The sequence below is a fragment of the Zalophus californianus genome, chromosome 14 (assembly GCF_009762305.2).
Source record: "Zalophus californianus isolate mZalCal1 chromosome 14, mZalCal1.pri.v2, whole genome shotgun sequence".
NCBI lineage: Eukaryota > Metazoa > Chordata > Mammalia > Carnivora > Otariidae > Zalophus > Zalophus californianus.
Genome location: NC_045608.1, coordinates 89563062 through 89615068, shown reverse-complemented (window position 1 = coordinate 89615068; position 52007 = coordinate 89563062). Strand labels below are relative to the sequence as shown.

The 52007-nt window shown below is 42.7% G+C and overlaps 1 protein-coding gene and 1 long non-coding RNA gene across 4 annotated transcripts in view; one reads left to right on the top strand and one right to left on the bottom strand.

Moving 5' to 3' along the window:
* Nucleotides 1–5365: 5365 nt before the first annotated feature.
* Nucleotides 5366–41757, top strand: LOC113912710 (cytochrome b5). 2 transcript variants are annotated; one of them, XM_027576335.1, is made up of 5 exons: nt 5366–5614; nt 33329–33457; nt 35517–35546; nt 39629–39663; nt 41376–41757. In XM_027576335.1, the coding sequence occupies exons 1-5, from the start codon at nt 5486–5488 to the stop codon at nt 41455–41457; spliced, it is 405 nt and encodes a 134-aa protein (XP_027432136.1). In that variant the 5' UTR covers nt 5366–5485; the 3' UTR covers nt 41458–41757. The 2 variants fall into 2 exon arrangements, with proteins under 2 accessions (XP_027432136.1, XP_027432138.1); XM_027576337.1 differs by lacking the exon at nt 33329–33457.
* A 10247-nt stretch (nt 41758–52004) lies between these two features.
* The window catches only part of LOC113912798, a 9088-nt gene continuing 9085 nt past the window's right edge, over nt 52005–52007 (bottom strand). For both annotated transcript variants that reach the window (XR_003516976.2, XR_004819598.1), the window contains exon 4: nt 52005–52007. This exon is cut by the window's right edge and continues 1740 nt beyond it. This is a non-coding gene — a long non-coding RNA (uncharacterized LOC113912798).

The following is a 52007-nucleotide window of genomic DNA, read 5'->3' as shown; positions in this document are numbered from 1 at the left end:
CTCAGGTCATGATCCTGGAGTCCCGGGATCGAGTCCCGCATCGGGCTCCCTGCTCAGCGGGGTGGGGGGGGGGGTCTGCTTCTCCATCTGACCCTCCCCCCCTCATGATCTCTCTGTCTCTATCTCATTGTCTCTCTCAAATATAAACAAAAAATCTTTAAAAAAATAAATAAACTGTGTGGGCATACAAAGATTGGGTCATATTTTGTGGTAAGGCAGGTACCACATGAAAATGAAGGTCATTTCTGAGAAAGATCACCTGGGGAAGAGTCAAATCTTTAGTCCGGAAGCTGGAACTAGGATGATAAGCCCCAGGTGGGAGCTGAGGCTGTGTTCAGCATGCACCTTGACCTGGGATTTGAAGAGTTTGGATGTCTAAGATTATATTTGTGGGTAGAGCATAAGCAGCTGTCCTCAAACATACAGAGGGAGACTGGGACTTAGCATGATGTGTCCCTAGAAAGGGCTCCCACTGGGTGTGTGCTCATAGTCACTTAAGGAGAATTAAGAATCTAATGAACTGAATCAGTTGACATCACTGCTTCATTTATTGAAGTTGAATAGAGTCTATCAGGCTGTAGGATCACTGTATCGTGGAAAATTATTTTTTGCTTCCTTTAGCAAAGTTCATTTGAATATTCTGGTCCTGCTGTAAGAAAGCTAAGAGAGAGCTGTTTCTTCATACTTATGCCAGAGTGCCAAGGAGGAGAGTAGGGTGGTAGTGGGTGGCAGGGAGTGATATCAGTAATCAGTGAGAGAATCAGGCAAATAAGGATATCCAGAGACTAATATTTACTTCCTTCTAGCATCAACCTTAGAGGTCCAAAGTGATATTTTTATTCAGGTAGGTAACTGTTCCTGACATGGCGATTCCAGCTTGCAAGAACTCCACTGCCCTCTTCATCATTCACATCACTTGTACACTTACGTGGATGCATCAAGCACTTTGCATAGCTCCTAGGTGTGTACATTGTTCATTTTAAGCTATTTTCATGCTGCTGTTGCTGCATTTAGCCTCTCTTTTTTTGTTTCCTAGACTGGGAAAGAAAGAAAACAGTTTTATCTTTAGTAGATGTCTTGGGAAAAGTTAGAAACTTGGGAAAAGTAAAGAAAACTTATCTTTAGTAGATGTCTTGTGAAAAGTTAGAAAACAAGTGCCTCTTGCTAGTGACAGATAAATAAATCCACATTTTTCAGTATGGTTAAAGTAAAATTATGACATTTCCAAGTACTTACATGCCAAATTCTGTATCAGTTTATACCCTTATTCATCCCAAAACATTCATTGAGCACAGACTGAGTGCTAGGCACTGTGCTGAAGACACAGCTGTGACCCTCAGAGTACCTGCCCTTGAGGAACTCTTGGCCCAGTGAGAAGGGCAGATGTGTAGACTGATGACTTAGTGAGTGTGTGATAATCAGAGAATCAAGGAATACTGAGTAGGCATTAGTGGGAGGGGAAGAGTGATCATGATCAGCACATGCCTCCTCCAGTGTTGACTCCCTAAGCTGAGTCAAAAAGGGCCCTGAGTTCTAGGCCCAGAAAAAGGAAGCGGGAGAAAGGAGTGAGGAGAGTACTCTGGCAGAGAAGGGGACTTGAGCAAGGGTGTGGAAGTGAGGATAGGATGCTGTGTCTCCAGAGAGCTAAAAATAGCTCACTGTTGCTAGGCTGTAGGTTGGAGGTGGAAATGACAAAGGATGGAGCTAGAGAGAGGCAGATTTTGAATGATCTTGGACGCTCTGGTAAGGAATGGGAACTTTAGTTATTGGGAGACACTGGAAAATCTTAGGCAAGTAGTGTTGTGATCTGATTTTAATTTAGATTCATTCTTCTATGGAAGATGGAGCTGAGGAATTGAAGACTAGAAGGGTAACCTGTTAAGTTATTGTAAGCAGGTAGGCGGGTAATCACGAAAGGCAGATCTGGCAGAATGGTACCAGGGATCAAAGAGGAGAACACTCATTAGATGTTTAAGAGGGAAAATCTCTTGGACTTGGTGATGGAATCAGTTTTGTGGATGACTTGGATAATTTGTAAGCTGCTAACTTGGGAAATACACCATCAACTGGATTTCATAGAACTGTCTGGAAACCTAAACCCTTTACAGAGTTAAATAGGATATCTGGAATTTTCCTTATGTATACCATTTTGCTCTTATTCTATTTACTTGTGCTGGAGACAAAAAGATTTTAAAAAATAAAGGTAATATTACAGCCATGTCTTACTATCAGACATTCTCCTTATGTGCCTGCTTCTAAAAATGGACATACAAGGAAAATGTGCCTGAGAATGTTTTTACAATAAGATATATAATTAATTTGTCATCGTTTGAAGTTAGTGAGAAAAATTGCCCTACCTCAGCAATGAATTTCAGACATTTGGTGAGCTTTGTGGTCAGATAATACCCATTGTTCTCTACTCCTCATTTCTGCTTCTGCAGTCCAATTGAACAGATTCTCAACTGACATTTGGTGTCATACATGAATAGAAACAACCTCAAGCCATACGTGCTTTATTTGGAAATGAATAAAAATGTAAAATACTTAGAAAATTTTGGAAATTATTGCTAATAGGACATTATTTAGAAATCAACCAAATAGGCTATATAGATGAGAGATTTAGATATTTTTTGAAGGAAAAAGTTAACTTATGCTAATATAGTATTTAAAAGACCTGGATACAATGTAAATTATCTGTGTAGATATTTGAATTGGGAGTCCCATCTTTGTAGAAGTGCCCATTCGTTTGAAGGAACCAGTTCTCTATGGTTATATCTCTATAATGGAAAATTTAACTATCAAGGGGCAGGAAAAGGCTGTTCAAGCACATCTTGTGCATGAGTGACAGAAATAGAAAATGAGCAAAAATGTAATCATGTTTGCTTATTTTTGCCTTATAGTGGAAAAGGAACAGTGCTTTTTACAGCATATTTTTACCTGAGGAACTTTAGGGATGGAGTTGGTTTTCTAAGTGTTTATAAAAGTGTCTTTGCTGGAGGGGAAGTCAGGAGTTTGTAAATATTTGTGTTTTGTAATTTCTCAGGTTCGTTTGTTTCCAAATTTGCCTAGATTTACTTCACCTTGGAGCACCGGCCAGATAGGATGTTTCCTCATACCTGTGTTTTAGAATAAGGAAGCCTTGTAGAATAATAATAGCAGTACTAGCTAAAAAATCTATTGAATGCTGCCTATGTGCCAGAACTTGTACTAAGCATATTATAAGCAGTGGCCTAGAACAGGTAACTGACTAGCTCATAGTTATGTATCTCTGATAATTCACTAAACCAGGGGCAGGATCCAGATAACTAGGGCCAAAGTTTTGTTTTTAACCACTTCTGGAGTTGGAACTGAGACTGAAATCTGGAACAGTATTGATGTTGGATTATAGATATAGCCATGATCTCAGGAGACTCACTGCTCTGCTAGAAGTCATGGGAAGATTCAGCAGTTCTGAGAACTGTTTAGGGAAGTAGTATAATCTTGTTTACTATTTTTAAAATATATAGGAACTTTATAACACTACATGTAAACATTTGAAAAGAGAAAAAGTCTCAAGTGAATAAGTTAAACTCCTGCCTGGAACAGCTAGAAAAAAGAAAAGAAAAATAAACATAAAGCAAACAGAAGGAACTAACACAGAAATTAATGAAATTGAAAAAAAGAAAAATAGAGAAAATCAAAAAGAAAGCTTGCTCTTTGAAAAGATCAGTAAAACTGACAAACCTCTAGCAATGCTGACAACCAAAAAAAATGAGAGAAGTCACAAATTACTAATATCAGGAATTAAAGAGGGGATATCAATATAAACCCTACAGACATCAAAAGGATAATAAAGGAGTAATATGAACAACACCACATATAGATTGACAATTTAGATGAAATTGTCATTGTTGATCAATTCCTCAAAAAGTATAAAATACCACAACTCACCCAGTGTGAAACATAATTTGAATAGTTCTGGAACTGTTACGGAGATTAAATTCATGGTTTAAAACCTCCTGAAAAAGAAATCTGCCCGTATGGTTTCAGTGGAGAACTCTACCTATTCTACTTTTAAAGAGCAGTAAAACTAATTCTACAAATATCTTCCAGAAAAATAGAAAAAAAAGAATACTTTCCAATTCATTCTATGATACCCAAACCAGACAAATACTATGTGTGCAAGAAAACTGCACACCAATTTCTCTTGTATAAACACAGATTAAAAAAACAATTCTTTAACAAAATATAATTTAGCAATAAACAAGTGGAGTGTCTTCAGAGGTGCAACGCTGGTTCAGTATTTGAAAACCAATGTATTCCATCATATGTGAAGGCTATTTGGAAAGCTTGGAAAAATGTTTTCTTCTCCATGGCCATGCATTCCAATGGAGGAGGTAAGCAGGGGGCAAGGGAACTAACATTCATGAGGCTCCTAATGCGGAAGAGCTGTGTTGAGTCTCTAGGAAGATGGCATACATGTGTAACCTGCTGTGTAGGTCCTTTTGGAATTCACTGCTGAAAAGGGCCTTAATAGATGACTTGATAATATGCTGAGATTTCTCCGTTTTTTCCCCTCAGACATTTGTAAATCTTCCTATGAGTGCTCGCTCAGCTGGGGAATTGCTTCTGGAGTCCAAGTGCTGTTGATCCTTTAGAATTTATGTGAACACTATACCGTTGAGACAAAAGAGGACAGACAAGCAAGCCCTCGTCTAGTGAGGGTCGACAGCCTAGACGTGCTTCAGAGCTTGAGGAGTCAGGACTTTTTCTTTGTACAGCACAAATTATTTCCCTGGGTTTTCTTCCTGTGAGATTGGGCACCCCTGGGGAGGGGAGTGTCGAGCAGAATTACTGAGTAACGATTCTGGGCAGCACACTGTTTCACTGAAGCGGAGAGATGGCACTGCGTGTTTTAAGTCCCCGAGGCTCGGGACTGTGCCATTAGGTTAACAGTTTAATAGTTAACAGACTCGCAGCGGAGCGACTTGGTTACACAGTGACATTCAGGGCTGCCTGATCTGCCCTGATTGCGAAATCGCGGCGAAGGTGGCGTGCGGCCCCTGGGCCCCCGCGGACCCCTCCTGGGACCGCCGCCCCGCGGCCCCACGCGGGTGCACCACGCCGGGTGCCATCCGCCCCCTGCCCCGCGACCTTCTGCGCAGATGCAAGAGAAACCCCGCCCCGGCTCGCCGCGCCCTCCGCGCGCTCCAACCACCGTGCTCCTGAAGGGCCCCTTCTGCAGCCAGTCGACGCCCGCGCGCTGGGCTGGGGCGCGCTGGGGTTGGCGGACGCTGTCGGCCGGGGGCGGGCCCCTTGAGTGACACGCGTTCTGTCCAGTCACCGGAGGCTGTGCGCCACCGCCCCCTCCGCGGCGGGGGCCGCCCTGCTGCGGGCGCTGGGTCGGGGCCCCGGGAATGTCCCGGGCGCAGCCAGCTGAGACGCGCCCTCCAGTTCTCCCGGCTCGGCTGGTGTTTGCACGGCCTGAGGCTCGCCGCGTTCCGAAATGGCCGAGCAGCCGGACCAGACTGTCAAGTACTACACCCTGGAAGAGATCCAGAAGCACAACCACAGCAGGAGCACCTGGTTGATTCTGCACCACAAGGTGTACGATTTGACCAAGTTCTTGGAGGAGGTGAGTTGGAGGGACGTGACGCCGGCTGGAGTTTGGGGTTTCTGTGAGGCGAGTGGTCTGTCCGCAGCGCGGCGGGGTTGACGTGTGCGACTGTGAGGCATGCACTCACCCGTGCGTGCACACCCGAGAGCGTGCCTCTCGCGTGCACCAGTGTTTGCATACCTGTGCTTACACACCTGGGGGCGCCCCCGCAGTCTGCACGCCTGTGCGCGCACGCTTGGGAGCGCCCCGAGGCGCGTCAGCCGGCCTCGCTGCCGGGCGAGCCCTTTCAGAAGAAGCCCGCGGCGCGCCGGCATCCGGCAGAAGCTGCCTCCCTCCGCGGGCGCGGGGAAGAGCGCCGCTCAGCACTCAGTGGGAAGCAGGCGCGTCTGGACCTGTCTTCCTGGGAGAGGGCGCTGCTGCAGAAGGGTTTTGAAAGATCCCTTTGTGAGTTTTCGTAAAGCGGGGGCTCTGTCGTTCCGGGAGTGGATTCCCGTGCAAGCCGACTGGAAACCACGCATCCTGAGAACGGTAGCATCGCACAAGCCAAGACCCTGAGCTCCGGGTCGGGGGGCCGCACGCGCTGTCCCCGGCACGCACACGCCCGCCCCCACCATCCACGCGCACCCTGCTCCCCGGGAAGGAGCGCCGTGATTGTTAGCCGTTTCCAGTAAGGACTTCACGGCGAGGTACGGTGCCGGACGCGGGGGCCTAGCAGGTCGGCCCCGCCTCTGTGTGAGGCTTGGAGGGGGGAGAGGTGCTGAGAGCCGCCAGCAGGACTTGCTGGTTAGCTTTGGAAGTTGTAAACTAACTTTGCCGTACTTAAAGGAAGACATCCCTATGATAAGGTTCTTTGCATTAGGTTATAATTATTGCAGCAAATTCTAAGGTGCCTTTCTTTGCTCCCTCTGGATTTGTTTTACCACTGGGTGACTTTGAACCATAAATCTGAACGCAACACTTAACCCTCCTCCGCTGCCCCCTCTCCCTACTCCGGCCAAACAAATGAGAATACTTAGTGATGGGAGTTTTTTTACATAGTTGGAGAGGAAATGAAAATGAAAGCCTGGTCTTAGCTGAATCACAATTTACATCAAGGGACTTTTGGGGAGCACTTTTTTTAAAAACTGTGTTTAAAAAAAGCTGAAGACATTTATTAATAAGATATTTTACTCCTAAATTGTCATTTGGTGGTGTGCCAGAAGATAAAATAGTGTTCCGACTTAGAAGCGGTTTATAGTGGGGAGGCACACCTGATCTGTCCTTTCTCCAGAGCCACAGGCGATAGAGCATCTGGAGTTCACAGCCCTGCATCATAACATCAAGGCTAATTGACACCAAAGGTCTACTTTCAACTGTTCCTTCTTCCCCTCCCATGGCATGTGTAATTCTAGAATTTTAAGAGTCAGTGTGTGCTTTCTTCGTTTCTATCTGTAAAAAAGAACAGCATTTATGAAAGAATAATAGGATATTTTTTGAAAATTTTTTTCCCCTTTTTTGTGAGTTCTGTTCTGTACATTGTGTTGTACAGGTGGCTGCCTGGCCTCTCCCCCACCAGATGTCAGCACCCCCCTCCTCAGTTGTGACAGTCAGAATGTCTCCAGAGGCCACCAAGTGTCCAAAAATCACTCCTAGTAGAGAATCACTGTCCTAAAAATGCATTTTGCATAACTTTTAAGGAAGAGAAGATTACTAAATTTTAAAGCACTTACATTTCATTCTTATGAGGCAGGAAAGAGAATTGCACAAAATTTTCTGAGTAAAATTGTAAGAGATGCGAATAAGCTGTTGGGTGGGTAAATTAGCTGAGGACCAATTCCTTTATTTTATTGTTTTCTATACCCTGAAAGTAGCTTGAGGAGAATGTGTTAGGTAATAGGTAAAATGTAGTGAAATGAGCTTGGCACTAACAGTTGATAACTAACACAGTGAGATAACTAAAAACTATTTATAGTGAGATAAATAAAAACAAGTTTATACTTGTTTCCTTTTCTCAGTTGGTCCTTGGTAAAATGCTCCCTGTAGTAGCCTGCCTGGGACTTGAGTTTGGGGCACCATTGCTCTCTGGTACGTTCAGTATCTTCTGAGCTTTTTTGGGTATGTGTCCCTCGGTAGATTACAACCCGAGAGGAAGACACATCATTTCTGTTCCCAGGAGCTTCCGTTGGGGGAAGCAGGACTAGCACAGGAAACAGTGCTGTGCTGGGGTCCACCAGGTCTAGTTCAGTTGGGAGCAGACCCCGGAGGGCGGTGTGGGGTGGGAGCTCCGTAAAGAGGGCCTGAAGTCCACAGTGGGAGGGTGGAAAGGACAACACAGGTGCACAGAGCGGGGTCTGGATTAAGGTAGCAGAGCAAAGTGGCTGACGTTTTACAGTTGGACCCACTGGCAGGAGGGCAGGCCTCTCTGGGGTGATACCCCATCCTAGGATCCCTGCCCATAGCTTCCTGCATCTTAAACACAAATCCTCTCCGCTTCTGTTGCCCATTCTGCCAGGTGTAATTCTTCCTAGATCCCTCCTGTATCCATTACTTTATTCTGCCAGTGCTGTTTATCTCATAGTTTCTTTTGAAACAGAGAAAGGGGCCCAGGATATCTGTCTCTTCCTTCCTGCCCTGACACTTTCATCATTTTAAAAGCTCCAGGATTTCATGAAACTTTGTATGTTAACTAAACAATGTTCTGCTTTCCCTAATTTACTGAAGTATGAAAGGTTTTTCTTTTTTCTTTTGGAGCAGTGGGGGGGTGGGTGGGCTTCCTACCTCTAAAGTGAACTTTCGATCATTGTGGGCTCTAGATCTCCCTCTACTATGAATTCACCCATCCGTATGGACAACAAGACTTTTCTTGGTGCTCCTTTCAGAATATTATATGTTCATATGCACATCTGCATTCATGTTGAGAAAACGCAAGTGTGATGGGCGGAAGAGGGTATTGGTTACCTACACTCTCTGTGCCTCAGATCCCTTACTTTAAGGTAAAATGGGAGGGTGATAGTAGTGTCTACTTCACAGGGTTATTATAAGAATTAAAATAATGCTGGGGTGCCTGGGTGGCTCAGTCGTTAAGCGTCTGCCTTCGGCTCAGGTCATGGTCCCGGGGTCTGGGGATCGAGCCCCATATCAGGCTCCCAGCTCGGTGGGAGGCCTGCTTCTCCCTCTCCCACTCCCCCTGCTTGTGTTCCTGCTCTCGTTGTCTCTCTCTGTCAAATAAAATCTTTTAAAATAATAATAATAATGCTGGTTAAACACATAACGCAATACCAGACACGTGGGTAAATGCAAACTCCTGTTCTAGTTCAGGGAAGGGTGGGCTGGTGACTTGTTTCCTGTAGTATCCTATGTAGCTGAGTGTTAATAGGAGATTTCAGGTAAAGGTGTAAATCTGGCAGGTGATGTTGAAATGAGAAAGGATTATAAAAATTATCTCCTTCCAGTCAAGAGCACAGGTGGAGTTTTTAAGTTGTGCAATGAACTCTATTTCTTGAAATAATGGCCTTAAAAAACTGGTTTGTTGTTCAAGGGGAGGGTAGACACCTGAGAGGGCAGGCCAGCTCTTTATTAATGGCAAGCTAAGTACCAGCAGGTGTTCAGTTACTATCTGATGTTGACCTACAGGATTATGACCTTTGTTGCCTGCATATTTTGGAGTAGGTTTTTTTTTTTTTCCAGTCCTGAGTTCTAGTTTTTAAATTTATTTTAGTGCAGTTTGGGTTTGTCTTACCTGATTATATTATTAGCAGGGCTAATGACTATAGAACTTTGAGAAACAGTTACATGAAATGAAAACGTAGGCTTTTGGGGCTGGGAGGAAAAAAAAATGGTTTGCATTTCCCTTTCTTTTATTTGGGCAGCAGTGTGTATTCAGTTTTTTCAGAGCTGTGGGAGGGGAGAAGAAAGCATCTTATAATTGATGAAGTTATATTAACTTGCTTTCAGTTCCAGTCAATAGATGTTTGATTTATGAAATTGGCATCTTCCTAATAGAGGAGAATGCCTTTGTGTCAAGTTGTCCCCTCCTTGTTTCTGTAGAACATTTTCTGGTCGTCCTGGGATTCTAATGCTCTGTAGCGGTGTCTTGGATATCCTTTAACAGCATTCTGCTTCACAAAGCTGTCAGCTCCTGGCTCCTCGTTTTTGCTTTCCGAGACTTTGCGTTCATAATAGCAAGTTTTGATGTGGGGACTTACTTTTTGCTATTTTCCTTGAACATGGCTGCCTACTTTGCAGAAACCAGTGGTTCCGATCCTGGGGGGCCTCAGTTCCCTTGGACCCAGGAAGAGAGTGGGTACTTGAAACTCATGTCCTTAATTCTGAAAAACACAGAAGACCAGACATATATCTTTACCCTTGATATGGGGTGACATATTTAGGGCTAAGATCCTAAGTGCCTTTGCTTTTTTCAAGGAGGTTTGATAATACTCTGAATCTGATACTACTGAAGAGCTGTGGTTGCAAATATGTCTTTGATGAATATAAAGTAGGAATGTTATTATTTCACATATGTAGTTTGGTAATATAAAGGGATCCTTAGGGGTAAAGGTGGCTCAGGCATCTTGGGTAAACAGGTGGCAGAGCCACAAGGCTACTTGGGGAATGTGAGCCTATAGGCAGGCCCTCTTTTATATTTCTGCAATTTTTTTTTAAAGATTTTATTTATTCATTTGAGACACACAGAGAGAGAGTGCATGAGCAGGGAGAGAGGCAGAGGGAGAGGGAGAGGCAGGCTCCCCACTGAGCAGGGAGCCTGTTGCGGGGCTCAGTCCCAGGACTCTGGGATCATGACCTGAGCCAAAGGCAGACGCTTAACCATCTGAGCCACCCAGGCGCCCCTATTTCTGCAGTTGTTTTATTGGTAACTTTTTGCCGCTTTTGAGAAGAGGTTTCAAGAGTACTTGTGAACTACTCTGTTTTGAAACTAAACAACAGAAAGCAACACTTGAGATTATTAACATTTGATTTTTTTTATCTTTAAGGTGGATGGAAATTCCAAAGGAAGGGAGAATAGATTATGCAGGCCAGCTTGGCTAAATCAAGGAGCAAATAGTGTTCATTTCTACTGAAGGCAGGTATCTGTTATTCCAAAAGTCCTCCAGAACAATAGAAGGCAAGCAGTGCGTAACCTTTTTTTTTTTTTTTTTAAGATTTTATTTGAGAGAGAGAGCGAGCATGTGCATATGCACAAACTGGGGGAGGAACAGAGAGGTACAAGCAGACTGCCCCCTGAGTGCAGAGCCCCACGCGACGCGGGGGGAGGGCTCGATCCTATGACCCCAGGTCGATCTTGACCTGAGCGGAAATCAGGAATTGGAGGCTTAATCCACTGAGCCACCCAGGCCCCCTCCAACGGGTACCTTTTAATATAATGGAGTTTGAACAACCCAGGTCCTGCTAGGTACTCTAAGTGTTGGATGGGGGTTAAGAAAACTAGGTCTCATCTTAGACCTGTTTTGAGGGGAGTCAGGTAAAATCTCTGGATCATGTTCTTCATTCTTAAATGGGGACGGACTATTCTGTCCCCTGTAGCAAGTTTGTGAACATTAGAAGAATATATGTGTAAGCACTAGGAAAGGTATATAAATATTTTGATTAAGATAAAGTTTTCTTATAAATTGTTAAAATTTTGTTATATGGAGGGTTCAATATTTAGTAGGAACACACCAAATTATAATGTTAAAAGCAAAAATGGTTCAAAATACAAATACTCGCTTGAAATATCATTTTTGAGGACTGTGCTGTACGTGATGGGTATCATCTCTTTTCTGGCTCTTAAAAATACAACTTTATTGCTTTTGGGGAAAAGGACACATGAATACTCTAAGGAATTGAACAGTGTGGAAAAGAGCAAGGGAAAAGTCAAAACTCGCAGAGTTTCCACTGTCTGTGGTGACCGCTGTGAATTTCTGGATGAACAGCCTCCTGATGGCTTTACACACCTCCACCCTTGCACAGGGGATTTGTTGTACATAAATGATAAAATATTCTGCGTGCTGTTTGGTAATCCATCCCATCCTCCTATATGGGGAGGGCACCATTCTGTGTCAATAAATTATATTCTTCCTGGTGCTTTCTTGTTAGGTAGATGTGTTGTAATTTATGTAACCAACCCTTTCTTTTTTTCTTTTTTTTTTTTTTTAACACATTTCATTGTTCAGTTTGCCTCCTGTGATTGTCTCCTTAGGTAAGTCTCTGTAAGCGCATTGCTGGGTAAGAAGTTACATGCTTTGTGTGTTTTGTTGCATGTTCCCGGAGTGCCCACGGTGATCATACTAGTGGCCACAGCCCCGCCTTACATTCCAGTGAGACTTGCTCTCCCCAGGGCTTTGTTTTCTTTAGTGAGTGAGAGAAGACCTAGTTGATGACCCTCCTCTCCTGAATTGTTTGGGTGTGTATTTTTCTCAGCAGGGGCAGGGTATGGAAACATTGTTTTCTCCTTTAGCATCTGCATTTTCTTAAAAATGCAGCTGTAGCAAGTAACACCTTGTTTATCCTAAAATTTCCAGCACTAGTCCAGTTTGGAGCACTTAGGAACGTGGCCTGCAACAGCATAATGAGGATGGAAATAGCAGTGGCTCACTGCCCTTCTCTGTCTTGATGAAGTGTGCTTCTTTTCTGTTATCTTTGAATCTGGTTTTCTTGGGAGCACCTATTTATGTGTCCATATTTAGTAACTGGCTGCTTGTGTCTTAGACCAGGAGAGTGAATTAAGAAATTCTACTCTGGGCAAGTAGAATTTGGTCTGAGCAGCCTGTTGGTAAGTGATCTCTGCTCACTGGGAGCTGACATCTTGTGGAGGACAGCGAGAAGTCACGTTCTTGGGGCAGAGTTGTGTCTGTGGTCAGGCCCATGAGGTCCCCGTGTCCAGGAGGATGGCCCTGAGCCAGCACTGCTGCTGGGGAGGAGCGGGATGCGAGGTGGGAGAGGGAGGGTGGCATTCATGGCTCCAAGCCCAGTCAAGGGCCTTCTGTACTGGCTTTCTGGGGGAGGGGGGGGCAACCTGTTGCTCCTTGGCAGTGAAAGCCTAGAGCGTGGACTTTCCCACCCGTGTCTTGGAGGGCCGGCTGTTGCTTACCATAGATAGGCTGTTCACTGAGTTTTGCACAGCTGTGTCAAAATTGGCCGGGACACAAAATATACCCAGCCTGCTTTCTCCTCCTTCTGTCTTCAGAAAGCGTTAACTAAATGTCATGTGTACTCCCTCCCTTGGTAGAGATCCCCAGTGGACTCATGGTAGAAGTGACAGCAGGGGACACTCATTGAACGTTGCTTGGCACTGAGTATGTGCTAGATAGTACGCTGAGTGCTTTTTGTGCACAAATCCCTCCTTTGCATTTGTACTTTTAATCCCCAAAATGATCCTCCTAGGTTGGCAGGGGTGTTCTCCTTTTTTAAAGGTAAGAGAACTGTTGTTGGGGAAGTTAGTGACTTGCTCCAGTCACATGGCCAGTGAGGACAAAGCCAGGATTAAAGTATGGATTGCAGGACTCCCCAGCCCAGGTTGTTCAGCTAACCCTGTGACCAGGGCGGGAGACCAGGATAGCTGGGAGAGCTTTAGGAGACAAGAGCCATCCACTGGGTACATAGTTGCTGTCATTTGCTTTGAGGTTTCCACCCCATGTCCAGAGATCACTGCAGGAACCAGGGAGAAAGCAAAGAGAAGTTGGGAATGGAAATATTTGAACAAAAAGAAAACTCTTGGAAGGTCAAAGGGCAAAAATGTGCCTTTCTTTCTATCTGTTGTTATTTTACTATGTTGCCTTCCAGAAGGTGAAGGAGAGCGCCAGCCATTCTAGTTTCTTACAGGAGGTTTTTTAAGTAGAGTGTCTTGGTGGAGGCTTCAAGGACTCTGTTCCTAACACAGGTGACACCTGGATGGTCTTAAGAATCAGTGTCCTGTTGTTTAAGGAAGAGATTGTTTTACGTGTATGTTAGGCATGTGCCGAGTGAAATGCTATTTTGGATAGGCTTCTTAAGTAAGTGCCCTGGGAGGGCTTGTTCTGAATGGAAATCTGATGAGGTTACTGCTCTGATAAGATCCCTGCATGGGTTCAGCTAATCCCCTCCTGCCCCTTCCCACCCCCTCGCTGACTGGGACCTCATCCCCAGAGCTGCGTGTGACACCCTGCCTTGCCCTGTCTGCCTGCGTCACCATTCCACTTAACGTTGCAGCCTTGGGAGCCCCCCCTACTCCACCAGGAAGGTCTCCCCCCTTTCTTGCTGCTTCCCTTCTGTCATCTTACTGCTCTATGATTGTATCTGCCACCAGGTTGCGGTACTGGCCAGACTCTGTCCTGTGTTCCTCAGAGCATGGCCTCACCCAGTCTCCAAGGTTTCACTGGTTCCGCCAAATTGGTGGTTGCTTTGAGTTTTCAGTTTGAGGAATGTATGTTGTTACTCTATTAGAAATGTAACTTCTTGAAGAAAATAAACTTCATTTTGTGGAAACAGAATGCCATTTCTCTGCTCAATTCTTTCTAATGGTTTTCTGTGGCATTTATAATAAAATCCCATCTCCGTGTCCTGGTGTAATAAGACCTGCATGATCTGGCCCCCACCACAGGTAGTAATACTACCCCCGTGCCCTCCACCCCTCGCTCAGGCCCGCTCTGTTGCCCAGACAAGTCAGGCTTGTTTCTGCCATAAACCTTTGTATTAGTCCCCCTCTGCATGGTGTATGTTCCCTTGATCACTACCCTCTTGAGCTCCTGGCTCAGTATCTTCGAAATACTGGGAATCTTCGGTCCCATCGTCCTGCTTTGCTTCTCTGTTGATACTTTGATACCCGCTGTTTTTTCTGGTTTGTGTGCTTGCAGCCTTCCCCACCAGATAGCGGAGCCCCTGTCCATCTTACTCACTGCCACATATCCTGGCACATCGTAGTAAGTGCTCAGTAAATACTCCTTAAGTGGGTAGAGGCGGAGAGAGTCTGATGGAGGGACACAGACACGTTCTCTATACTGTCTTACTTCTTTTTTTTCTCTTTCCCCACAAATGTTACCTATTAGTGTTATTATGACATGATCCTTTCTTGGTCCATAGACGTTTGCCTGGAATTCTGTCCTTAGAAACTGGAGTGACTTTATAAGGACAGTTCCAATTATGGCATAGCCTCTGAGTGTGGACTCTTTAAGAATGACACCAAACAAGTCTCCTAGGTAGTAAAGAGAAGAAAGTGGAGAGTCAAAGCCTGGGGTTTCCAGTACAGTCTGCCAAAAGCCCGTGAGCCCACTTCCTTCTGCTCACCCAGAGTCCCTTCTTCAGCTACCTACTGTTCTTCCTTTTGCACGAACAAGCCCCCTCCTCAGCCCTCACCCCACTTGGGTGGTTGTCGCTCATGTCCAAGCATGCCTTTATTGTTGCTGTCCTAAAACACACTCATATGGTGCCCCTCTTTACTTCCCCCTCCGGGCGCTCCTTGTTGTCTGCTCCCTTTCAGAGTAAAATCCTGAGAAGGTTGTTAAGCCTCCTGCCTTCAGTTTGTCTTCGCTGTTCTCTTAAACAGTTTACGCAAACCGTTCTTGCTAAGGTCTGCCGTGATGCCGCTGGTCCATTCGCAACTCTCCTCTGCTTGATTCTCCTGCACCCCGTGACCAGGTGTTCCTCTCTCTTGGAGACACTTTTTACAAGTGGCTCCCAGTGTCCTCTCCCACCTCCCTGGTCCTGCTCTCTCTCTCTTCTGACCTGCGCGGGTGGGGAGTGCCCTCCAGCCCAGTGCTTTGTACTTTCCCTGGGCCATCTCATTCAATGTCGTGACTTTGAATATGCGGGCAGTTTCTGAATTTTTATCTCCAGGGCAAAAAGACCTCTTCCCTAGCCTTGGGATTGTGGTATCCGCAGTCTGCTTCACATCTCCACTTAGATGTCTGCTAGGCCCCTTACATCTAACATGTTAAAAACTCAGCTGACCTCCACTTGTAAAACTGGCGCCGTTGTCACACTTACCCACTTCAGTTGATGACAGTTCTGTCCATTGGCTCAGGCCAAGAACCTTGAGGTCATAGCTGACCCTTCTCTTACCTCACACCCTTACCTTGCACCACACACTCATACATGAATCCAGGAGGACATTCTGTGGTCTCCACTTTTGTAACAGTCAGATTCTGACTAATTTTTCCCCCCTCTCCTGCTGCCTCCCTGGTCTGAGTACCATTGCTCCTCACCAGGTGTCCCTTGCCTGGGACAGCAGACTCTCACTACAGTAGAGTGGCCTTTTAAAAGGTAAGTCAGAACACACCGCTTTCCTGTATAAACCTTTTCATGACTAATTACACCACCTGATTTAAGACTTAGGTGATAGCTATATAGCAATCAAGAACAGTGTGGTCCTGGCAGAGAGGCCTGCACATAGATCAGTGGGACAGAGAACTCAGAGGTAGACCCATGCAAATACTTCCAACTGGTTTTTGACAAAGATGCAGAAGCAATTTGATCAAGGAAGGGCAGCCTTTTCAACAAATGGTTCAGGAACAACTGGACATTAGTAGTCGAAAAATAAATCCTGACCTAAACCTCACACTTGATAAAAAAAAAAAAAATAACCCCAATATAAGTCACAGATGTAAATATAAAATGTAAAATATTTTGAAGAGATTTAGGCAGAATTCTTAGACATGACAGTGCCAATGTGGTCCATATAAAAACAAATGGATAAATTGGACTTCATAAAAATGAAAAACATTTGTTTTTTAAAAGACCCTCTTAAAGGAATGAAATGATAAGCCACTGACTGGCAGAAAATTTTTTTCTAATCTTGTATCTGACAACTTATATCCAGAATATATAAAGAATTCTCTGAATTCAACAGTAAGGAAACAATCCCAATACAAAATGGGCAAACGACTCGAATACACATTTCTTCCAAAAAGATACATGGATAGCAAATAAACACATGGAAAGATGTCCAGCATTATTAGCCACTAGGGAAATACAAGTTAAAACCACAGTGAGATACCACTACAGACCTCTTAGAAAGGCTATGATAGGGGCGCCTGGGTGGCTCAGTTGGTTAAGTGTCCAACTCTTGATTTAGGCTCAGGTCATAATCTCAGGGTCATGGGATCAGCCATGTTGGCTCATGTGGGGCTCCGCGTTCAGTAGGGAATCTGCTTGAAATTCTGTCTCCCTCTGTCTTTCCCACCCACTTGTGCATGCACTCTCATGCTCCCTTTTCTCTCTGACATAAACCTTTTAAAAAGGGGGAGGGGGGGCTGTGATTAAAAAAAATACTGGTAACCCAAATGCTGGTGAGGATGTGGAAATATTGACCCTGGCATGCATTGCTGGTGAGAATGCAGAATGGTACAGACACTCTGGAAATCAACTTGCTTTTAAAAGTTAAACATATACTTACCATATGAGCCAGAAATCATACTCCTAGCCATTTGTCCAAGAGAGATGAAAACTGTGTCCATCTGATAGCCTGTACACAAGTCCTAGCAACTGGAACAATGCTGGTGCATAGACAGGACTCGGTATTTACTGACTGAATAATTAAGAGTTTGTAATTGTGAAAGATTAGAGAATTGATATAAGACGGCTGTTGGCTAGTAGCTTTATGTGTCATATCCCCCAACTGGAAACAACTCAAGTGTTCTTTAGCGCATCGATGGTTAGGCTGGTACATGCGCAGAGTGGAGTATGACTCAGCACTGATAAGGGAACAAAGCAACCTGAGCGAATCTCAGGGTTGTTGTGCCAGGTGAAAAAAGATAATCTCAGAAGATTGCATGCAGTGTGATTCCATTTATGGGACGTTCTCAAAATGGCGAGATGACAGAGTGAGGAACAGATGAGAGGTTATGGGGTTGACTGAATGGGCAGGGGGGAGCCCTTTGTGATGGTAGAGCTGTAGCGCATGGCATACATGTGGGAAAGTGCTGCATGCCGGGACACACCGGACAGACACGTGCGTGTCCACAGCAATTGGCTGAGAAAGTCAGTCTGCTGACCTGGGTTACGCCAAGGTAATGCTCTGTACTTCTGTAAGATGTCATCCATTGAGGAAGTCTGGGTGATGGGTTCATGCCACTGGTCAGTACTGTTTTTACAACTTCTTGTGAGTAACTATTTCAATGTAGTTAAAACAGAAAATACCTTCAGTGGCTCGCTCTCCCTTTCATGGTTAAAGCCAAAGTCTGTTTGATGGCTGCAGGGTCCCGTGTTGCTTGGTGCCAGTTCCATCTCTGATACTTCCTTCTGCCACCTTCTTCCTGTCATGTCCCGCTTCAGACATACTGATGCCCTTGTTCTGTGAACGTGTCAGGACCTCTCCCACCTTAAGTACTTTGCAATGGAATTTATTCCCCCAAATAGCTGCATAGCTTGCCTGTTTGTCTTCACAGTAAGGCTTGTCCTGACCCCTGCCCCGTATTAAAGGGGAAGTTCTCCCAACCCCCTGCACCCCAGCTTCATTACCCTGCTCTATTTTTTTCTCTTTTCTGTAGCACACCAGCTTCTAACATACTGTGTAATTTACTTATTATACTTAGTGCTTGTCCATCTCCCTCCGTGAATGCAGGAGGATACATTTTCCAGCATATGCGGAAGGATATATTTCCTGCTTTATTTCCTGATGTTTCCCAGCAACCAGAACAATGCTGGCACATAGAAAGGACTCAACAAGTATGTATTGGATGAATAATTAAAAGTTTTCAAGTGTAATGTATTAGAAAATTGATGCAGGATGGCTGTTGGGCTAGCTTGAATAATTTCCCGGCAGCTTATTTTATTTTTGTCTTGCCCTTGGATACAGGTTTGAGCCATATTTATTGTTCTCAACACTAAATAGAAAAGGAAAAATAGGCCTAAGATCTGAGGGAGAAAGTGAGAAAAGACAGTCTGGTGCCACTATCAACCCTCTTTCCTTCCCCCTTCATTGTCAACACAGGCTGTCCTGTCATCTCATCATTTGGCCATTCTAACAAGGTGGATCACAGACTATAGACTAACAGTGCCTCATAGATCACTGCCCGCCTGCTGCTGGGCCCTCACGTTTGGTGGCTTTGCTTATTGTCCTGAGAAACGTTGGGTTGAGATGGGTCACGAGGCAAATGGTGTGCTCTTCCAGCTCCTCTCCTGGCCTCCATGTCCCCTGCTCTTTTCCCTAGAAGTAGGCCTGCCCCTTCCCTCTACCCGAAGTCTCTTCTCCTTACCTCAGAATCGGGACTTATATTCCTTTCGGAGATAAAGAGGAATAGTTCTGTCAGTAATTACCACACTTGCTTTATTGTATCTATGGAGAGAAGGTTAGTATGGTAGAATTAATAGTATTGACCAAGGCATAATGACTAAATGCAAAATTAGTTTTGATTCTGGCACCTTTTAAACCAAACATTTACCATCTCAACCCTAAAAATAACGAAGAAGAATTTTGCTTCTCTCTTCTCAAGGAGAGAAAATATTAACAGCATTCTGCGGGATAATCACTAGCTCACAGCTGCATCACATATCTGTTCTCATCCCCGTGACCTTCAAGAATGCTCTCGTGTAGGCAACGTGTGTCGTCCTTGCAATACTTAGTTTCTGTTAACTCTCGTCATTGGGTTCTGTGGCTTCGTACTATCAGGCTTAGTAATGTGATTTAATCCACAGAAATCTCTTGAAGATGAAGGGCAGGGTAGAAAGAAGTGGCGGGTCTTTTGGGTTTGGTGCTGAACTTGGCCTTAGCAGTTCATAGGGGCCGGTGCTGTTTAGGTTCTGGACCAGGTTCTCTGTGGCAACAGCAGATGGGGGTGTTGCAGAAAGGGAGCGCAATCCATGTTACTAGAATACCTGTTACAGGCCAGGCGTTCTGCTGTGTTGTTTGCTCTCCCCGGGAGGCATTTATGATGTGGAAATGGAAGCTCAGAAAGATCTGGCACCTTCCTGGGTCACCTCACTAAGATGTGGCAGAGCTGGACCTTGTTCACCTTACAAAGTACAGCCTACACACAGGTGCTGGGACAGCTGGGGTACAAGTCGCATCTTCTAGAATGCCAACCATGACACGGGGACCTGAGGAGTGTAAGAAGGTCGATGTTAGAGCCCAGTGAGGTGGTCAGGGAGGGGTCACGAGGGTTAAGGGGCTTGCAGTGACTAGTGAGGGGTCTAATTTCGCACTTTGATCAGTGATAATGGAAAGGGTTATCTATAAAGCCGGTGGGAAGTGATAATGTGCTTAATTCTTCTTTCTAATTGCCTCTCCCAGTCCGGTAACAAAAGCAAGTGAAAAAACCTTTCCTGCGATGCATCTTTATACTTGTGAAATCAGGTTATTTATAGTGCCTGACGGTCCTCCAGAACGCCCTTGTGTTTCTGCCTCTTGTGTTTCCTTTACCTAGAAAGTCTCTCCCTTATTCACCTGGGGAACAGCTGTTGAACCTTTCATGCCGCAGTTCAAGCATCTCTCCTTAGTACCATTCCCTGGCCCCTCTTGGCCTCCAGCTCCTGGGAGTTGATCCCTCCACCTGCTGTGCTGTAGCTCCTGTATCTGGTGCTTACCATGCTTGGCCATTGTATGTCTCCGGGTCTGTTTGCTCACTAGACTGTAGCTCCCTGAGGATGGGGGCCAATACTTAGCCATCTTGCAGAGCTTGGCATGGCAGATGTATGAGTAAGTTGATGGCTTGCAAGCTAGCGGGGAGAATGCATAGACAGCCCTTGTTTAGAGTTTCCTCCCGTGATCTTCAAGGGAACCAAGGAGAAGTAATTCAGATGATGCTGGTAAGCCTCTGGTCCCTGAGCTTTGAGGATTCAGTGAGGGTGCATGCAAAGCCGTAGGCAGTGCAGAGAAACAGTGTCTGGAAATCAGAGAAAACATTTGGCTGGGCTATCTTGTTAATTTTTTCTAAATCTTGTATAAATTGTTTATGTTCCACACTCCTTTGAATTGTTTTCATTTTTGGCTTAACTATTGCAGATAATCTCTTTAAATAAATTTTTTTGCTTAGTCATTGTTTATGGACAATGTGTTTACTTGACCTTTCCTTGGCAGTGTTAAATGTTTGGATTGAAAGATCCTATTTAAAACTTCAGAACTGGTGGAGTTTGGGTCCACATAACATTACATTTAAGTGGAAAGGGGTTTTTTGTTGTTGGCCTTTGTTTTGCTTGTTTAAACAAGCCCTTGGAGGGAATGACTTTGACCTGACACGTTGTGATACTGTAGTGTAGTTTTGCATACCCTTCTGGGTTTTTCACATGGATAGCCTTGTAGCCAGATAAAACCCTGCAATAGAAGCGTGTGTGTATGTCTGTGTGTGTGTTTCCTTAGAATCTTTCTTAGTTGGCAAGAGCCAAGAAGTCAAGGCAGATGACAGAATCTCTTGGGGCCTAGAAAAAGTGAGAGAGATTTTCCCCTAAATCCCCAAACAAATTTATGGAGGAACTTCATTTTTAGGGCATCTTACCCAGAGTCCCTTTGATCAGAAACATAAACATGGTCAAAAAGGGGAGGCTCACAAGTTGGACGCCAGGATTCTGGTCCGGCCTCCTCCATGAGCTGTCAGTGTGGTATTGGGCCTAATTTCTCTGGGTTCCAGTTTCTCCGTCTGTGAACTTGAGGATGTTGAGTCTCTGAAGGTTCTTTCAGACTCTGACATTCTGGGATTTTAACCTGCAGTCTACTTTTTTGAGTCCGAGATCTTCAGCTCAGGTTGATGCTCTCGATGCCAGGCTCATGAATGGGGTGGGGGACGGCAGCCGGGCTTTCAGGAAGCTGCAAGTGGTTTATGGTTAAGGCTGGGGCCTGTGTTGGATTGAGGGGAAGTGGGAGGCCGGAACGGCTCACGTGTGAGGGCCCGAGGTAAGATGACAGGCCCCAGCCCAGTCAGTGAGGCGGGAGAAGGGGGCAGGTTCCGCCTTCCTCTGGTTTTTGTTTTACTCAAGCCCTCCATGGGTTGGAGGGGAGGCAGTCTGCTCTGCTGAGCAGACTGATACGAATGCTCATCTCAGCCAGAAACACCCAGAAATAGTGTTTACTCTGGGCATCCCTGGACCGTCAGGCTGACACATAAAATGAGCCATCACACAGTCTTACATACTTTGCTTTATTCAAGCTTACCTCTTCACTAACCCCAAGCACTCATGCACATTTCAGTCAGTAAACCTCCATTGGTACTCATGCTCTTCTTGAGCCTATTCATCTTTATCTGCTGTTTACCCAAATTCTGACTCTCCTGAAAGGGCCTAGATAATCTTTTAATAGCCCCTGTCTTTCTGGACTTCTCTTTTCAGTCAGCAATCAATATTGTTAATCCTTTAATATTTCTCTAGTGGTTTAACGTATGTGAAGACCATTGTCCTAATATGGTTTTAAGTTTCTTGACACTGGGAATAATGTTCATTCACATCTTTTAAATGCTTTAGGACTTAAGTGCCTGGCGCATGGTATTGATAAAATGATGGATGTAGTGATGAGAATTAACCTCAGAAGAACTCCAAATAACTGTGCTTAAATAAGTTTCTTTGTGGGGCGCCTGGGTGGCTCAGTCGTTAAGCATCATCTGCCTTCGGCTCGGGTCGTGATCCCGGGGTCCTGGAATTGAGCCCCGCATTGGGCTCCCTGCTCAGCGGGAGGCCTGCTTCTCCCTCTCCCCCTGCTTGTGTTCCCTCTCTCGCTATCTCTCTCTCTATCAAATAAATAAAAAAATTAAAAAATCTTTAAAAAGAATAATTTTCTTCGTCATAAAGAAATAAGCCCGGTAGTCCAGGCTTTGTGTGCTGGCTGTGCTCTGTAAAGCCCTCAGGGCACTACACTCCTAGTTTACTTCTGTGCCATCCCTAGGGTCTGGTCCTCATCCTCCTGTTCAGAGGCAGCATCCCCATTCCAGAAAACAGGACGAAGAGAAAAGGCAAAAGGGGCTCACCAGTCTAAAGAGAAGACTTCTAGAAGGTTCTTCCAACCCTTCACTTCTATTCTCTTAGCCAGAATTTAATCATATGGCTGAAAGGGAGGCTGGGAAAATCTCTCTTCCAGGTATCTCTTTCCTAGCTAAAAGTTTAAGTGTTGTGGGGGTCGGGGCAGGGGGGAGAGAGCACAATGAGCAGTGAGCAGCGTTTACCACCACTGACTTGCTTGTGCTGCTGAGGGCACCCCCGTGCTGTACAGATCTTGAGGCTTTCTTCGTTGAGATATTCAAGAGGCATTTGATTGGCATGCAGAAATTCACCACTGCCGATTTTGAGTGGGATACATGAAACAGTCAGTATTTAAGGATGAACGTTCTGGCAGCAATACAGAAGACGAGTAAGAATGGGAGAGGAGTTGGGGAGAAAAGGACCAGTTTGGTGGCTGGAGCCACGGACTCCATGAGAAGCCCTCTCTGGTCTTACAAGAATGCAGGGCTTTCCTGTCAGGTGAACAGCACCTAATGTTTGACTTTGAAATTTTACAATTTGTTTTTCCAGAGTCACTAAAATGTAGGTATTCTAAGAGTTGAGGTCAAAGACTAAGCAAAAATGTTATTCTGTATCAAGCCTAAGACTGTCTCATTTATGAAATTGTTTCTATTAAAGGGGAATATAACTTGCACAAATAATTTCAAAAATATAATTTGTACCCATCTTTATTTTCTGGCTGGAGAATTCAAGGAACTGTAGCAGTCACAGAAGCAAACAGTAGGGATGCAGAGTGGACCTGGAAAGTATTTTCGCTCAGTAATTAGTTTCGGAATTAATAGTCGTTGCAGGCTGCATTTGAATCTATCTATAGTGACTTCGATTTTATACTTTCTTTCTCATTAAGGTTATTGTCTTCCTAGGGGAGGTGGGCAAGGGCGTGGGTATTGGGTTAAATAGGTGATAGGGACTAAGGGGGGCACTTGTGACGAGCACCAGTGTTATGTGGGAGTGTTGAATCACTGTATTATACTCCTGAAAATATTACACTGTATGCTAACTAACTAGAAATTAAATAAAAACTAAAAAAAAAAAATTTCACAGATCACATTATGGCATAGTAAGGTATAACAGGTCTCTGTAGCTTCATGGTGTTTAACAACAAAAGGATGACTAATAATATAGGCATTTGAAAAATATTGAGCTATTTCTAAAAATGTTTCTATTGCATGTGATAAAAGTGGAAATTCAAATTTAAAAAAAAAAGTACTCTTGAGGAAAAAAAATAAAAAGGAAAAATTCCTTTAAAATAAAAAAGATGATTGCCTTCCTAATAAGAATTTTTTACTTATTGAAAACATCTGTATCAGGAGAGGCATCTAAGTTTATCTTTTTTTATCTTGCCAGTTTTTATAGATCTACTTTTTACTGCATTATTAGCATTACTTATTGTTATTTAGTGTACTACTAAATATGAAATAGAATTTTATTGCAGTTTAAAAAATCCTCTAATTATGCACTTATTCCTTTACTTAGCATTTCTCTTTGGCCTCATTCTAAAAAGCACTTGAGGTCTCGCTTTCATTATGTTGATGTTATTATTCTTGGTCTCTTAACACACAAAAATAATCTAAGACTTTGCCTTCACTGACTGTATGTATTCTGTACCTGGTCCCCTGATATGTTTGCACTGTTGGGCTCTGGTAAAGCACCTTGTAGTTTACTCTGATACTCATTTTTTTTTTCTGTGTATGGGAAATTGGACTTATTTTCATTTGAAAAGAGTTACATGTTGTATGTGGCATTGTGTGTTGTATGTGGTATCTCTTGCTACTGGTTATTACTGAAGCAGAGAATATCCAGGGGTTAGGGGATGAGGTGTAGGAAGAAGCTCTCCTAGGACTGGCCTTCACCACTTGTGCTGCTGTGACGTCAGCGGAACACGGGAGTCTTGCCATCAGGTTTGGGTCACAGTCTTTTTTGTAATGACCTGGGGTATAAACCATTGAGCTCCTTAGTGTTAAACAGACCAGATGTCTTCTCAGTGAGATTATTTAAACTTTGGTTATAAATGAAGCTTATCATAGGGTTTCTGAGTGGAGGCTGTGAATGTGGGGTTAACCCTGATAACCTTGGTATGCCTCCTGAACAAAGCAATCCCAAGCGTGTTTGAGCTCTACCTCCATTGAGTGTTTTTCAGATTAAAGGAAATTCTTACCAGTAGAAGATATTTGAAAAGAGGGGTGGGTGGGATCATGACTAGGCTGGCTCTGTAGGTGAAAAGTGACAATATGGTCATTGGTTTTAAGTGTGGGGGTTTTTCTTTTTCTTTTTCTTTCTTCTTCTTCTTCCTCTTCTTTTTCTTAAAGTAAACTCTACCCCTAGCATGGGGCTCAAACTCATGCCCTCGAAATCAGGAGTCATATGCTCTGTGGACTGAGCCAGCCAGGTGCCCTGAAGTGTGTGGATTTTTCACAGCACATAACTCATCAGTGTGTACCTCATAATATGAGCATGGCACTACTAATTTAAGATGAAATGAAAATCTGAGCTTGTTTCTAGTTCAGTATTGTCCAAACGACTGTAAATATTGGTTAATTCATATGGATATTTGGTGCCCAGGAAAGAAATATTGATCAAGTTTGTAATATTTTCTTTCTTTTTGAGCTCTTACATTTGTTAGAAAACAGGTAATACACCTATTAGATCATTGAGTACCATACAGACACAGTGAGTGCCATTAATGAGGTGTAGGGGTGACCTCACCTTCTCTGTCAGTTGTTCATTCGGCATCAGAAGGGTTCCATCGTTGCCTGTCCTCTGTCTGGAGTGACTTATTCTTTCCTTGCGTTTTGATACTCATTTAACACTTCTTATTTTCTGCCTTATTGGTATTCCTCTCATTTTTGTATGTATTTTTGAGTCCCTTGACTTTGATAAACCCTCAAATTCACAAGTACAACTGTATTTCTCATGTTAAGTAGAGCATAACTGAAAAGCCTAAGAGACCACTTCAGACCTGTAGTGATTGTAAAAGGACTAAAGCCATAAGGTAATAATTTGTTAAATTAATATAAGTAAACTGCTCTGTGTCATGCCAGTCTTTATTGCATTGTCATTGTATAGGCAAGGATTTCAACAGCCATACCCTGTGATGCCCTAGGGTTGGTAAAACAAGTCAGGCTTGATCCTACAATCCGCCATAACCACAGAGAAGAGTCATTTGGCCCTCGGCCATCATCAGCTTTTATCTTGGCCTCTCCTTGTTGGATGAAGTTAGTTGACAAAAGCTTTTTTTTTCCAAGGCAGTTTGGTTTGTGCTGATCCCTTGTTCTAGCCATTGGCCCTTATCTGTGAGCCTCCTCACGTTGAGAGGCAGTGCAGTGCACTCCCAAAGCTGCGGGGTTGCCTATGTTGTGTGGTCTCTCTCACACACACATATAATAAATATATGTATCTTTCATTGCAAATGAAATGATTTTTCAGTTTTCACCTAGGTTGTCTATATGTCTTGCAAAAGGTTTGTGTAGGGGCACCTGGGTGGCTCAGTCGTTGAGCATCTGCCTTCAGCTCAGGTCACGATGCCAGGGTCCTGGGATCGAGTCCCGCATCGGGCTCCCTGCTGGGCAGGAAGCCTGCTTCTCCCTCTCCCACTCCCCCTGCTTGTGTTCCTGCTCTCACTGTCTCTCTCTGTCAAATAAATAAAAAAATAATAAATCTTAAAAAAAAAGTTTTGTGTTGTCTATAGCTACAGTATCCAGTGTGGTAGCTAATGAGCATACATGGCTGATTTACATTTAAATAAATAAACTATACATTCAATTTCTCACCCCCATTTCAAGTGTTCAGTAGCTGTTTGTGACTAGCGGCAACTATCTTGGACAGTTTAGATATAGAGTATGTCCATCGTTGCAGAAAGTTCTATTGGGCAGTACTGGTCTGGAACACTCACTGAAGCAGCTTTGTGAGCCACTTGGTTTCCGTGGAAATAGTGTATTTGGTGGAACCATTTGTATCACAATTTGAAGCCATTTCTGAATTCACATCTTACTCCAAACCCCATTTCTGATGTCTGGCAACAAAACCATTGCTTTATTATACTTCTTGATTTTCTCTTCACTTCCATCACCATTATTAACAGGTGACTTTTTTTCAGAGCCATTTGTCACAAAGAAAGCTTTTATCACACATGTCACAGTATTGAAAATAAGTTGAGAATCATTGAACTGTATTGTGTTATGGATGCTGGGCAGTAGCTAAGTGCCTCATTTGCTCCTCTCAGGGAGAGCGATTCAGTTCCATGTTTAGCAGTGTTGCATGTTTAGCACTACGTGTTTAGGACCTATTAGGTCATTCATGATTAGTCAGAACTGTGAGGTTGTATTAGTGAAAGCCAAGGGATTTTTCTCTGTTATTTCTTTAACCTCAGCTTAGGTGCATGATTCTTCAGGATTGAGCCACGCTGATTTTTTTCATGAACTTCTGCGTGTCCCACACAATGTCTTGCTCAGAGTAGACAGTAAATATTTTGATTAAATAAATTAGACAGCAATTAAACATAAAATTATATGGTTTCTGAATGGTAAGAACTGTTACAGTTCAGGGAAAGGAGAGTGGTATGGGCTAGAATAGTTGAAATGAGAAAGTTGTCATCAGCCACATAACTGGTTAGATGTAATGGTTCCAAAGCCAGTGTGCAATGACCTGTGCCTGTCTCCTTTATTTATCCAACAATTACTTATAAATATTTCTTCATATCTGCCATGTGCCAGGCATTGAACTAGATATTGGGGCAGTAGTGATGAGTAGGACAAACAAAAGTTTGTCCTCATGAATCTTATAAACAAATTGATATAAATATAGATAGTAATGAGTGCTATGAAGGCAAATAAAACAGGAAGTGGGTAGAGAACATGGTGTGGGGTGGGCTCTTTAGATGGGGAAATCCTGGAAGGGCTCTGAGTGGCCAACTTGAGTATGAATGAAGGGTAGATGGAATCCCATAAAGGTTGGGAGAGGAACATTCCAAGCAGAGGCAGATGGGAGGGATCTGACATAGAGAACAAGTTTGGCAGGACTGAGGACCTGCCCCAAGACTGGCTAGAACTGAGCAAGGGAGGTTTCACTCTGCCCTCCTATAACGCTGGAAAGACTTTGGCTATTTGCAGGTGTGGGCAGAATCTGTGGGCATGTCTGTTTTCCTTTTCTACTTCCCTTTTACTTCTCCTCAAGTCCACTATGACCAACCACCCTGGATTAGGCTAGCATTAGCCCTTCCCTAGATTGCCTTAATCATCGTCTTAAAGTCCTCATAGTGTGATGATGTGAGGGAGCTAATTGTACAGGGGCAAGAGGAAGCAGACCAGTTAGGAGACCATTGTGGTCGTTTATGTGTGGTGTTGGTAGCTTGGTCTAGGGTGGCTGTGTTGAAAGTGGGGAGAGGTGGTTGGATCCTGAGTATGTTTTGAAGGTAGCCACCTGGATTTGCTGGTGGGTTAGAGTCAGAGGACAGAGGAATAAAGTTTGACTTCTGGTTTTGGACCATAGCAACTGGGTACATGGTGGCACTGTTTCCTGAGAATGGAAATTTCAGAAAGCAGTGCATTTTTTTTTTTTTTAAGATTTATTTCTTTATTTTAGAGAAAGAGCATGAGCAGGAGGGCAGAGGGAGAGGAGAGAGAACGTCAGGCATACTCCTCGCCGAGCACGGAGCCCAACATGGGGCTGGATCTCAGGACCTTGAGATCCTGACCTGAGCTGAAATCAAGAGTCAGACGCTCAACTGACTACGCCACCCAGGCGCCCTTGGAAAGCAGTGCATTTTGAGGGAAAGTAAAACATTTGGTTTTGGTTATGTTGTGTTTGGAACACGGAATAGATGTTGCGTAAACACGGGAGGTAGGCTACTGCGGGTGGGAGGACTCGAGCTCAGGGGAAGCCAGGTATTACTCAGCGGCACTCACTAGGGAGCAGTGATTTTCTGGGTCGGAGACCAGGTAAAATCACTGGGAGAGTTAGTGTAGGTAGAGGATGGGAGAATGCCAGGGACCGAGCCCTGGGGTGCTCCCAGGTTGAGACTTGGAGGTGAACAGATTAGAAAGTAGTGGCCAGTGAGGTTGAAGGGAAACCAGGAGGGTCTGCTGTCCCAGCAGCCATGAGAAGCCAGCATTTTAAGAAGAGATCCACTGTGGGCGCCGGGGTGGCTCACTTGGTTAAGCGACTGCCTTCGGCTCAGGTCATGATCCTGGAGTCCCGGGATCGAGTCCCGCATCGGGCTCCCTGCTCAGCAGGGAGTCTGCTTCTCCCTCTGACCCTCTTCCCTCTCGTGCTCTCTCTCATTCTCTCCCTCTCAAATAAATACACTAAATCTTAAAAAAAAAAATTAAAAAAAAAGATTAGGTTTAAAAAAAAAGATCCACTGTGCCAAGGTTGCTGAGAGCTTTTATGCTGCGATAAGTAGAAAGTCAGATGTAATTTCAGGCCCTGGTAGCCAGCGTTACTGTTGATACCACAGAAATCCACCATGTCTCCCTGAAAGTGTCCTTAGGAGTAGAGTGGGGCTGTGGCAGTTAATGTCTTCTGAATTATGGACTATGCTAATCTTTTATCTTTTCAAATATATTTTCCTGTAGATTACCCTTAACTATGGATGTCAAGAGTAAAAGCTATTGCCATTTTAATGGTATTCCCTGGTTTGTACCTGGAGGTTCTCATATGGTGTCAGAGCAAGGTGTGTTTGGGTAACTTGTGGAATGGAGATATTGCAGAGGCAGACAGATGGAATTATTGGATCACCAGGTACGTGGACACAGTGAGTGTGGGGAGGCCCTGCTGGAACCAGTCTACCCGCCGAACTTGGTCTGCTTCCAGGATTCCCATTCCCAGCAGTTGGCACCATCATCCATTCGATCGGGCAAGCCCCAAACCTGCGTCCTCGTGTTACATCTTGTCTCTCATCCACCCTCTTCGGCCTGTCAAGAAGTCCTTCCTCACTTGCCTTTTGTCCTTCCCTGCCTCATTATCTCCATGGCTGCTACCAGCCTGCCTTAGGCTCTCTCTTGCCTAGATTATCGTAATGGCCTTAGCGAATTGTCTTCCTGGATCCTTTCCTGCCCATTTATCTGTTGTTCACTCTGAAGTCCAGGTTATGTTTTTAAAACTAAATCTGCTTTTGTTACCTTCCCTTCTTAGATCTCTCAATGACTTCTCATCGCTTGCTGGAGAAAGATCAGAATCCCTGAAGGGGCCTAGAGCTCTGTGTGGCCTGCCCTGCCCTCTGAGGCTTGCCCTTTCTCCCTCCCCTGCCCCATGGGACGTTCATCCCTTCTGTCTCTGCCCCTCCTTGACTCTGACTCCTTCCTGCTTAGTATCTCAGCTCAGCGGAGCCACTCCTGAGGCCTTTGTGTTGCAGCCTTCAGGTCACTGTGCTCTTTTGTTTCAGAACATTGGTTTTTACCTGCAGTTAGTTGTGTGGTTACAGATTATTCCGGTGGGATACCTGTTAGTTTGTAAATCCCCCAGGGCAGGAGCTGCTCCGTATGTCTGGCACACCTTGCTGTCTGGCACATGGAGACACTTGGCATGTGTTTGTTGAGTCCATTGACTTTAGGATATAATAACACAAATGGGAAATGAATCTTCCTCTGGAAAAATGGGGGACTTTAGGTTAGGACCGCTCTAGTGGAAATGGCTGGTTTTCCCACAACTGCCCCCAGTTCTCTCCTTCCTGGGTCCTCCTTACTGTCACCCGTGATATTCCGTCCCATTTCTTTTTCTTTGGGCTCCACAGCTGCTGACTGCCACCGCATGGTGGGATGAGTGGGGGCCCTCGTGAGTGCTGCTTTCTGAGGACAGAATTCAGGGCTTGACTCAGACTCTTTAAGAGAGTCTCACCTCTTTTGTTACCTCTGGTCTTGCCTGCCAGGCACTTTGGTCTTTTCCTTAAATCTTTCAGAAAATCTCCAGATAATTTTCATCACCTGTTATTCTACTGCTTTCCTCTTTGAAGCCTTGCCTTTTCTTTGAGTCCCTCTCAAATTCTAGAAGCTGCCCAACAGTTAGTAAGTTAGTAAGTTTTGTCAGAGCTTCTGGGCATAAACCGTAGACATACACCATCTCTGTGAGTAACCAAGATGGCACCAACACCAGTGTCCCCATCTCTTAAGAGTGCTGACAGATAAGGAAGAAAGTTTCCTTCAGGCTGATAATGAGATGTGTGCATATTAAGACTACAGCATGAATCTGCTCTCAAGAGTGAAGAGAGTGACAAGGTGAATCACCAAGTTTCAAACCATCATGATTAGACTTGGTTTACTTCACAAAGTGTGTGTCTCTGTCTCTCCCCACATCATAAATATATTTCAAGGAAAATACCCGATATTACAATAAGCCAGTTCCATATCTTTTGCTGTCTTATGAAGATTTGAGTTATTTTATTCTGGGAAAAAGAAAAAAAACTTTGTTCTTTTGGTGTGGTTTTTTTTTGTTTCTTTGTTTTGCTTTTGTTTTTTTGTTTTTGTTTTTACTGTTTAAAAAAATCCCTGGCGTGGGGTAAATGTATTTTAGTGTCAGTTCGTTCATTTTTCTTAAATAGTAGTCAGTGGAACCAGTGGAACCCAAGATGTCTTTCTTTTTTTCCCCTGAAAAAAACTATCTCACAGATATGGTTTAGGCAAAGTCTAAATCATAGCTAGATAGACACATATGTACGTGTAGAGACATACTCTTCTATTTTCCTTGCTTGGTCAGAAATTAAGTTGAAAAGTTGCCCTTTTCTTTCAGGTTAAGGCTGTTGTGTTATTCTCTGTGAAGCAGAATGTTTACCTTCTGCATTTTAGCATTTTAAAAATCAAAATTCTCTTTTAAAAACTTAGTTTTATGATGCTCTAGGAAACGCCAATCTGTGTTTTTAACCTTATTTGAAAATTTCCTTTGAAGGTAAGTTGTAACTGCAAACTAATGATTTGCTCTGAGAGATTTGTCTATATTCACATATCCTTAATAGGAACCAAAAGTTAAGGAACTCATGAGTTCAGCCACCCACATGGAAGGAAAACAGTCTGTGAACTTATATAATTGGTGGGTGCTGAGTAAGTTGTCATTTCATATCTCTTGTGTTTTGCTTCTGTACTCAGTCCATGCCCAACAGTAAATAGACTGTTCCAGAATCAACAAATCATGGTTTCCATTGCCACAGCCTTGGAAGTGCATCAGGAAGCTTCAGATTGGCTTTCAGAGTGAGCCATACCCCTGGTGTGGCTTCTCATGTTTGTTTAAAGTGGACTTCTGATATTCTGTGCCCTCAATAGAAGATGTTTAAATAAGTTTGGAAATTCCTGCAGCATGCAGCATTAGGTAGCTGTTTAAAAAGTCATGTTGAGGAAAGATGCTTTATGACATTGGAAAATATTTAATGAAAATGCTAGATAATGTTTATCGGTCATATGTGTCAGACACCTATATTAACACATTTAATCTTAAAAAATTATATGAGATAAATACCGTTATTTTCCTAAGTTCACATAGAAGTAGTAAGTAACCACTAGGCAATACTGTCTCTGTATCATGTATTATAATCTGCTTTTAATCTAACAAAACTATATGCATAAGGCAATGATCTCCATTTTCTTTCAAAAATTATTCACACATGTACATGTGTGTATATCCAGCCCTACTGAGATGGCAAGACCATAGCTGATTTTGGTGATTTTTATGTTCTTTGTGTTTTCCAGTTTTACTATAATGTAGATGGATAACGTTTACAATAGTAGAGAAAAAAACCAAGTAGATTTCTATAGCAGTAGATATATTTAAACAAAGTAGGAGGAGAAATGGATTTCAAAACAGAGTAATTGTCCACCGTTCTCTGTTATGTACCTTTATATTTTCCATCACTGGGAGAAATTAAGAACAGAGTGCTCTCAGTTATGCAGAGGAGAGTTGTTTTGTGTAGTTACTGGACACGTGTTTACAGGTGATTTGCTCAAGGGCAGGGTAAATTTGATCTAAGGAAATAGTGAGGCTCAATTTAAGAAGGTTTTTCTCCGCCATAAAAATATTTAGGGTGATATAACCAAGCCCTTACTCTCTTTTTACTTGACTGAGAACTCCTTTCCTTGCCTGAGGATGTCTGGACTTCATCTGTATCTGTGCCTGGGCCCCCTTGTCAGCCCCTCCCTGCATTTTGACCATCTGTTTTACTAATTGAAGCAGCTAAGAAGCAGCTAAGAGCACTAAAATACTTCCGTTGCCCAAGGCCTTAACCCCAACCCCCAGGGGAGTGGTGCTCTTTCTTCTTTGCCTGCCTTGTCCCCATCAGTAATCTGTCCATACAGCAGCAGCTTGGGCAAGTCACTGCTGCACCTGCTTGCTTTCTTTTTTCTTCCCACTAGAAAGAGAGTTCTGCTACAGGCAGGGGATGTGCATGTCTGTCCAACAGGCTGTACACTTTCTGTACTCGGCAGGCAGACAGGGTGCTTTTCAAAGATGAGTTATCACACAATTACCATCTAAGGTGTAGTAGCGAAAGTCCACACCTAGATCAAAGAAGTCAAAGGTCAGGGTATAGGACTCAAGAAAAAATAGATTGGGTAAAGGTCAAGAAGAACAATTTTGAGAGCTTTATGGAAAAGCAAAGAGGACATTCCCAGTGGATTAGAAATATGTGTCTGATGCTTTACAGCCATAAGAATGATCTGGGGAAATGGACATCTTGGCTGTTGGAGAAAGATTCTAAGGAACTTTCAAGAAGGAAGCTAAATACAGAAGAGTATGCTGTTTTCATCCACATATGGATGAGTTGTACTCACGTTGTCAGCTATGACTTCTAGAGTAGCCTATTTGGTTAATGAAACTGGCCACTTCCTTTTGACTCATTTACCTGGAAAAAACATAATTTGTTTTTTGTATCTGTCCTTCAAACAGCATCCTGGTGGGGAAGAAGTGTTAAGGGAACAAGCTGGAGGGGATGCTACTGAAAGTTTTGAGGATGTGGGACACTCTACAGATGCTAGAGAATTGTCCAAAACGTACATCATTGGGGAACTTCATCCAGTAAGTACCTTACTGGGGGCCTTTACTTCTCTTTAAGGCTGTGGGTTGACCTTGCTCAAAATTGCAGACTTGCATATTATGAAATTGAAGAAGAAGTAAAGCAAAACAACTCCTCCTGATTATATAACACCATTCTTGTCATAAACAAATGGATCAGAAATCTCTTTGCATTTCCCTGGTTGCAGTTTTCACTGGCACTTAGGGTCAGGACCCTCTAACCCAAGGCCAGGGCTGGGGGACTGTGCCTCTCAGACTCTGAAGTGTCACGGAGCAACATATTTTAGAAGGTGGGGGTCATTGACCCAGCATGGTTTCTTTTTTTCTTTTTTCCTTGACTAAAATATTTTAAGAAATATTTCTTAAACTCCCTTCTCCTCTCATAGTTTGAGGATATTTCAATTCTAAAAAAATCATTAAAAAATTTTTAAACCACCTCTGTTAAATGAATAAACTCTGTCTTCTATAAAACCTACACATTCTCCTCACTCTTCTCACTTGACCCCAGATCTTTGAGAACGTCACCTTCGATGCCAATCCCTGGACTGACTTTATGCTCCCTAATTTAGCTTTTATATAACCCAGGGCTGTAGTATGAATTTAGGCCCTTCTGTGGCAGTTTTGAATGACTATATGAAGCTTTGCTAATCTGTCAACCAAAGTTATCTGGAATGTAGCTGAACACTTGGGAAGAGGTGGCAGAGTTCTCCCAACAGATAGAGGCTCCTACACCCTCCATTCAGCTGTTCTTACCTCTAGAGAGCACCTGGGCTTCTCAGCTGGGCCACAGGGTCTCCTCTGTTTCCCAGCTCGTGCTGCTTCACCAGGAGCCAGCCAGAGGGGGTGGGGGCACTATTAGAAGCAGGCTAATGTAGGCATGTGGCCTCAGCCCAAGTACACACTCTGAGAAACCACTGAAAAACAAAAACCCATATGAAAAGTTTTATCATTATGATTACAATAAAAATCATATAATTGCCAAATATACTTGCCGATAATTTTAATGTTGTCATTTATTATAAAATATTTGGTAAATACAAATCAATAGGTGCATCACATAAAATATTGATCAAATAAGCTCCTGTGGACCAATTACCAAGCTAAGAAATTTAACATTGCCAAAGAAAAAAAAAAGTTTTGTTGATTGATATTTCTTGCAATGACCATGAATGAAGGAAAGCTTAAAGGCTCTTTATGGAAGGCCTAAAAATAGGAAATCTGTTTTAGAGCAATTTCCATTGAATAGGGAGGTGGGGTTTTTTTTTGTTGGTTTATTTGGTGGTAGGAGGGGGTACTCTGAAAGAATGAGCTTCACTTACCTGGAGAGTTTATTCACCCACATATTTTCATCTTCATCTTCATACTTCACCAAAGTGAGGTAGTTTTATGGTAACCAGAGAGGCTTTCCCTTAAAATGTTTGATTCTTTCCTTTCCAAACTTGTAGGGGTAGAAGAGATGGGTTTTCAGACTGTGACTACAGCATTTCTGCCTCCTCTGCCTACTGGGATTCCCTGTGGTCACCTTTAGGTAACCCTTAATTTAGACTACCTCAACTGGAGGTTTAAGAAAATTGCAACCCTGCAGTTGGGAGATTGCAGGAATTCACTGAGGATATCACACAAAATTACACACACACACACACACACACACACACACACACACACACACACACACACACAGGTGTACAAACATACATACTCATTTCACAGGATAGCGGGGGAATAATCTACTTATGTCTCAGCTGCTCCCTGAATTGAGGATTAAAATCCAAGTCTAATAAATATATATGCACATGAACATATAAATATGATTATCATGGATGATGTTCTAAACTTTGGAACTCTAGATTGAAAATTAATCATTTAATCAGCTATTAATTTTTGCAGTCAAGTCAGATGTATCAAACTTTGTAATTAACAACCTAGATAGATGAACCTAAAGTGCTAGTTACTGAATAGTAATGTTTTCCAAAAAAATCTCAGTAAAAGTGACTGCTTTAGACATGGTACTTTTGTAAATGTTCTTTCATTCTGTAATGTGCCTTTTTTTTTGTAATTGCAGGATGATAGAGCAAAGTTGACCAAGCCTTCGGTAAGTGTGTCATCCCCAGTGTCTCAGTGGCCGTGCCTATCTTCAGTGTATTTCATACCGTCAAACTGGGGGACAGAATGAGCTATTTGAATGAGGCCAGGCCAGCATAGGTCTCTCTAGGTCAGATGAATATGTAACCTGTTGGCTCAGCAAAATATGTTGTGTATAGACCAGCCATTGTGTTTCATTAGGACAGCTTGTGTGTTCTCTCTGTAAGACTCTCCATACATCATTTTTTCATCGTAATTATCAGTAGATACCTCTTGAAGAGCTACTTTTATAAGTAGCACTGTGCTTCTGATTTGACACGAGCCTTATTTTCAGAGAACTTAAAATCTGAGCAGAGGTCTTAATACTTGAACCTTGGAGAACACTACCTATGTCTTCTTCACCTCCCTGTCCCTGGGACATAGTAAGTGTTAAATAAGTATTTGTTGGTTGAATTTAATGTTAATCAAATTAAATTAAAAACTTTTTGATGCATTTTTCCTTAGGAAAGGAAAATATATTCTAGGGGATATTAATTTTATGCCCTGGTTCACTAGCCCTTCTCTCTGAGCTGGTCTTCTCACTTACATTTGAAGGTAAATCCATAGTAAGAATTGATGACAACAGCCAGAGTCCCTGACGAGTACAAGCAGACAGAACAGTTGTTGGCCTGTAATTAAAGGACCATGGAAGAACGTTTTGCTTAAACCACAGAAAGAATAATTTTTCCATTTTGGTTTCTGTTCTTGCTTTTCTTAGAGCCCAACAGTGAGACTCCACAGGGCTTGTATGAAAGAACTGGTGAACTCATTTGCTCGCTGCTGTTGACAAGACATTCTCTTTAATCTACAGCAAAATCAAAGCAGTAAATCCAATAGAGCGTAAAGGCCATGTTTACCTTCATACCCCAGATGGTACAATATAAGTCTTGATTAATGCTATTTCTTACAAAGCAATTTCATTTATAGTCTCTCCTTCCCCTATTCAAAAAGTTCAGTGTTAGTGATCTGAGTACTTTGGGAAGACAAAAAATGGACTTCAGAATTTGAATTGCCTGTGTAACAGCTGCTGAGTCCTTGCTGTGGGTCATACGACATTAGCACCTATTTTGAGGCTACTTTTGGGGTAACTGAAATCCCGTGATGCATGTAGTTTTTGCTTTTTCTCCATAGTCAGGTCAGGGAAAAAGTATACACTTTTTTCCTGTTAGGTTTTCACTATGTTAATAATCTTGGTGTAAATCATTCAGCTATAGTAAAACAAGAATTTGATAAGGCTCATTACATTAACTTAGATTTAATGTAGGTCCAGTCATATCTCAAACGACGATGCCTACAAACAGAAACTAGGGCTGAGTTGGTAAGCAGGTCTCCTACCAGCCTGCTGTATTTCCCAAAGACTCTCTCCTCTTTTAGAACATATATGACTTTGATTAGATGAGCAGAGGTAGGACAAGAACTTGCTGCCTTTCTAGGACATAAGCAAATACAATGAAAAAAAAAATACACGACTGCTTTTTTGGATTTATCTTTCTTATGCTTCTAGTTTGCCAGAAGAGAGTGTCCTTAGGTATTTCTTTTGGTGTATATGTCTCTGTATAACCATCTGTCTATCTCCAGGCTGATAAATGTAAGCTGTGGTCTGATTTTTTTCAATGTTGCCACTGAAAATATCTAGTTGAATTGTGAAATAAGATGCAACAAAGATTATTAGCTTGACCCTGCCCGGAGGAAAACATGGTGTTTAGTTGCCAAGATAAGGTATTTGTAGACCTAGAAATGATGCGTTTTTAAACAAATTTGTATCTATTAAATTTGCTTACATGGAGGATATCAGTAGTATCAATACCTTTTTTTGGTTGTGGCTTTCAAATCATTGCTGTTTAAGTGACTTTGTTTGGGTCTCATGATACCCCTGTGGGATCCATAGACCTTCCAGGAAGGTAAAAACAGTGAAGCTCAGACCTTGCTGCAAGCTTTGACCTTGTTCAGGGTCACACTGCAGAACCATGGCTAGCACCCATCTCAGGTTTGGTGGGTGCAGTCTCTTAAGCTTCTTCTGTAGGGTCTGTACTCCAAAGGCAAAAATATCAGTGTCCCTGATATTTTTAGGAAAGCATTCCAATTAAGGAATAGGCTGGAGTAGATAAATGTATAAATGAGATGATTTTGATTTGCAAAAACTTGATGTACTTTGCATGATTTTTATATAGCTTCTCATGTACTGATGGAATTATTAATCTTTCCTATGTGAAATTGAACCCCTCAGGGTCATGGAGTGAACAGGTGGCAGAGCCTGTAATAAAAACCATAGTCTTTTCTGCCTGTTAGTTGTTGACATATTTGTTAGTTACACACAGAAGCCCAACTTAGGCCCCTCAGACCATTGGACAGGCAAGACAGTTTCAGTTTCCTTTTTCATCAGTGTGGTAAGTGGTAATTCAAACTTGCTTTAACTCTCAGGCATCTCTTGGTTAAAAGCCTAACAGATAATAAACACTCAGAAATGTATATAATCTTTTAAAGTACAGCTCTTTAGAAGATCGTTGTTGTTGCCGGCGGTGAGGTACCCTAACAGTTTTAGCATTAACGCTCAGGGCAGTGATGAACGAGGAGGTAGGCCAGCCTAGTGGCCATAGAGTTGTCAGCATGTTTGGTAAAATGCATGTGCTTGGTATAACAAAATAACAGATCTGTGTCTGAGTTCTGTTTACTCTTCTGGGCTTAACTTTCTATTGTGACAATAATATTTTACTTTCAATGAACTGTTGTGCTCCAGTTTCAGAATTTATTATGTCGTCTAATAGTGTAATAATCCTTTTGCACAGTCCAGTAACTTCTAGTAATCCTTGTTAATTTTATTCATATACGCAAAATTTGAAAAATAATCTTGCAGTAGTTATGAATACTTTTTGTAGTCGCTAAGATTTAACATTGCTTAAAAAGATAATAAGTGTGTGAAGTTTTCTTTTTAAATGACTTATTTTTTTCCCCCCTACTGTGTCAGGAATCTTAAAGGCCATGTTTCCAGGTTTGTGGGTCTCCTAACTGATTTGCTTGCTCTTGCCTAACAGTTTTCTGCCTTCTCCTGGGGTTTCTCTAATGAATGCGCTGCCTTGCTGTGTGCAGCTTTTTGCCTCATTGCGGAGTGTGGATTGTTTTGCTAATGGCTTATCTTGTGCTTTGGGAAAACTGCAGAGATGAACTCTCAGATGAAGCGACCTTACTTATGGCTACCTTCCTTTGAGGCACTAATACTTTCGCTGGTGTGAATTTCTAAAGAATGCTTCTTAGTTGTCAAGCCAGGAAAGTTTATTTTTCCTTAGGCCTTAGTTATTCATCTGTTTGGGGAAGTATGTATTTTTCAAGAGCCAAAATTAGTTCACTTTCATGGTACTGACAGAACTTCTCGTAGAAAGTTCTGGAAGGCAAAATAGGCCAGCTGTGAAAGACCCCAGCACACACACAGGGTGTCCTTATTTGGAGGTTTCTTGGCTGGTGACCCTGTGAGGTCAGTTCCTGAGGCCTCCACTTTTTAGGGCTGTCTTGTCAGAGTTAGAGAAGGCCAGGAGAGGTGGTGGTCCAGAGTGTGATAATTTAAATGACAGTTTTTATTTTTCTCTTTTTGGTTGACATGTCTTTTAATACAATTTGGGTACACTTTTACTTCACATAAAATTTGAATGAAGTAACTGATTTTATTGAAGGTTTCATTCATGCTTTTAAAGAATTAAACTTTTCTTCCTAAAGGTAGTGGTGGGGTTATGTGTCTGTGTATATGATAATCAGTTTTCAGTTTCTACATTATTCAGATGTGTACTGTGTAGAGGATATTTTGTGTAGCCTATTTTTACATTTTTTTTCAAATTATCTAGGTTATGTCTGCAAGTAATTTAAATACAGATGATTCTTAAAATTTTTTCTTCTAAAAAAATGGTGAAAATACGCATTTTAGTGAAAAGTTTATGGTATTCCGTTTCAATGTGTTTTGAAGAATATACTGAAAACTGTGATCTTATTTTAAAAGAAATTCTTAGTCAATTGAATAAATGTTCAGATGTTCCCTTAAAGTTCACTTTTTCTCTTGTGTTTCAGGAAACTCTCATTACTACTGTTGATTCTAATTCCAGGTACGTGGTAATTTTCTCTTAAGGTAACTGATCAGGCCAGTCAAGTCTGGGTGGGATTAGGGCTCCTCCCCCACCTGAGGGCTCAGGCTCCCACTGTGCCCCCGCTCAGTGGACAGCCCAGGATCATCTCCACTTGGTGCCCAGATGACTCAGGACATCCCCTCCTCAATTGTCAGACAGCTCAGACTCTGGACGCTCTACCCCAGATCTCTCCCTCCAGCTGCATCTACTCTATAGTATGGACAGAACAAGTTGGGTCTCTTTTTCTCCAGGGTAGTCCTGTGGCCTACACAGTCTTACTGCCAAGGCAAATATCCTTTCTTATTCAATATATGGTCTGTTTCTTACACTGTAGTGATTATATCTCCCCAAGTGTTTATATCTAAGTGTTTACATCTCCCTAAGCTCAGTGTTCCTCCAAGTGTAGCATGAATCACTTGTTCTAGGGACTGGATTTCTTTGTCACAGTCCAAGATCCTATTAACATTTGTGGCAGCTCTACCATATTGACTTGCATAATTGGCATATATATATCTCTCTGGTAGAGATATTTGGCCCCAGGCTCAAAACCACACATTTATGCCTATTTTATTTCACCCTGTCAAACGGAACTGCGCCAGTCTGTCGGTGTTCTGGTACATTCCCTGCCTTCAGGCAGTAGTCCTTCACTGTACATTTCATTGACAGGTTAAGTTTCCGTCTAAATGAAAACTGAAAACCCCACCAAGATGAAAGTTACGTTTGTAATCTTTTTTGCAGTTTAAATCTTTGTATTGAACACAATCTTTGTATGGGTTGATGTGTGAAGAGTATTAAAAGATAGAAAGTTTATGACAGAAAATATATGTCTTTATAGGAGTTATCTGGCTTAATTCACATTCTACTTTCTAAGAAACTGTAGGTTCATATCTAAATTGAAGATCATTCTAGCTTTGTCCCTGGTTTGATCTGTAATCTGTCATTTTTAGTTGATCAAAAATTCTATGCACCAGGACTGAAACTGTGTGTAAATTAGGGATTTTTCTGAGTTTACACCTATGGACCACAGATTAAGTACCTTGCTGCAAGCTTTGACCTTGCTATTTCTTAATGTGTTAAATCTACTGTGCATGGCTAAAGATTAGATTTTCAAAACAGAATCACAGAACATAGGGCTGTCGTGCTCGTAGCAACCTTAATAATCCTATGGCTCAAACTCCTTAACTTCACAGTCCAGGAGATGTGCTTTCCTCATGGGTATAGGGCTTGTGGTTGGGTCTCCCAAAATGAGAACCTTGATTTTCTTGTTCTCAGTTTAGTGCTGTTTTAAATTCTTAATGTATGTAAGTAGAATAAAGCCTGTAAGGAATATTTGCTTTTGTGAACTTGTGATACGTAACCCAGAGTTGATGTCCTTAGATAAGTCGCTAGTTGTAGGTAGCATCTGTTGGGGAAGTGATTCATAGCTCTTGGTGTAAGTTAAGAGAAATAGATTTAAGCGGAATGGGGATGGAGGTCATTAATTTTCTTACAAAGCTAGAGCACTTGCTGGTGTACTAGGGCATATGTGGTGCTCATGTTGCTTTTAACAACTCAGAGTTGACGTTTCATCCAGGCAAGTTATAGAGATAATAAAAACATGCCACAGTGATTTTCATGGTAAGTAGAAGGAGCAAAGGTTTTGAGTCCTATGCGCCGAACCTCATGCAAGCATCATTGCCGTTTCTTTCCAGCTGGTGGACCAACTGGGTGATCCCAGCCATCTCAGCAGTGCTGGTGGCTCTGATGTATCACTTCTATACAGCAGAAGATTAAACACATGCTCAGAAGTGGAGGAAAGAAAAGACTGCTTTGGACCAGGGAGAAAGAAGCCAGTGTTAACTGCTTCAACTGACAGATACCTTCACCTGAAAAATAATTTTAATACACCTGTTTCCCTTTTCTCCTACTTTGAACCAAACCAAAAAGAACTCTTCTGTTCTTTCTACTCCCGAACTCTTTGAATTGTGCCTTTTGTTCATCAACTTTTTTTGATGTTCCATCACTACATAATTTACTTATTGTGGGCATGATCTTTTAAAAAATATATCTGGCTTTTAAAATATGCCACTACGATTTCCTGTCTATTTGGTGTATAACTGCCTTTAACATTTAGAATCTGATTATTTAGCAGAGTCATGTAATGTGCTAATTATCCAGACTCGAGTAGTCTGTCTGACGTGAGGTGGGCAGTGTCCCCCCATATCCCTCCTTGTGCCGCTCTCTCTCCTGAACAACCCAGCACTGCCTGCTCCAGCGTGGTTTCCGTTCCTAGGGAATTAAGAAAAGCTCAGAAATGAAAGATTGCTAATTGTTCTACTTGAAATAGATGATAAAAAGAGAAGGTGGCCTATAGGACCTATGAAAAAGACTCTTACCTCTTCCTTGATTAAAAAATGCAGTCAACATAAAAGGAAACCCGTGAACCATGAGAGGACATTTATGTCCCCTCTCACAGACTAAAAATTTACTGAAGAGATTCTGTCATATAGATTCTAAAGTTTAAAAAAATTCCTCATTCAGAGGCAAAAACTGTTTTATATACTCATTAAGGAAATGTTGATTCTGTACTTCACAAAAACAAAATTTGAAAGAGATTATGGGACATTTGGAGTCTGATTTTTGAAGAAATGTAGCTGGTGGTGATGAGGCCTGAGGAAATCTGTTATGGCTCTGTTCATTTTCTCAGTGGAGTTCCAGTAGACTAATTCTTTCATCTTTATTTTCTGCCCCATGCTTTTTTTCTTAAAGGATGAGTTAGATTCTAAGTACTTTGTAGTTACGTATGACTGTGCAAGTTTCCATTGGCAGGCTAACCAACTGATAAGCAATGGAGTTCTTCAGAAATAACTAAAGCACCTTGGAAAGGAATTTTTTAATTACAGAGCATTGTTTAAAAAGAGGCAACAGGCCCCAAATTGAGTCGCTTGTGCTATACCCATGTCACCACACCAAGACTTGATACCTAAACTGATGGCAATTTCAGCCTCTCCCAGGAGTGGAATCTTAAGCCAGTCAGTCAGGAATTACCTGGTCAGCACTAGTGAGATAATTCCCGGTGGACATCCTCCCTCAGCCGCTGACCCCTCAGAGGAAGATGACTTTGCCTGAAACAATCAGCTCTGCTCGTCTCTTTCTGCCCATAAACGTCTTCCATTTGGTACAGCTCTTTGGAGCTTCTTTCTATTTGCCAGACAGGATATTGCCCGATTGATGAATTGTTGAATAAAAATAAGATCTTTACATTTTATTCTGAGGAATTTTGGATTTTAACAGATTGGGTGGCAGTGATGGGATCTGAAGGACACTTCTGATGGCTTCGGGGGCCACGAGAAACACAGGCATGGTACCCACAAACTGCATTCTCTGTGTTTCTCGTTGTTTCCGAGGGCCGTGGGTAAGTTCCTCTCGGTTCTGAGCTCTGCTTTTTTTGTGTCAAGCTTCTGACCTAATTGGCTTTCTAACCTCACATTTGATGACAGTCCCTGATTTCATGTTGAGAACTGCTGGTGGTCCAGTCCGCAGTCCCCATCTGATCAGGATCCCGAGCCCTTGGGTAAGTCTCCGATTCCATGCTGCTGCTGGTTCACTCCACAGCTGGCCCTTTGTTTGGGGTCTGCTGGTTTAGTCCTGTCTTCAGTCCCATGCCAGCTGGGGTCGAACTGGGTATGATGTAAGCTGGCCTGCAGCCAGTGTGTTTTGTGTAGTTAAAGGCAGTTGTTAATGGGAATCTTGGAAGCCCAAACCTGCATGATTGGTGGGCATGGGCTGAGCACTTAAAAGCTGTTAGAATGCTTGCCACCCAACTTTATCCGTAAGTTGGTCACAGAGCAGGTTGGATTGACACTAGGTCACCTGCCAACCTCAAGAAAGTCTTCATGTGGTGAGGTGCATTGTAGAACACACGGTCCCCAACCCAGCGACACATCCCCTTGGATATTAGCTTGGCTCCAGAAGACCCAAAGCCTTAGCTCCAGGAATTGAGCACACCACCTTTTTGGCACAACTGCTTATTTGTTGTCTAAGAACTGTGGTCCCAGAAGCTGTGGATATTTACAACAATGACAAAGTTTTACTAAATACAGTCTAGAATTACAATGGCCATTATGAGGAACGTTCCCATTAGACAGCATTTTGAAAGCCAGAGCTCCCAAACCAAACAAACAGAATGGGTTACCCTGGGTTGCAGGAGATCCTCCTCAGATATCTTAAACTTCTTGGTCAAAGACTGAACTAAGGGGCCATAGTCAGAGAATTTCCTGAGACCAGGGAGGATCCCCAAAAGTTTCCTGAAGAATTTAGAGTCATTAGCAGGGCTGGGGACCCCAGGCTTTCCGATTTCTGTGGGCTTATGGGCATACTGGTTGGCCCCGAGGAAGCCCAGAAATGGATGCATGAAGCAGATTGGTGTAAACCTGAAGATATTTAGGATACTCGCTCTTAAACACACTCCCCTCATGGACCAGAAAAAGCTTACAGAATGGTGATTGGCCTTTTAAAAGCCATTGTTGGAAGGAGTTTTCCCTGCCTGCCCCATTTGGTTTATTATTCAAACAAGCAAACAAAAAAGATGAATCTGTGGCAGACTTGCAAGCCTGTGTGGAAGCTCTCTTCCTATGGCATCCCGGTTGCATACAATAAACAAGGCCACCCAACCTTGGTCTTGCTGCCCTGTTTGTAAATGGACCAGTTCCTGAGGCTAGTAGACTGATTCAGACAAACAAACAAACCAGGATGGAACTGAGCTCCCATCAGTCTGACAGAACTCATGACCGCAGCCGAGAACCTTGAAAGGGTCTTAGGAACAGACCATAAACAAAGTTTGCCAAGTTAATGGCCTTATGGATGCCTCCAGCTCTGCTCTCAAAGGAGAGCTCCCACCTGGGCCTCTCCCAGAGTTGACGGGACTCCGGGGGAGTTTTTGGTAAATGGCTGTTATTCCCTTAAACAGCCAAGGGAAACTGAAAATGAACAGAAAACCTTGCCAGATTCTGGTAGATACTGAAGCTACAGTCTCTAAGCCCACTTGGGGCCTGAGGATGAGGCCTTGGGAAAATTGGCAGAGGCTGGTTAAGGGTGAGGGTCCTTACAGAGTCAGCTCTCCTGGGTCTCTGTCTGCAGTGCCCAGTCAAGAAGGGGAAAAATAAAGTTTCTTGAGTTGTCTCTTCCTTTCCAAATCCAATCCACTGGTTATCCAGTCTCTCTTTCTCCCCAGGGATAGCTCTTGCCTTCTTGCTTGTCTCGTTTTTTGTCCTAAGAACTTAGCTTGGCTTTCTGCCCGCCTTGGACATGACAGTTGTCACTTCTTCCTTTTGGTTGTCTTTGGGAATGACTGTCTGGATCTTGGGAAGGTAGACATCTTGGCACCCTCTGTGGGGGGACCCCTCTTACTTCCAAGAGGGGATGTTCACTCTTGCCAAAAATATTTATCATTTGTCCTAGCGGGTAACTAACAAAATAGTTAAAAGATTTTTGTAAAGTAGCTCTGTGGTGAAAAGTTGGCCAAACTCGAAGCTGATAATTCAGTGCCTGATCGTACTTTTATTTTAGGCCTTCTCCCCTAAACTTCTCCTTCCATCCAGAAGGAAAGAAAAACCTTCTGAAAGGCTTTGTAAAAAAGGATTTACTTAAAACTTCCCGAAGACAAACAGGTCTAAATACAGAACATAGAAATCTTTGATTTTCATCTTAGTTGGAAATCTGATCCCTGATACATAACAAATCAAAAATAAAATGGTTAGATGGACAAATCAACCATTTGGTGTCATTAGGCAGTAATCCAATTCTTTGAGGAATTAAAAACTGTCCTTATCTTACAAATTTTGGTAAAACCAGAAATGCAGCTCTGGGAACAATTCAAGTTCACCTATTGTTACAAATCCTAATTTATTGATCTCAAAAGGCTGGTCAGTATTGTAAAAATTCTGGCCTTAGGAAACAAAGTCCCTTCTGGGAGGAACTTGCTCTTTTCCCCCCTGTGCCTTTGGGATATAAATGCTCTACCTGGTCTCTCCACACACTTAGCTAGGCCATGTCTTTGAAATACACACTTGAGGTAGGTCATTCTTACCAGAAGAAAAACAAAAGGGGGATAAGGTTCTTTGAAACTGAGGCAAACGAAAAATCTTAAGTGTCTTCTCCACAAATACTAGTAAAAAGCTTTAGTCACCCGAGCAGGTAACCTTTACTCATTTCATCTTCCAGACACACGATTTGGATCCAGCTAGTGAAGTTCTGCATTATCCTACATGTCTCATGGCTAAAGTTAGGTCTCTGTTGATTTTTGTCTATAGGTATATGTGTTTATACATACGTATTGTACATGTGGGGTATTTCCCTCTTCTAGATGGCATTGCCAAAATTAATTTGTGAAAGAGCTCTATTCAATTAATTGACTTAAAATTAGGTGCTTATATGAATTAAGTATTCATAAAATTCTCAAAAATAGAATAGAGGCCTAAATACTTTCCGGGTTCATGTGATCTTGGAAAATACCCAGTATTAAAGCTGATTAAAATTTGTTGGTTTAATTGAAGTAGACATGTCTATAGAATTATCACCATTAAATATAATGCCCACACATATCTTTTATCCTACCTGGATTTACTGATCAAATAAGTTCCTGTTGTTTCGGTTTATAAAATTGGTCATCAGGAAAAATAACCTGGTATGATGAAATTTTCATAATTAAACGTAATTATTGAGAGAAGGAGTAAGTAAATAGATATGAGAGGGTCAGAAGTTTTTAGGTGAACTTTTTAAATAGTTTCCCAAATGTTTTGGTAACCTGAAACCTTGAAGTTTTGTTAAGTTAAATTAGTCATTGAATACCTAGGTCATTTCTAAATAAAATACTGAAACATTGATTACCGAATATGGATAGGTTTATCTACTTTTTGGCTTCTTTTTTACAAAGCAACTAAAGCTATTTGAGTCTAGGAGTAAACATGTTTTGTGCCACGCTGAGAAAACGTGTGTTTCTAGAAAATATGTATTTATGGCTTTGCCAGAGAATGCTACAGTAAAAGCTCACAATTGTTAACTTTATTATTTTCCTCAGAAATTAAGGTATTTGAAGCATTAAAAATTGTAACCTATGTAAGGTACTAGAAATAATAAGGGCAACATTTCTGTATGGAAGGAAAATAAGATGTGTGTTTTTGTTTGGTAAGAGAAGGTGTGAGGAATGAAGATGCACTTTTGTTGAGGGGAAGAGTGATTTTGCCCTAAGTGAAGCTGGGTATTTCAGAATGGGAAAGAGGAAAAACAGGACAAAATTTGAAGGGGTATTTAAAAAGTTGTAGAAGTTTGTGGAAAAGGAATCCTTGCCAAAGAATTTTATGTGTGGTCAAGCTGGCTTAGATTAGAATTTAAGGTTTTTTTCAGTGAATGTATTTAATGTGAAAAGTAAATCTGCAGGGGTACCTGGATGGCTCAGTCAGTTAAGCCTATGTAAGGTACTGGACTAGACTAGTACCAACTCTTGATTTAGGCTCAGGTCATGATCTCAGGGTTGTGAGATTCAAGCCCCGAGTTGGTCTCCATGCTGGGCTCTCTGCTGGGTGTGGAGTCTGCTTAAGATTCTCTTTCCCTGGGGAGTCTGGGTGGCACAGTCAGTAAGCGTTGGACTTGTGGTTTCGGCTCAGGTCGTGACCTCAGATGACGCCCACATCGGGCTCCATGCTCAATGCAGAGTGTGCTGAAGATTCTCTCTCCCTCTCTCTCTCTCTGCCCCTCTCCACGCCCCCCAAGAGAAATAGATAAAATCTTTAAAAAATTATTAAAATTATTCTCTCCCTCTGTGTACCACCCCCCTTCATGCATGCATAATCTCTAAAAAAAAAAGTAATCTGCAAAATTAGAATTGGGTGTTCTCTCTGTTAAAAGGGCAAAGTGTTCTTGGACTTTTGGTCTGCTTTTGATAAGAGATTGTGAAAGGGTTTTCCTTACCTTTCTAAGTAATCTAGAAAACAAAGATTCTGTATTTGCCTAGAAAACAAAGGTCATGATCAGGTCATGATATCAGGGTTCTGGGATTGAGCACCATGTGAGGCTCCCTGCCCAGCAGGGAGTCTGTTTCCCTCCTCCCTCTCACCACCCCCACCCCCCCCCCGCTCATGCGTGTGTTCTCTCTCAAATAAATAAAATCTTAAAAAAATAATTTCCTGTGTTTCATGATGTGTTTATCATGGCTTTGATTGCTAAAGAAAACTGAGTCTTCTCTGTTGATAGAGCCAAGTTTTTTTACACAACTATTTAACTGTATTTGCCTGAAGTCTTTGTCATTATGATTAAATGGATAACTAAGTATTGTTTCAGAGTGGCCTGTGATCCTATTTGACCAAGTGCTTTAAAACCTTTTGATATTTTTGATAAACTCCCCCCAAACCAAACACTAATTGATGTCTTTTTTGAGCTGGAGATACCTTTATTTTTTTCCAGAGAGTCCCTACTGCATCTCAGAAGATTTGTTATCTCACCTTATCTTTTTAGAAAGATGTTAAACTAATTAGCCTTATTTGATAGGTTACATGGGACCTATCGTCAAATAAGTCATACTAAGCCGCCTTTGTGTTGTGTAGGTATTTGTTGCAAGTATTCTAGAAATTGTATAAAATTCCTAGAAATCTGATATGTCCTGCTATATAATGTCCTTAATCATGATTTCAGTTATTAAAGTGCTGTGTATCACGGAAATAAATACATTTCCTTTTTATTTATTTTATTTTATTTTTTTTAGATTTTATTTATTTATTTGACAGAGAGACAGTGAGAGTGGGAACACAAGCAGGGGGAGTGGGAGAGGGAGAGACAGGCTTCCCGCTGAGCAGGGAGCCAGATGTGGGGCTCGATCTCAGGACCCTGGGATCATGACCTGAGCTGAAGGCAGACACTTAAGGACTGAGCCACCCAGGCGGCCACTACATTTCCTTTTTAAATGAACTCTCATCACATTAACTGGACATTTTACAATCTTTCGTCACTGACATACAGTTACTGTTCTACTCTGATGCTTTTACAAAAGCAAGACTGATGGGAAGGGCCTACTAGGACTTCTTGATACTGACACCACTGCCAAATGACGAAGTGTCACTACTTGGGCGCATGTGTCACAACTGAAGAAGGTGCCACCAGACATCTGGTCCTGTGCTAACACGAGACACCTCAAAATCAAATTAACAACAACAACAAAAATGGTCCACATCAAAGTAGACTGCTGCCACACAAGACGCCAGATCAAGACTTCAATCTTTACCTACACATAAGTCCCTCTCCTCTCTCTTCCCTTCACTCCAACATTGTCCTGGAAAGATGACCCCACCGTCTGTATCTCTCAGGCCGTTCCTAAGGTGGGGGGTGGAGGAGGTAAACGTTCAGACTGCTAGATTTATTATCAAAAACTGATCTGTCCATGATGCTGGAGACCCCTGGTCTTCCCTGGACCAATTTCTCTTCTGTTCCCAATGCCACCATAAACCACGGTTGGACTCCCCTCAGAAGCCACAGACTCTGACTTCCATGGCCAGAACATCCAGTACCTTGTTTTTGCCTTTCTCCAGTTACAACTGTACTTGCCCAATGAGACACAAATACCTGCACATCCCCATGTTCTTACGATTATCTAAATCTGATTTGCCCCAGTCATGAAAAGATCTCACCAGAATGACTCTTCATTTCAGGCCAGACAGTCCTTGGGAATGGATCCATTAACGGTCCTGCCTTAGTGGGAATGGTTTGTGCCATGGATTTACCTTTGTCTGTGGTGGTTATCGTCATCCTTGGGTCTATGAATGTGGACATGGCTGGCGCATAACCCGGGCTGGGGCTGGTTCTCCTGGTGCTGCCATCTTCTGCCATAGAACTTTGAGGAATCTGAAAATCCTAAATTCAAAGCTAGCCTTTTAGGCCATTAGCAGATGTTAGCATAACTGAAAATACTCAGACATACTCTGTGTGTTTCCTCTGTTTGTACTTCCCCTGCCCCATACATGTGAGTGGACTCCCAGGTATTGTGAGGATCAAAACGGAACACCTGGGTGGTTCAGTCAGTTAAGTGCCTGGCTCTTGGTTTCAGGTCAGGTCTTGATCTCAGGGTTGTGAGATCGAGCCCTGCATCGGGCTCTGTGCTCAGCATGGAGTTTGCTTGAAATTTTCTCTCCCTCTCCCTGTGCCCTTCCCACTCATGTGCGTGCGCTCGCTCGCTCTCAAATACAATAAATCTAAAAAAAAAAAAAAAAACGAGAAATGACCATCAAGCGTGCATTCCTCTGCCTGGCACACATGTACACTGAATGTCTGCACGTCCCCATCTGGATCACTTAGAGAAAAGATCACTTTTAGTTAGGATAAGGTATTTGGTATGTGAAATTCGAAAAAAACAAATTGTAATTGTGATGCTTACAGCACACGGCCACATCACATCCATATACAGAATCTGTGAGGCTGGGCTGAGATCCAGTGTCTAAACTCTTCTTTCTGCTGCTCTCTGACTACATTTGTGTTCACCTTATCTGGAGGTGCAGTTTGGTTTGGCCCCAGAGTGGGGGACTCTCATACTCAGAATAGTACAGAGTCCCCCTTGAGAGATCAGGGTCCACTCCTGTGCCATCAGCATTTGCAGCACAGGCTTGCATGTAAGGTGCTGGGGAATGAGATGGTCTGTGTTCTCGGCGAGCCTTGTGGTCCTGCTGGGAGGGGTGAAGACGTGATGGCAGGCACAGGGCTAGACTGACACATCCGCTGTGTTCAGCCACTCAGAAGCGGGGACAGACTGGGGAAGGGGCAACAACAGGGGAGGAAGATGTTTCGTGCAGGAAACCTGGACGTCAATCTCAGAAACAATAGGAAAGGATCCTAGGTGTTTCCATCATGATGGATGAGGAGGGAAGGGTTCTCTCAGGAGGCTCATCCTGCAGTCAGTCAACAAATGTTTGAGAGTTCGAGAGACGAAATTGTTGCATAAATTCTGAAACCTGAATCCACTTGTGTTTTGATTGTCAAATGTGAAATTTCCTTCGAGAACACAAACAAATCCCAAGTTGTAGGTAGGAACAACGCATTTGTTAGGGAAAATCCTAAAAATGGAGAAAGAGGCAGGGCTTGTTTTTCTCTCCTCTTGCCTCAGTCCGGTACCTTCCTGCCCACAGTCTATTTTTTCTACTGAGGCTGGTGATGCAAAGAAGCCAATGAGTCATGAACTTCAGGGTGAACCAAAGCCTACATGAGGTTTCAAAGTTGCATTTCCGACACATCAAGGGGAGTTGCTTTAAGGAGGATGAGTGGGCAGCAGGTCTTTCTGATCCCACAGGTGGTCTCTGCATCTGAGGGCATTTGTAGTCTCTCTAGGACCAGGCTGAAGTTTGCTAGAAACACTCCTATATCCTGGTGTGAGGCATGTGGGGCAGTTGTGTAATCCATCATCATCCTCCCTTAAGGAAGCAAGTGAAACAAATTTGCTTGTGTCAACAGCTTAGGTCCCTCAGAAAAACAATGCAAAATATGCAATTGCGACCATTTCGCCTTCAGTCCACGTAATATAAGGAACCATTAAAATGGTATGTTGTCACTTTTAGATCAGGAAGTTTGATTTATTTTAGTAGTCTTGGAGCCATGGAGAATTCTGGAAGTAACTGAACAACTAGAAGTTCTAGTAGAAAGAATTCAGAATTCTTATAATTTTAAGTGACATGTAGCCTGGGGTGAAAACTCAATTTTGAAAACTCTTGTTTCACTATTCTAATATTTTTCTGAACTGAATTTCAGTTTCATGATTATGCTTTTTTTTTTAAGATTTTATTTATTTGACAGAGAGAGACACAGCGAGAGAGGGAACACAAGCTCGGAGAGTGAGAGAGGGAGAAGCAGGCCTCCTGCCGAGCAGGGAGCCCGATATGGGGCTCGAACCCAGGACCCTGGGATCATGACCCGAGCCGAAGGCAGACGCTTAACGACTGAGCCACCCTATGCTTGTTGTGTCAATAGCTCTTTAGGAAGAAATCAGTTGAGAATGGTCAGATGGAAAAAAATATCGTAACGAAGAGGAGTAGCATTACCTTCACATTCATTGCTTAGTTCACCAGTTCAAGAACACAGTAAAAGATCCATAATTATCTTGGAAGAAAACATAGGCCTAAGTCTTTATGATTTTGGATAAAGCAGTGGTTTCTTAGTGATACCAGAAGCCAAAGCTACAAAAGAATAGATAAATTGAACTTTACCAAAATTAACAACTTTTGTACTTAAAAGGACACAATCAAGTAAGTGAAAAGACAACACACAGAATGGGAGAAAGTATTTGTAAATCATATATTTAATAAGGGACCTAT

What these genes read in the sequence shown, in the direction of transcription:
- LOC113912710 (XM_027576335.1), top strand. Translation starts at nt 5,486, where the DNA reads ATGGCCGAGCAGCCGGACCAGACTGTCAAGTACTACACCCTGGAAGAG. An exon ending in TCATTGGGGAACTTCATCCA is followed by an intron (nt 33,458 to 35,516) that starts GTAAGTACCTTA and finishes TTGTAATTGCAG; the next exon opens with GATGATAGAGCAAAGTTGAC. An exon ending in CAAAGTTGACCAAGCCTTCG is followed by an intron (nt 35,547 to 39,628) that starts GTAAGTGTGTCA and finishes CTTGTGTTTCAG; the next exon opens with GAAACTCTCATTACTACTGT.